Source organism: Chenopodium quinoa, unplaced genomic scaffold (genome assembly GCF_001683475.1).
Source record: "Chenopodium quinoa cultivar QQ74 unplaced genomic scaffold, ASM168347v1, whole genome shotgun sequence".
Taxonomy (NCBI): Eukaryota; Viridiplantae; Streptophyta; class Magnoliopsida; order Caryophyllales; family Amaranthaceae; genus Chenopodium; species Chenopodium quinoa.
In genome coordinates this window covers 615,366-687,112 of record NW_018743476.1, presented here as the reverse complement: position 1 = coordinate 687,112, position 71,747 = coordinate 615,366, and the positions used below count along the sequence as shown (strand labels likewise).

General features: G+C 38.2%; 4 protein-coding genes and 2 long non-coding RNA genes across 13 annotated transcripts in view; 3 read left to right on the top strand and 3 right to left on the bottom strand.

The window, feature by feature from the left end:
• Positions 1–1,209, top strand: part of LOC110739386 (putative cyclin-B3-1) — a 19,102-nt gene extending 17,893 nt beyond the window's left edge. For 5 of the 6 annotated variants that reach the window (XM_021919847.1, XM_021919848.1, XM_021919850.1 and 2 more), the window contains exons 20-23: positions 1–9; positions 310–408; positions 508–686; positions 771–906. The exon at positions 1–9 is cut by the window's left edge and continues 51 nt beyond it. In XM_021919847.1, coding sequence (XP_021775539.1) covers positions 1–9; positions 310–408; positions 508–686; positions 771–906 — 423 coding nt within the window. Of the gene's footprint in view, positions 10–309; positions 409–507; positions 687–770 lie in introns of all 6 variants that reach the window. The other variant, XM_021919845.1, reaches the window with a different exon arrangement.
• A 4,252-nt stretch (positions 1,210–5,461) lies between these two features.
• LOC110739415 (protein FAR1-RELATED SEQUENCE 5-like) lies at positions 5,462–7,208 on the top strand. Its single transcript, XM_021919873.1, has 3 exons — positions 5,462–5,585; positions 6,173–7,129; positions 7,177–7,208. Exons 1-3 carry the CDS (start codon positions 5,462–5,464, stop codon positions 7,206–7,208), a joined length of 1,113 nt encoding a protein of 370 aa, XP_021775565.1.
• Positions 7,209–22,393: 15,185 nt separating this feature from the next.
• LOC110739364 lies at positions 22,394–23,314 on the bottom strand. Of its 2 annotated transcripts, XR_002514779.1 has the most exons (4): positions 23,239–23,314; positions 22,925–23,008; positions 22,725–22,859; positions 22,394–22,643 (listed from the first exon to the last, which is right to left on the bottom strand). It is a non-coding gene; the product is annotated as an uncharacterized LOC110739364 (long non-coding RNA). The 2 variants fall into 2 exon arrangements; XR_002514778.1 differs by lacking the exon at positions 23,239–23,314 and having other exon boundaries at positions 22,925–23,123.
• A 634-nt stretch (positions 23,315–23,948) lies between these two features.
• On the bottom strand, positions 23,949–24,710 carry LOC110739363. Its single transcript, XM_021919823.1, has 3 exons — positions 24,384–24,710; positions 24,214–24,285; positions 23,949–24,062 (listed from the first exon to the last, which is right to left on the bottom strand). The coding sequence occupies exons 1-3, from the start codon at positions 24,697–24,699 to the stop codon at positions 23,965–23,967; spliced, it is 486 nt and encodes a 161-aa protein (XP_021775515.1). The 5' UTR covers positions 24,700–24,710; the 3' UTR covers positions 23,949–23,964.
• A 2,678-nt stretch (positions 24,711–27,388) lies between these two features.
• LOC110739362 lies at positions 27,389–27,740 on the bottom strand. Its single transcript, XR_002514777.1, has 2 exons — positions 27,498–27,740; positions 27,389–27,420 (listed from the first exon to the last, which is right to left on the bottom strand). It is a non-coding gene; the product is annotated as an uncharacterized LOC110739362 (long non-coding RNA).
• A 2,079-nt stretch (positions 27,741–29,819) lies between these two features.
• Positions 29,820–57,994, top strand: LOC110739385 (peroxisomal 2,4-dienoyl-CoA reductase-like). 2 transcript variants are annotated; one of them, XM_021919842.1, is made up of 5 exons: positions 29,820–30,142; positions 31,859–32,018; positions 53,581–53,750; positions 53,863–54,085; positions 57,808–57,994. In XM_021919842.1, exons 1-5 carry the CDS (start codon positions 29,954–29,956, stop codon positions 57,960–57,962), a joined length of 897 nt encoding a protein of 298 aa, XP_021775534.1. In that variant the 5' UTR covers positions 29,820–29,953; the 3' UTR covers positions 57,963–57,994. The 2 variants fall into 2 exon arrangements, with proteins under 2 accessions (XP_021775534.1, XP_021775535.1); XM_021919843.1 differs by having other exon boundaries at positions 29,822–30,142; positions 31,859–31,967; positions 57,808–57,991.
• The last annotated feature ends 13,753 nt before the right edge of the window (positions 57,995–71,747 follow it).

The window sequence follows — 71,747 nt, the reverse complement described above, 5'->3', positions numbered from 1 at the left end:
CTTGAAATGGTATGATTTTGGATTTGGTGAAGTGGTAAACTTTTGCTACTTGTAATAGTATATGGCAAATATAACATGTCAATTGAAAATTCATACAGCTATCAATGCCCATTGTTCAATTAGATATTTTATGCAGGGGATTCTGGGAAACTCTCTTCTCCAGTTGCGATTCATACTAGGAACATTAGATCAATTTTGAATATTATGGCTGTAATTTTTAATACCATTGGGAACTATAGTTTTGATTTGTGTTTTCTTTCTATATTTATATTTGTGAACTAGTGGCTTTGATGCTTAACGTATTCACAGGAAAAGAGCATTCTCAAGAAGCTAAAATTTCGGCTGAATTTGCCAACAGCTTATGTCTTCATGCTAAGGTTTCTCAAGGCTTCTCAGTCAGACAAAAGGGTGTGTTGATTATTTATTTATTTATAACTTAATCTTGCATTTACCTTTTTCCAGAATATCTTTAGCTTCTAACTAGCAACTTTTTACCTGGGCTTCCAGCATGAACGTCTCTCATTTTACCTGATCGAGTTATGCTTGGTTGAATATGAAACCTTGAGGTTCAGACCGTCATTGTTATGTGCTGCAGCTGTATATGTTGCCCGTTGTACCCTATATGAGATTCCAGGATGGACTTCATTGCTTGGAAAGCATACTCATCATGAGGAACATCAAATCAGGCAAGTTATCACCATTCAGCTTTGCTGTCAAACCTTTATGATTTCCCCCATGACTTCTGCAGTTTACTGATTGATTTTCTGCAGGGATTGTGCGGAGATGATTCTCCGAATCCACAAAGCTGCAAGTGCAGGTCTTTTGAAGGTGACTTATGACAAGTATATACAGCCAGAGTTTGGTGGTGTTGCAGCTATCAAACCTTTGGACACTCTTCCTCTTTGAAGCCTTCTATACCTGCTGTGGATTTTAGTGGGCAGTGTAGCTTGTTGTTGATCTCCTCCCCCCCCCCCCCCCTTTTTTTTTTGTTGGGGTTTGTGCTGTATCTAAGTTTCTGATTCGGAGATTCCTTGTCTGAATTTGTGTATAATATTGTGCACACATGTACATACACAACACATTAAACATTGAGGCATTGTGAAGTAGGCTATCTGACTGTACAACTTAAACTCTAATTAGTGAAGTAAGGATGCAACCTATCAACTCATCTATATGACCAGTTTTAGATTGCTGCAGAATCTAATTAAACTTAGTTTATACTATGTATGAATATGAGATTGCTCTGTATTACACATATACACTTGGGCTTTTGAAGCTCAGCCCAAGTTGCTACTGCTGTTTGGTATCATTGTTGTACCACTTCTGCCACGCGCAAATCCCTAGCTACACATTTGTGTAACTAAGCTAGCTGCACTACTACACCCATATTATGAACATATAGTACTTCAAAAATGAACATATGTTTATTTTTCCCTTTATCCCTTATACCTTAACTCTCTCTTTCTCTGCACTGCTACACCCATATTATGAACATATAGTACTTCAAAAATGAACATATGTTTATTTTTCCCTTTATCCCTTATACCTTAACTCTCTCTTTTTCTTTATAATTATAACTCTATTAATTCTATCTCTCATAATTTCTCTCCATCTGAAATTTTATCTTTACTCTTTTGTTTGTTTAAAAGTTATTTTTTTAAACCTCACTTTCCTTTAATCTTTGTACTTATTTGTCCTTTTACTTCGGATATTCTCCAATTCCTCACCATTGTAGCATTCTCCATCATCATCATCATCATCATCTTCGCCGCAATTGCTAAACTTGAAGTAATTTTCGGTTTTTTTTTTTCCTTTGTTTTTTTTTTGTTTAAAAATATGTGAATGTTGTAAAAATGTTGATTTTTATCAATTTTGCATTTGTAATTCCTAATCTATATAGATCAATAACTATTTGGAAAATTTCACACCAATAATCCAACCTTTTACTCATTCTCCCAAAATAATCCAACCTTTCGATTAACCTTGAATAATCCTAAGTTTACAATTGTTTTCTTCCAGCAACCCTAGCAGGTCACCTTACCCTTTATAGCCGGTTACCATCCACGTGGAACTTTTTAATTGGTCAATTTTTTTAATTTTAAAATAATATTTTTAATTGAAAATTAAAAAAAAAAATTTCTCCTTTCCCCTTCCTACCCGTTTCTCTCTCCTCTCCCTTCCTCCATTATCACCACCTAAACCACTCACGGCTCACCACCATCTACTGTACCACCACCTACAGCCACCTCAACACCACCTCACCACTCAACACAACATCCATCCACTACCAACCCACAATTCAACCGCAAACAACACCCACAACATCAACAATGTACCACCACACAACACCAAATTAAATTGAGAAAGAGAGAGAAGAAAAGGACATTGGTGCGGGTTGGGGTTTCGGTTTCTAGGTAGGTGGGTTGGGGTTTCGGGTTTTGGGTGGGACAAGGTTTAATGGTTTCAGCTAGGTGAGGTTGGTGGTTCGAGTATATGGGTAGGAGTGGAGGAAAGGTTTCGGGTCTGGGTTTGGTTATGGTGGGGTATGTGGTGGTGGTGGGGGTTGTGGTGGTTGCAAAGGGGGTAGCACGTGGTGGGTTGTTTGATGGAGAGAGGAGAGGGTAGTGGGGCGGGCTAGTTGATGCCTTGACGGGGTAGGTTGATTGTGATGTGAGGTGGTGGTGAGAAGGTTCAGGAAGGTGAGAGAGCCATTATTAAAGGGTAAAAGCATGAAATGAGGGTGAAGAGGGGAGAAGGAAGAAGAGACGGAAAAAAAAATTTACCTAAAGTTCAGGTAGCCAGTCAATTAGGATCGGTAGAAGAAAATATATAGTAAACTTAGGATTATTCAAGGTTAATTGAAAGGTTGGATTATTGTAGGAGAATGAGGCAAAGGTCGGATTATTCTTGTGAAATTTTCCTAATTATTTTCTCAATGATAAACCAAGATTAGATTTAAAATGGATATTCAAATTTTTACAGTTAAAACAATTACAATTGAAATTATGTTCTATAAAAAAAAATAAAAATAAACATGCAGTACTTTAAAATTGAATATTTTATACAAAATGAACATTCAGTACACTAAAAATGAACATAGTATATAAAAAATGAACATATTTTAAAGATGTATATATCTTTATGTTTTGCTAATAATTATATATAGGGATATCAATGGGACAGGGCAGGGCGGATGTTGACCTTCCCATCCCCATCCCCACCTAAAATTTTCATCCCCATCCCCATCCCCATCCCCGCGGCGGGTCTAATATTCATCCACATCCCCGCCCCGGCGGGTACAACTCCAAAACCATCCCCGCCCCACCCCCCCCACTTGGATATCCATCCCCGCCTAATCCCCACCAAATACTCGCCTAATCTCCACCCAAGACCCACCAAATTTCCGTGTCTCAAATACACAATCCTACATAATTAATACGAATTATAATATTAAAAAAAAATTCTTAATATTACACACATTTTTGTTTATAATATAAGTGTAGTACAAATATTATAATTAATATTTACTTCACGTAATTATTTTATAAAATAATATAAAAGTATATAGATGTGGGTATGAGGTGGAGATGGGGCGGGTGGGGCGGGGATGGGGCGGGTACAACTTAAAATCCACTCCCGCCCCATCACCCATGGCGGGTATCGTTTTCATCCCCATCCCCGCCCCACCACCCGCCAAACCGAGACCCATCCCCGCCCCACTGGGGCGGGGATGGGGCGGGTCTCCTACTTGACCCGTCCCACTGACATCCCTAATTATATACAATGAATTTAAACTTGTATGGATATACTTTAAAAATTATGTTCATTTTTAATATACTAAATGTTCATAGTTTTTTAAAAAGTGTTCATTTGCTTATGTGTTTATTTTGACTAAATTTATATATACTAAATATTCATTTAATTTCTTAAATGTTTTACATCCACGAGTTCCGATTCTTAAACTCGCATTAATTTTTGAAACTCCTTTGGCATCATATACTAGCTACCCTTTCATTCATATTAACATCACAAATATCATCACGAGGGATATTAAAATTACATGTATCTCCATGCGTCTAAGATGCATTAAGAAGTAAAGAAGTCAAGTCATCACCAACCATAATATTAGCATTATTAACATCCATATCAACACTTGATTTTTCATGCTCACGTGCTCAAGTCCTCAACAGAACTCATGTTTTGCTCCAATTTCACCCCATGATGCACCCATGAAAAATAATCCCTTACTATTCTTTTAGCTATTAAGTGACATTCCCTTGTAACACGATTGTGATATAGTTGAAAGTTGTAATTTAAATAAGGACATCTTAATTTAGCTTCGTATTCACTACCACTAAAAACAAGCTCCAAAAACGAGTCTAACCCCATAGTATATGAATGTTGCTTCCTATCTATCATTAATTCCTTTATACGATTCATCCAACTTTGATCCTTATTTCGAAATCAATTATGTCATTAGAAAACCTAAAAAAAAATAATTTGTTAAATACAAAAGGTACATGAAACCTTTCATAATAAGCAAATTTGATTATCAACTAACAACACAAACTTATAGTGGTATTCTGGCTTACTGATACAGATTTATATTCAAATGCTCTTCGTGACATCCGTCCATGTCCTAGGAATTGGACAACAGAATTATGGTTTGGTTATCATGATGAAGATGACCCCTCGGAGTTTTCGGCTGATTCTCATCCGTCTGATTATGATAGTAACAGGATGGGGCTCCCTCGGTCACCTTCGGATATCAGGTCGGGTTCATCGGAGTACCCTGGCTATGCTCCTCCAATCACCATACCAGGTCTCTTCCCACCGGAGTCTCCATTGGCATATAGCAGTGCGGCAAATGAGGTTTTACGCTGTGATTTGGGAATTAATCGAGCAATTAGTGAACAATTAGAAATCTCATCCCAAGAAGATAGAGCTTTGCCACGTGTCACACATGCATCTGATAATTTTTCTCCTTGGAACTTCATGGGAGGGTGGAATAATGAGGTGTTAAATGATAGTAATGCTCCACATGATTATCCAAGCCCTGCCTGGCAATCATACTTAGCTAGTCATGGGTTTAGAAGAGGTGATCCTTATCTCCCTTTTTGACAGCATGCAAATGACTTAGTGGCCCAAACTCAGGTGGGCTCCTGTTCATATTGGGCTTTGGACTCAACAATTATACCTTCTCAAGTTATTTACAAATTTTTGCCTAGACTCTAGGGTAGCCAGCTTCTTCTACACCCCCATGCTACTACGTCGTTTTATATTGAATCATTCTGCCATTTTTTTTCTTCATCTTTTTTCATTTTTGTTAACTTTCTATTCAAGCAACTATATAATGATTTTCTTAACCTAATTTCCATTTTATTTATCTCATATTTTACTTATTTCATTTTCTCTCTCCTGCATTTTTTATTTTCCCCCCAATTTTTCTCTCTCTTCTTCCATGGAAATTTCTAGCTCAATTGCGTTTGATCGTGACAGTGATTCTAGCTTAATTGCTTTTGATCGTGATTGTGATTCTATTTTTTCTGCTGGAGTTGGTTTAGTCGACTCGTTTTCGAAACAATGTGAGTAATTTTTTCCTCAATCATTCGATTTTGATTATGCTCTTCACGTGTAATAGTTCGATTTTGATTTTTGATTTCATAGTTTTGCTAATTGTATGAACTATAGTTTATATAATGCTCAATTATAATTTTTGATTTTATTGTTTAGCTAATTGTTATTGCTTATTGTATGAATTAAAATCAAAATTATGGTCGATTATAATATTTTATTTCATTTTTATTTATGATTATTTTAATTTATAGTTTGTGATGTATTGTTGTGATTTTATTGTTTTTCTTTGTAATGTTGTTATTCGATTGATGTTTTTTCCAGTTTTCTGCATTTTAATGATTGTCTATAGTTTTATAAAATTTGACATTCAATTAATGCTCATGTATGTTATATTATATGTACATTTACGTTAACATAGGTGTAATTACTGTAATTTACATTTATCTATGTAATCATAAATGTTCATTTATATGTTTTATTATCATTTTGATATATGTTCATTTATGTAATGATAAATGATCATTAACAGTTTACATGTGGTTATTGTACATTATTGCTATTATTTGTGTTCATTTGTTACATTTTAATATTGCAGTGGAAAAAAAGAATGCTATTTTATTTGAGGAAGCAGCTAGTTCTGAATTTTATGGGAAACAATTTCCTTCTGAAGATGTGGCTTATGAAATGTTTAATGAATATGCATTTAGAAAGGGCTTTGGAATTAGAATTGGAAAAAGTAAGAGGCGAAGAGATGATTCATTCTCTATGAAAAGATTTGTTTGTACAAATGAGGGTTTTAAAGATGATAAGTGCAGGAATAATAGGCTGTATGAGAGACTTAACATAAGGACTGGTTGCTTAGCTTTTGTGCAGTTTAGTATTGACCGTTCAGGTGTATATACATGTACAAGACATGAGATGGTTCATAATCATGAAATGATTCCTGTTGACAAGAGACATTTAATAAGGTCTCAAAGGGATATTTCTAAGGAACATATTAATTTCATTTCTACACTTAGATTGAGTGGAGTTAAAGTTTCTGATTCTTTGAGAGCTTTGAAGAAGGAGGTTGGAGGGTCTCCTAACCTTTGTTTTACAGCTCCTGATGCTTATAATGCTATTTCTGTTGAAAAGACAGCTAAACTTGGGGGAGGTGACAGCAATCAACTAATCAAATTTTTTGCTAAGAGAAAAATTGATGAAGCAGATTTCTATTATGATTTTGAACAAGATGAAAATGGTGCATTGGTTAATTTCTTTTGGAGAGATGGAAGGATGATGAGAGATTATCATTACTTTGGTGATTTGTTAGTTTTTGATACTACTTATAGGACTAACAAATATGGTATGATTTGTGCGCCATTTGTGGGTATGAATCATCATGCAAATAATGTGATGTTTGGCATGGGATTTATACTTAATGAAAGAACAGAATCATTTGAGTGGTTATTTGATACTTTTCTAACTTCTATGGGAAGGAGAAGTCCTATTACTATTATGACTGATCAAGCTCAAGCAATTGCAGCTGGGATAAGAAATATTTTCCCCAAAGGTGTTCATCATAGATTATGTGTGTGGCATATTGAACAAAATTCTAAGAAACACATTGGGGCGTTGAGAGCTTTGGATGATTTCACTAATTTATTTGGTTATTTACTGAAGTATTGTGAAACTCCACCAGAATTTGAGCATTATTGGAAAAGGTACTTCTTCTTTATACTTGTTTAGCTTCTTAAATAATTTTTACAGAAATGAACATTTAGTTTTTTATAAATGTTTATTTATAATGATCATAACTGTTATGCTTAATGATCATGTTTCATTTACAGAATGTTGTTGAAATATGACTGTGCAAATGTTGATTGGTTGAATGATTTGTATAAAATCAAAGAGATGTGGTGTCCAGCTTTTTCAAAGAAATTTTGGTCAAGAGGTGTGCTTTCATCTCAACGTAGTGAGACAACTAACAAATCAGTTTCTCAAAGGCTTAACAAGACACAAGGTCTATGTGATTTCTATCAAGTGTTTCTCGATGTGGTTCAAGAGTGGAGAAGCAAAGAAAAAGGGAGAGATTATAATACAATCAGAGGTAATCGTCATTTGGCTTTTGCATACATTGGGATTCTTGTTCATGCTAGATCATTGTATAATATTCAAGCTTATGTGCTTTTTGAGGAAGAGTTCATTAAGGGTACTGCTTGTGATCATAAGGATGCTGGTGTGAATTTTCCTGAATATTATTATCATTTGTGGAGACCTGGGAAAGATATGATCAAGCACGAGGTTGTTTTTAATAAAGAAACACAAGCAATATGTTGTACATGCATGTTGTTTAGTGAAATGGGTTTGCTTTGTTGTCACGCTCTTCGAATTTATCATATGAATTGTGTTCATAAGATTCCAGATGACTATATATGTAAGAGGTGGACTAAGGCTGCTATGTGTAGTCATGGCCTTGATGAACCTACAATGAAAACCAATGTAGTATCTACAAGTGTTTGGAGGACACAAACACTAAGGAAATTTGTTAAGTTGGTAACAAGTTGTCAACACTCTTTGAATGCTAGAGCAGAGGTTGAATGTTATTTCAATCTTTTAAAAGAAAAGATTGAGAGTGTTACTGGTACTATTGATTTTAATGAACCGGTTGAAGGTATTGAAATTGTTGATCATGAAGTTAAGAATCTGGCAAAATCAAGACCTATTGGAGAGAGGAATTATAGGCCTAAGAGTAATTTAGAGAAGGCTTATAACAAAGCCAGGGGTCAGTGGTTGAAGAAAAAGTCAGTATACACTCCTTATAAAAGATCTAAAGGTCAAGCAGTAGTTCAGGTAATAATGCACATTTATGTTTTTGTTATTGATCATTTATGTTCAAGAATTGAACATTTTTGTTTTGCCTTAGGAATTGGACGAGAATGGGTGTCCTATATCTTATGCTAATTCTTTGGCTGATCCTAATGAGTTAATTGTGATTGAAGATCCAAGTGCTCAGGTAAAAACTTATTTTCTTTTTTTTTTTATCTATTTTTATCAAATTCTTTAGAATATTAAACATTTTTACTTTTAATTTTTTTTCAAGGTTTGTAATAAAAAGACTGCCATTGTAGAAGATATCCCTTCAGATGATAGTGTTTCAAATGACTTTGAACAGGTATTATGTAAATGATTATGTATGTAATTGTAGTTGTTCATTTTAGTAGTTTAAGTTGTGATTATAATGTTTTTATAATTTTCATTTTATTATAGGAATATGGATATAGCTCTATGCAATCAAACGTTACTGTTGATCCAGACATATCTTCTATTGTTAAGGTGAAATATTAATCATCTACCTTTTAATTTTGTATAAGGTCATTATGAATTTTGAATTTGATCATTAATTATTTTAATTTTGATCATTAGGGTAAAACAGCTGCAATTGCTCATGATGTTGATAATTTTCCAACAAGTTCTCAATTGCCACCAAAGAAACCAAGAAATGTACAATTTCCCACAGTTGTGCATGCTCAAATCAATGCTCAAGCTCCTTCTAAAGTTTCTAGCATTGTTCAAAATCCTCCAAAAGCTCCAAGAAATGTTCAAGTTCGTTCTAGTGTTCCGAAGAAAGTTCAAGCTCCTTCTAATTTTCCAAGAAGTACTCAAGGCTTTTTTTGGAATGTTCAAGTTGATTCTAGTATTTCAAGAAATTTGCATGATGTTCCTAATGTTCCAAGAAGTACTCAAGGAAATTCAAGGAATGTGCAAGTTTCTCCTAGTGTTTCAAGGAATGTTCTACTTTCTCCTAGTGTTTCAATGAATGTTCAAGGATCTCCTACTGTTTCAAGAAGTACTCAAGGAGGTTCTCCACAGATTTCAACCAAATATGATAGGTTATTAGCGTTTTTTGATACTAGTGTTGTTTCGGGGTTTTCTGATGTCCTGCGGGAGAGTTACAATTCCGAGACTGGAACCGGACGCCTGTACCTGCAAAATAACGGAGACTCCTGAGAGCTCCGCCTCCAACGGTCAAGTTAGTACCTGATTAAGGAGTAGTTAATACAGAAATTAAAGTAATGAGATCTCTCTAGGTGAGAGTGCTTAGTGTTGGTAATCTGCGTCGTTAGCGAGATTAGCCGGTTGTTAATAACTCTGTTCTTCTCTGCTTGATTTCTTGATTATTCGATTGTGTGATTAATGAGGATTAATTGAGTATTTATAGCCTTGAGAAGCGTGCAACTCTCTAGGTTTAAGGTAAACCTAGGGCTGATCGGGCCTCTAGACTAGATTGGGCCTTGATGGCCGGTTTTCCCATTTGGCATGGGTGGACACGTGGCGTGTCTAAAGTGGTCCGTAGAGGACGTATCTGTGATTGACACGTGGCAGGCTCCTGTTGGCCTTCGTGAAGGACACGTGGCGGAACCTGGTTGGTCCACTTGTCAGACGGTGATTGGTGGATAAAAATCCCCTAATCATTTGCCCTCACAGGTGGCACGTGACTGGTCACGTGTCGCCTGTGACAGGTGTCGCACGGTGATAGGCGACGGCCTGTTACAGGTGTCACCTTGCAAACGGCCGAGAGATTTTCCCGCCCAAATTTTGAATTTGGAAGCGACCCTTCGCCTTCTCACCTTGCCTATATAAGAAAGTGCCGACTTCGGTCATTTTCACATTTGAGAACTTTGCGAGAACATTCGGACCCTTGAACTCGCTCTGACATTTCGGACTTTTTCTGCCTACCGCCTGTTCTGACAAGCCGACTGACCCGAACTTCCAGGACTTCATCAACCGTCACTCGTTCAGGTAACTCAGTTCTCTTACTCTTAATTTCCTTTTATTTTTTGAAATGGCACCATGGAAGCACACGACACGACCTAAGTTAGTGATCAGCCGGTCACCGGGGACGGCTGAATCTAGGACTAGGAGTGCCGCCTGCCCTTTTCTGGACCCATCTTTGCCCTTTATACAAAGTCCGACTGTATCTGTGTCTATGCAGAACGTGATGGCCAGAACGAAACAGACTGCTAAGATATCAAACTCAGACGGCTCCTCCCAAAGGGTGCTCCTTAGTGAAACATCTGACCAGGCGCCAGATGTAGAACGAGGCGACTGTCAAGCCGACAGTTCTGAGAGAGGGGCCAAGGTGTTCCCTTCCCATCTTACCGTTGACATGTCTAATTTTCCTTCTGCTCCTTCTAAGGGAGAGGAGGCGGGCCCCTCTAGGAGAGGGGAGGAGTCGTCCTCCTCGGACTCGTCAGAGGACGAGTCTGAGTCCAGCTCTTCTGGACACGGTTCTCCAGGCTCAGAAGAAAAACATAGCCGCCTACAAGAGGCGAGACTTTCTCATGCAGTTGAGAAGGGGGATAATTGGGCAGAGCCGTCCGCCTCTTACAGAGAGGAAAACGCCCCCTACTACTGCAGGGTACCCCGGGGCCGGATTGCAACCATGCAAGACAACGTGGCGAGCTTCATTACTAACCACAAAATGGGCCCGGAATTTTTACTATTCGTGCCGGATCCAGAAGACACTGTCGTCTGGCCGGCTGGTACCAGCTATGGTGACGGCTGCTTTGGCTGCTATGTGGCGGCCATCAAAGCTGGACTGCGCTTCCCATTACATCCGGCTGTTCAGCGGATTTTAGATGGGTATGATCTGGGGTTATGGCAGTTAGCCCCCAACTCTTGGGTAAACGTACTCGGCTATGTGGCCGGGTGCGAAATGAACGGGGTGGAGCCAAGCTTTGAGGCTTTCGCCCACATGAACTATCTCAGCCGGACCCCTAAGTCGGGAGGTACCGGCTGGTACCAACTAACAAGCCATAGGGGTTACCTCATGACGAGAGGTAAGGCGAACAAATGGAAGGATTGGCGGAACACCTTCCTTATTATCGAGGGTTCAGACACGGAGCTGAACAAACGCTTTAACAAGTGGAATAGGGATCCGCCTCTTCTCGCAGGCGGCCGCAGCATGCCGCCTGTTCCCCCAAAGGCTAAAAAAGAGATCCTAGACAAAGGACTCTTCAAAGTAGAGACTAGGGTGAACTCTACTTCAGGGGTACGAGAGCAAGTACCCCTAAACTGCGTCCCGAGCTTCAAGTGGCTCTATGACGAGTACTTTTTGGCCGCCTGTGGCCTCAGCAGTCGGTGCTCTAGAGGTAGCCGGCCTGACAAATACTCTGTTTTTTCACACCTTGTTTACTTGAGATTTTTACTAACTTTGTTGTTTATTTCTTGCAGCTGACGCCATGAGTAAAATATCAGCATCTAAGACTGCGGCGGCCATGTTGCGGGCCTCGCTCATGAAGCAGTCGTATGCCGACTCCCCCAACAAAGAGGCACCCTTGGTAAACTTCGAAAACTCTTCCTCTTTTAGTTGTCTTATGCATATACTAACTCTTTTTGTTTTCAGTCTGGCACTCCAAGGGCTTCCTCCTCGCAACAGCCGGACCCCAAGGCCCGGAGGACGACTGTTGCAAGCTCTCCTGGGTCTTCCAGGAAAACAGTGGCGGCTGAGAAGCAGCCGGCCACTTCTTCAAAAACCCAGGCGGGGCCGCCTAGATGTATGGACCCTCACTTGTAAAAAACTCACCCTTGCTTCCTTCTTGACTAGGTCTAACTTGTTTTTTTCCTTTCGCTTAATGCAGCCGGCCCCCAGGGACTTGACTTGGTTGAGGTAGCCAAGTCAATGGTTAAAGTAGTTCCTCCATCTGACAGGGAGGCGGTCAGGGGTGCCGGCACCCTTGACCTTGATGGAATTTCAGGGGTCCTTGCTGAGGTATACTTAGTATATTTTTGAGCCTTTGAGTTCCAGGACGCCTGTTAACTTTTTATTTGGAAACTGACGCCTGTTTTTCTTTGTACTTAGGCCCTGCTCCGAGTCAACAGCCTTCGCAAGCCGATTGATCGGAAAAACAAAGAGGTAAAGGCCGCAAAGGCTATGGCCGCCTCCAGCTGTGATAAGGCAATGTTTCAAATTGCCCAAAATGAAGTACTGACCATTGATCTTCTTTATTATCAGGCGCAGGCTACCGCCGCTGTTCGGGCTCAGTTAGAGGCGGCCCAAAAGAAGGTTGACGAGCTGGAGGGGACCGTCACCAACCTTAAGGCCGAGCTGAAACCTCTTCGCCAAAAAATGCACTCTTACGAAGCCATGGAGAAATCTTTGGCCAACGTAAAAGAACGCCTGGTGAACCAAGAGAAGAGTCTTACCCAAGAGCTCTCGGATAAGGCCGAGCAAGAGAAACAAGAGCTCGTCCGGGAGATGGTGGAAGACTCCGCTCAAATCCAGCGCATGACCTGGGAACGACTGTTCCCCAGTGCCGACTTTGCCTCATGGGAAAGAACGTACCGCCAGTGTTCGGAAATATATAATCAACAGATCCTGGCGGCTGCTGAAGAAGAGGCGTTGGACGGTGCGTTGGAGGAGGAAGAGCCGGTTGTGGCGCTTGTGCCACTTGGGGGTAAGGCATCAAAAGAGGGTACAGCTAAGGCCGAGTCCAGCAAGAAGAGTGCTGACCAGGCGGCAGCTGCTGATACTGAACTGCCCCCTTCTTAAGCTTTAAGTATTTTTTCTTTTCACGGCCTGCGTGCCGTTTGCTTTGTAATTACCCGGCCAGGGGGCCAGGGTTTTGAATATTCTGCTGGTCTTTAATGGCCGGCTCATTTTTAATCAAATTTTTGTTTTGGTTCAAATTTGTCTAAGTATTTTTAATTTGTTCACTAGACCGACTGTTGTGTATGGCCGAACGTTAAGACAGGTACAAATAGTAAGTATGCCGCCTATGCCCCTGGACGACTGGTTGTCTGTTTCCAAGATAGATGATCAGTCGGCCATTTATTCAATCAGTATTCGAACTCTTTATTCAATTTGTCTGACCAAGTAAATAGAATTACCTAGTCGCCAAGGAATTAAGTAGGAAAACAAGCGGCGGGTACCGGTTGTTTCCCTTTATTGCCAATGTTGGCTTTTAACTCGTAATTTGTTAACCTAGCAAGAGTATTGGTTGAGAGCCTTTGTTTATTAAAAACAAGTGGACGACTCATACCTTTTAGGCTCCATACTAAGTTTGAGTGACTATTAAGTTAACATAGGAGTTACTTAGTCTTCGTCACAATCTTGATTGAGTAGTAGAGGTATCAGGCGGCGTAGGCCGGCTAGACCCCTTGATTCGCCAATGTTTGTTGGCTATTAACTCAATAGGTTACTTAGTAGGAATAGGGGTTCGAGTGCCCTTGTTTGTTTAAAACAGGCGGACGACTCAAACTTTTAGATTCCATACCAAATTTGAAGGAGTGACTATGAGTTAACGTTGGAGTTACTCAGTCGCCGTCACTTTTGTTTGAGAAGTAGAGGTACCAGGCGGCGTAGGCCGGCTAGACCCCTTGATTCGCCAATGTTTGTTGGCTATTACCTCAATAGGTACCCCCTGCATCTATCCCAAGTAATACAGGCGGTCATCTGACTCAGATGTCAACTGCTACCACTGATTTGGTTAGTGATAGAGTTATCCTTGTCTCAAAAACGGCTACGTGGTTGTCCTTGGGGACAGTCGTATAGGTGCCGTGTAATTAGTTTATAGAACAATGTTCCACCCAAAAGGGAGCTGCTCTCTGCGACGAATTTCATCCGGAGGGATGCCGTCGGACGCCTGCTATGATGTTGGGACAGGTCGAATTAGTTTTGTAGATTTGATCAGTTGGCTTGGCGCCTGGTCTGATCATTCGGCCGGTGGCCTTGGTAAGTTCTTGGTGAACGTAGGTGCTAAGTAAAAGAAGGGTAGCCGCCTGTTAGGCACAGGATCGGCCAGGCCCTAATCTTTTTAGCTAAGTATTGTGAATAAAATACTCGATGGAGAGTAGCCGACTGTAAAGGAAACAGACGGCATGCCCCTCTGAAGAGGGAGTGAAACTCAATGGAGAGTAGCCGACTGTAAAGGTACAGACGGCATGCCCCTCTGAAGATAGAGTGAAACTCCATGGAGAGTAGCCGACTGTAAAGGTACAGACGGCATGCCCCTCGTAATACAAAATTGAATAGTAAGTGCAAACTTTATTAAGTAGCTCTTTACTTTACATCATTCAGAAGAAATATTTTTTAAGGTTATCTACATTCCAGGTTCGAGGCAACGGTTGTCCGTCTGGTGTTTCCAGACGGTAGGTACCGTCCCTGACTTCCTCATAGATTCGGTAGGGTCCTTCCCAGTTGGGAGTTAGTTTTCCAGACTCATTAGCCCTACCAACTGCTTCCATTTTTCTAAGTACAAAGTCCCCTACTTTGAGTGGACGCCTGTGTACTTTTTTGTTGTATGATCTAGTCATTCTCAGGCGATAGATCTCATGGCGCAAAACAGCATTGCCCCTCTTTTCAGGAAGTGAGTCTAATGCCAGGCGCATAGCTTCCCAGTTTGCCTCTTCGTCATATAGCATTACTCGAAGAGTCGGCTCGTAGTGTTCTATTGGAAGAACAGCTTCTGCACCATAAGTTAGGAGGAATGGAGTTTCTCCAGTCGCCCCTTTTTCAGTCGTCCTAATGGCCCAGAGAACATGTGGTAGTTCATCTGCCCATAGGCCGCCTGCTCGTTCAATCTTTTTCTTGAGACCGTCTGAGATGATTTTATTAAAGGCTTCTACCTGGCCGTTTGCTTGTGGACGGCCGACAGATGCAAAGTAGTGTGCAATTCCTTGGTCTCCCAACCAGCTTTTGAGAACAGGCGTCTCAAATTGGGGACCGTTATCAAAAACCATAGACATGGGAACCCCGAACCGAGTGATGACGTTTTTCCAAATGAATGAAATTACATCTTTCGTCTTGATTCCCTTTACAGCCTCCGCCTCTACCCATTTCGTGAAGTAGTCAACGGCAACAAGTATATACCTTCTGCCGCCTGTAGCAGGCGTATATGGACCCAGAATGTCCATGCCCCACTTAGCAAACGGTAGTGGGCTGTGAATGGTAGTGAGGTCAGTAGCCGGACGGTGAATTAATTTGCCAAACCTTTGGCACTTGTCACATTTTTTCACCATCTCCATTGCATCAGCTTCCAAAGTAGGCCAAAAGTAGCCCTGCCGCCTTGCCCTTTGAGCAAGCATCCTACCACCTATATGGGAAGCACAGAAACCAGAGTGAAGATCATCTAGTATCTCTCGTCCCTTTTCAGGAGTAACACACTTTAAGAAGGGTTGAAGGTACCCCCTCTTGTGAAGTTCTCCCTGTATCATTACAAAACAGGAGGCTCGTTTTTTCAGTGCTGCCGCCTGTTGAGGATCATCCGGCAGTGTACCGTTTGTCAGATATGCCCTGATTGAATCCATCCAGGTTGAGCTTCTGTCTAGGATTCCAATAGGGTTTTCCTCGATGCTTCTTTTCTCCATTACTTCCCAAAAAACAGTTCGAGGAGTATCGGAGGAGGCGGATGATGCTAATTTCGAAAGTGCATCAGCCTGGTTGTTTTCTGATCTCGGCACTTGGATCAGATGGAAATCCTCAAGGGAGCCGACTGCTTGTCGGACCGCCTGTAAATACTTGATCATGGCCGGATGTGTTGCTTCGTATTCGCCATTGTACTGACTCACTATCAATTGTGAATCAGAACAGGCGTCTATTTTTCTTGCCCCTGCCGCCTTACACATGCGGATCCCGGCTAGTAAAGCTTCATATTCTGCCTCATTGTTTGAAGCCTGAAAACTGAAGCGTAGAGCATACTCGAACCTGTCGCCCTCTGGAGATTGACATACGACGCCTGCTCCACAACCATTTGAAGTAGAGCTTCCGTCCACATATACCTTCCAGACTTGGTCTGGAACTTGAGAGTCAGGAGGACGAGTCATCTCTACAATAAAGTCAGCAAAGGCTTGCCCCTTCACTGCTTTTCTAGGCTCGAAAGTAACTTCGAGGCTCTGTATTTCTATGGCCCATTTGATCATTCGTCCTGACGACTCCATGATGGTAAGGGGCCGCTTGATTGGTTGGTCGGTAAACACAACGACTGCATGTGCCAAAAAGTAAGGCTTCAATTTTTTAACAGCCATGAAGAGTGCAAGACCAAATTTCTCCACTAGGGGATACCTCAACTCGGCATTTTTCAGTAAGTGACTGACAAAGTAGACCGGGAGCTGACAGCCGTCCCTTTCAGCAAGGAGCACAGCGCTTAACGCATGATCAGAGACAGCCAAGTACATGTAGAGATCTTCTTTGGGCAAAGGGCTGACCAGCCTCGGCAAGGAATGCAAGTGAACTTTTAATTTCTGGAAGGCGGCCTCAGCATCCGGCCCCCATTCAAACCTTGCCTTTTTCTTAATTGCCTGGAAAAAGTATAGGCATTTGTCGCCTGATCGGCTTAGGAATCTCCCCAAGGCCGCCAGACAACCTGTTAACTTCTGAACTTCTCGGACGGTACGAGGCGACTGCATGTCTATGACCGCCTGTACCTTCTCAGGGTTCGCCTCTATTCCTCTCTGATTGATAAGGAATCCGAGAAATTTCCCAGACTCAACTCCAAATACACATTTCTTGGGATTGAGCATGACATGGTGCCGCCTGAGTGTGGCGAAAGTTTCTCGGAGGTCCGTCAGATGATCTTTCTGAAGTTTAGTTTTGACAATCATATCATCAATATATGCCTCGACGTTTCTCCCAATCTGATCAAAGAACACTGTGTTTATCATTCGTTGGAAGGTAGCCGGGGCATTCTTAAGACCAAACGGCATGACCGTGTAACAGTATAATCCCTGATCAGTGACGAAGGCCGTCTTCTCCTGATCCTTCTTCCATAAAGGAATTTGATGGAAACCAGAATAAGCGTCCATAAAACTCATCAAGGCATGGCCGGCTGTTGAGTCGACCAGATTATCAATTTTAGGCAGAGGGTAACTGTCTTTGGGGCACGCCTTGTTTAAGTCTGTGTAGTCTACACACATTCGCCAGGTGCCATTCGGCTTTTTAACCAGCACCACATTTGCAACCCAATCTGGGAAGTAACATTGCCGAATGAACCCTGCATCAAGTAATTTTTTGACTTCGGCGGCTGCCGCCTGACCTCTTTCTTCACCATGGTTCCGCTTCTTTTGCCGTACCGGCTTCTTTTTCGGATCCACAACGAGTTTATGTACTGCCAGATCAGGACTAATGCCTGGCATTTCATGGACTTCAAATGCAAAGATGTCCTTGTATTCTTTCAACAGGTTGTGAAAGTCATCACCAAGGTTTCTCAGAGCAGTCGTCCCAACTTTGACTGTTCGGTCAGGACGGGAGTCGTCTAATATCAAGTCCGCATGCTCACCAGCCGGTTGAGGGCGGAACTCATCCGGCCGGTCCTCTGCCAATGATTGCTATTTTCTTGCTTTTCTTGCGGACTCTGTCTGGGGCGCCTTTCTCTTTTTGTCGCCTGTTTCTTGAACAGGCGCACTCTCCTTGACGTTGTCAAGGTCTGTTTTTTCTCCACTTGACCCAGTGGCCATAACAGTGGGCTTGACATCCGAGAGATAGCACTCTCGGGCCATCCTCTGGTCTCCCCTTAGGGAGCCGACTGTTCCATTATCCCTTTCAAACTTAAGCAGCATAAGTGACGGGATTATAACAGCCTTGGAATTATTCAGGGTTGGTCGACCCAGAATCATGTTGTAGGCCGAGAGTTCCTCTACTACTAGGAACCGGACTACCATGTGTCGTCCTTCCCCTTTTTCGCCCAGGCGAATGGGTAGATCTACTCGTCCCAGTGGGTGGACGACTCCTCCTCCAAACCCTATCAAAGGGTGGGAGGCCGGATGTATGCAGTCCGTCTGATATTTCAGTTTTGACAGACATTTGCTGCTGATGAGATCTGAGGAGCTCCCGGTATCTATGAGGATTTGGCCAACTCTCTGGTTGGCCACTTTACATTCAATAACGAGAGGGTCGTCATGCGGCCCCCTTATTCCTCCTAGATCCTCTTCAGTGATGACAATCTCAGGAAATGTATATTTGGTCGGCTGTTCTTGGTGAACGGAATTTACATCTAACCGCCTTATATTATCTTTGTTGCCCCTAATAGTGGGGCCGCCTCCTGAGAAGCCGCCTGCAATGGTGTAGACGACTGCATCATCTGTATCGGAACTGTCGGCCTGTTGATTCTTTTTGGCCGACTGCTTTTTTGAGGAAGTGTTCCCCGTAGATTTCTTGACATAAGTGTCAAGATCACCTTGATCAGCCAAGCGGTCTAGGTACCGCATGAGACTGATGCAGTCATTGGTGTGATGACCAACGTCATCATGATAAGCACAGATTTTGTCTTGGTTCCGGTTGCTCGCAGAACTCTTCATGGGAAGCGGCTTCTCAATTGAGAGCCGTCCCTTTATTTCTTTTAGGATAAACTGGTTATCCTTGTTAAACACATACTTTGGGGAGTATGGTTTGAATTCTTTTTTCTTTTTCTGGGCCGGCTGTTTAGAGGAATCAGCCGCCCAGACCTCTTTTCTTTTCTCATCTTTGTTGGACGACTGTTTCTGCTGTCCCTCTCTTTTGTCGAACCTCTTCCCGTCCGACTGTTTTATCGTACACAGATCAGTCGCCTGTATATAGGCTTCTGCTTCAATCAAGGCCTCTTGAAGAGTCGCCACCCTTTTTCGAACTAAATCAAATTTAAAGGTAGACCCGTCTTTGAGACCTCTAAAAAAGTCAGTATAAGCTACCTCATCCGGTAACCCTTGAATCTGTATCCTCATCAGGTTGAACCGCCTGATGTAAGAACGAAGCCCCTCCTTCTCGCCCTGCTGAATTGTTCCCAAATCAAGGGTCGTTTTCTTCGCAGGGATGTTCATAGCGAAGTTGGAGGCAAATAAGTAAGCAAGCGTCCTGAAGTTGTTTACACAACCAGTCGGCAGGTTGCCGAACCATTGCTGTGCAATTCCCTTGAGAGTCGCTGGGAAACACTTGCACCAAGTGGGATCATCCAACCCTTGAAGGTACATCAGGTTGGTGAATGCCATCAGATGGTCTTCTGGGTTTGTAGTGCCGTCATAGGCGCCTACTAGAAAATTTTTTACTTTGGCCGGCTGAGCGGCTTCAGTAATTTCCTTGGAGAAGGCCGACGGCTGTTCACCCAGTCTAAGCAGCCGTAGCTGCCAGTCCATAGGTTGGACGTTTTTTGCTGCAGGTCCACCAAATGGAGGTGGCTGCATAAAATACTGTTGTTGCGGCACAAATGGTAAGTTTGGTACCGCCTGGGCACTATGAAAGCCGGACTGACGGGAGGTGCCGCCTGACTGACTCTCATGGTACGACTGAGTATGCCTCATCGAGGCATTTCGCAAACTGTCCTGAAAATTTGAAGTAGAAGCCGACTCTGATAATCGATCACTCTTCTTCTGCTCTAGCAGGTGCCGAGCATCTGTGAACGTTTGCTTTGACCCATCCGCCTGAATATGACGAACCGGTTTCCTATTTCCCGTAGGATAACGGAGTTTTGTGAAATCAAGAGCAGGTGGCTCCCGCTTCTTGGATTTAGGATGGGGAGTCGCCTCTCGCCCTTGAACTGGCTTCCTTTTCAGTGAAGTGGAAGGTTTCTTGGCCGACTGCTCTTTGACTGAAGCAGGCGGTTTTTTGTTGATCAACTCTTGAATCTCTCCCTTGAAGTCCCTCATGAAGGTCATGAGTTCGTTCCTTGTGATGGGAGCAGACCCATCAGTCGGCTGTTGCCGAGCAAGCGGTGCGCCTGCTGGCTCGCTTCCTGTTTGAAGATGCTCCCGTTCCCTCCTTTCGGTATGACGGGTACGTCGGGCCCTTAGGGTCCCGTCTGGAGCTGTATGAGTTTCAACTTCAAATTCACTTTCGGTATCATGGTCCGACTGAACTTGAGGGTCGTCTAGGGGACGCCTCTCTTCTGGAGTCGGTACAGACTTGGATGCCATCTCTGAAGTACTCTCCCCACAGACGGCGCCAAATGTTTCGGGGTTTTCTGATGTCCTGCGGGAGAGTTACAATTCCGAGACTGGAACCGGACGCCTGTACCTGCAAAATAACGGAGACTCCTGAGAGCTCCGCCTCCAACGGTCAAGTTAGTACCTGATTAAGGAGTAGTTAATACAGAAATTAAAGTAATGAGATCTCTCTAGGTGAGAGTGCTTAGTGTTGGTAATCTGCGTCGTTAGCGAGATTAGCCGGTTGTTAATAACTCTTTTCTTCTCTGCTTGATTTCTTGATTATTCGATTGTGTGATTAATGAGGATTAATTGAGTATTTATAGCCTTGAGAAGCGTGCAACTCTCTAGGTTTAAGGTAAACCTAGGGCTGATCGGGCCTCTAGACTGGATTGGGCCTTGATGGCCGGTTTTCCCATTTGGCATGGGTGGACACGTGGCGTGTCTAAAGTGGTCCGTAGAGGACGTATCTGTGATTGACACGTGGCAGGCTCCTGTTGGCCTTCGTGAAGGACACGTGGCGGAACCTGGTTGGTCCACTTGTCAGACGGTGATTGGTGGATAAAAATCCCCTAATCAAGTGTGGTTAAGAGATTGGCTACAAATGGTAAATAAGAGAGTAAATCAATATGCAATTATGTTTTGGTGTTTAACTATCAACATTTTTAGTTGTCTCAACTTTATAGAGATTCAAGTGCTTTAAGTTTTTTATATTTTGATTTATTAAGTAATTTGAATCTTTTTTTTTTCAAACTATTCTTAAATGTTCTATAAATGATTATTTTTGCTTTTGGAAGTGATCATATACTATTTTAAATAGTAAGAACCATTATTAAATTGGAATAATTATATTAGATGATTTAAAACTGGCAATTATAATGTAACACTTTACTATTTGTAAATATTAAAAAGATAATAAATTTTGTCTTTACTTGAACAACAACAAAAACTTATGTCCATAAAAATACTGAAAGCAAGTATGATCATATATATGTCTATATATGAACATATTGTATTAAGCTTGTGCAAATCTTCTTGCTGCTCTTCTATTGTTCTGTGACTGCCTGTTTCCTTCATTCAGCATTAGTTCAGCAGTGTATTGTACTCTGAGCTTTCTTATTTGGTTCACCTGTTCCAAGAAAATAATTTATTACAAAACATGAACATTAATGGGATATAAATGATCATTATGTATTATAAAGTGATCATGAAGTATATTTTTTTGTTTTGTTGAAATTTACTTACATTGTTTGGTTTTAGGTCACAAACCCATTCTTCAATTGGATCAGCAGTGAAAGTTTCCATATGTTTCATAATGTAAACTCCACAGTTGGTGTAATCTTCGTTGCTCCCTCCACTTCATTTTTTGCAAAACCACCTTATATTTCTCAATAGAATCTGCATCTTCATACCCCAACCCTTTCAAATATTCTGCATATCCTTTTAACTGCAACATATACAGAAAAAAAATTCAAAGGATCATATTAATATTGATCATTTTAATTTTCAATATTGATCATTTTGTATAAACAAATTGATCATTTATATATCTATTAAACAATAGACTTACCACCAATTGGGGTTGGTTTTCATACTTTGTTGCAATTGTTTGATGTTTTGGCAGTTTCCTGTTGTCAATTATATGCATTGTCTCATTGATATGATCAATGCATAGAAGATAGAAATGTGCATATATGGCCACTGGAAAAAAAATCTGTACATAGTACATAATATTATTATATATACACATTAATGTAAATGAACATATTATAATTCCATATTGTTCATTAATACCTGTTGATATCCAACTGCACTCTTGATTTTGTATAACCTCAATTCATTTGTTATTCTTTCTTTGAAGTATGCAATTCTAAGCTCCATTGATGATCCTTCAGGACACACTGTATTTGCGTACATAATTTGCTGCAAATAATGCACAAGGATCATTTTAATATTCATAATGATCATCTAGTATAAGTGAATTGATCATTTTAGTACACCAATGTATACATGTGTAATTTCAATAAAGACTTACATGTGGAAATGTTGAAAAGTATAACTTGTTCTTTGACCTTTTTTGATTCAGAAGTACTGCCCATGAATCGATCACATTGTTAACTACTAATGTATCCCCTTCAAGAGTTTTCATCTCTTCCCTATTGATCGAATTCACTCCATCATAGTATAGTAGCTCACTGCAAAATATCAATTTTTTAAATTTTATGAGTTTACAACAAACATAATGTTAAAGTATTAATGAAGTAAGTGATGTATACCTTTGATCTTTTCCACTATAAGCATAGTCTGTTACAAGTTTGTTCATTGTGTCTTCATCTTTGAACAAATCCTTGTACTTGACCATGTATGGAGATCGGAAAGCAAGAGGAACATTTGGGATTTCCCTTTGTGGCCTATTTAATGTGACCATATATTAATACAAATATGAATTTTTTTAATAATGAACAAATAGTAATACCTTATCTCTTTTTCCTTTGCAATCTCAGTTTTTGCCTTCTCAGCTTCTCTTGATTTTTTTCTTTCCAAAGTCTTCTCTCTGTCACTGAATAAATATTGAATTATGAATGATCATTTAGTATATTGATAATGAACATTATAAATCTATACACATGTAAAGACCATTTACCTTTGTCCTGTTGTGTTTTTGGAAATTTGAATCTTCTCTGTTTCAATTTCTTTTTAATCCTTTTTTGTTTCACTGAATATAAATATAGTATAAATGATTATTCAGTTTAATGTAAAAGAACATGTATATGTGGAATAATCATTTACCTTTCCTTCACATTTGAAGCATATATCTGTTTCTTCTTGTCTTCTCTGAAATATTAATCATGGTTAGTAATGAAGAGTAATTAATATTAAAATAACATTATTCTCCTTTTTTGAACAATAAACACTTAAAATATTACTAAAACATTTAAATTAAAATACATAATTTACATATCTTAAATTGTGCATTCCTACCCTAAAGCAAAATATTCCCTTCTGATTTTATAATACATATCCATTACTAACTTCATAAACAAAAACTGTCCAAAATAATTACACTTTATAACCAAATTTATTCTACATGTCCATTCAAAATTATATTATTTCTAACAAGATAGGTCTTCCATGTTTACCCCATGCTTCCTCCTTTCTTGTTTGATTTATCAAGGATATTTTCCATACTTGAACATGCTGGAGATTTCAAGATTGTAGAAATATCTCCAGCAGCTTCCCTATTTTCAGTTGGTGTCTTGGGATCACCAACTTTTGAATCAGATGCTGCAAACAAAATACATGAAAAAATTTTAATATAACTAGAAATGAACATTATACTTAATAATTTGATCATTTATTTGTAATATGTGAACATTGTACCACTCTTTGAATTTCCTTCAACATTTTCTTCTAATGCTTCAGATTTTGAACCTTCACCTTTGTTTAATGCTTTTTGTATTAATTTTCATTCACACATATATAGACTTAGTATCATTAAAGAAGAATATCTTACAATCACAAATGTTCATTTAATACTATATAAGTGAACTTTTTACCTTTTTTTGAATTTCCTCCATCTTGTGGTTCTTCAGAATTTGAACCTCCAACTCTTTCTGTTGATTTAAAATATATGAAATTGTTAATGTAAATGAACATTTGTTATTCTGAATATATACTTTTTTGAATATTTAGACTAAACAAACTTATTATTTTATAAATGAACATTATACTTTTCATAATTGTACATAGATATTAAAGCTTTACCCTCTTCTGGCTTAGAAGAAACATTTGCATCAGTTGTTGTTGAAGTTGTGGCTGCAACATTAATCTGTGCTTCTGTGTTCAAATAAATTAAATTTTAATTCTTTAATTATATTATAATCTTTAAGTAATGATATTCAAATTAATGACAATTTTTAATTAAGCATATTTACCAGTTGTTGGAGTTGGGGGAGTTAAGTTGCAACCCAAACTGAATGCCTTCCTTATATCATATTCCTTCTCATTTCCTATTTTCTTTTTTTCTGCTTCACTTGCCTCCATCAGTTCCTTCTCAATTCGAGCTATGGCATTCAAAAAATCCTCTGATCCAAATATTTCTTCATCTTGGCTGAGAATTGATTGTTCTCTTGCCATCTTTCCCAACACTTCATCTACCTTCTTGACCAACTGATTCCCAGGGAAGAGCTCTTTTGCCTTAACCAATTTGGTAGAAAGTCTTGCCAAAGATGCACCAACTTCTTGTACCATTGATGCAAATTCATTCATTAAGACCTGTCATTTATAGAACATATAAGAAAAATCATATAAGACATTATGTGTTTTGATATTGAACATTTCATAATTTATAAATGATCATTTTGTACCTTAGGATTGTCTGCAGGCTTTTCTTCTACTCTTGGAAGGACTTTTCCATATCCATAGTTCAAATCATTTTCTGTTTTTATCCTTTCAAGTGACATATCCCTTTTCCAACAAGAAATTATTGGAATTGTTCTTGGTTGTTTTTTGTTCAATCTTTGAACTCTGTCAAAGTAGAACAGCTGCACCAAAACCCAGTACTATAAATGAACATATAATATAATACAAATGAACAATTAATATAAAAGATTAAAATTTTAGACGAAATCGATATTTAACATTTTGTTAATGAACATTCATTGTTACTAAAATGAACATTTTATAATTTACTATTGTGTGTTGTAAACTTACCATCAGAAATTGCAGTGGTCCATTGTAGAATCCTTTTCCTCCACTCTTTCTCCATGTCACATGGCAACTGATGAGAGAGTCAAACACGTACTGACACCAATTCAAGTTTTTTATTTTTTCTTTGTCCATCATAGAAAACAGAAACTTGAAATGGCATTGGTTGTTTGAAATACACTTCATCAAACAATTCACAGCAACTACCAAAAAGTTGGTGAGAAAATCTTCTTCTGCTGGCCTTTGGTTTTTGAATTTATCACTTGTATATTGAGCAATAATTTGGTTTACAGATGGTGTTTTGCCTTGCCATTTTGACCTCCAATTTTTTATAAATACACCAAAATCTTCACTTGCTCTGTCTGATTTGGCTTCAACAATGGGAATGTCTCCCATTGGCAAACCATATACAATTCTCACATCCTCCACCTCAATTTCAATTTTCTCACCTTTAGGCAGCTCAAAACTACAACTACTGACTTCAAAGCTATCTAAAACCCAATGGCTGAATTGTTTGTCAAGCTGAGGAAGTTCTATATCCAACAACGGCCCCAGTCCTATTTCATGCACTAATTTCTTCTGTGTATCACTCATTTTCTTAACCCAATGCATGAATTTGACATGGCCTCCTCTTGTCGAACTTCCAACTTCCTCTTCATTCTTTTCTTCCTCCTCTTCTTTTTTTTTAGCCACTGAAAATTCAGTTTTCCTCTTCACAATCTTTTTTATTGGTTCCCTCTCATACAGAACCATTCTTTTTTCTTCAGCTTTTGGTTTTTTCAATGTTGTTTTCTTTTCTTGAACTACTTCCACCTCCTCACTTTCTTCATCTTCTTCTTTTTCAGCATCAAAAGCTGAATCCTCACTGTCTGATCCACTATCAGTATTACTTTTATCATCTTCTTCATTTTCCTCCTTTGATTGTTCTTCAATGATTTTTGTTTTCTTCAAAGGGCCTTTAGCTGATGCAGAAGGCCTCTTCTGGCCACCTAAACATTTGATCAATTATAATATGTAAAATGAACATATATATATGAAAGTGTAAATTGCTAGTTTGTATTTGAACATTTAACTTTATTATTATGTACATTACCTTTTTGTTCTACTTTTTTAAGAATTTTCTTTTTTGCAGGAGCAGAACTTGTTGCAGGGACTTCTTCTTGTTCTTCATCCTCTGATGGTTCATCATAAGGCACTTGATCTATGACTTTTCTTTTTTTTGTAGGACTTTTGGCTGATGCAGCAGGTCTTTTCTGACCACCTAATTATTTGATCAATTACATTAAGTAAAATAAACATTTTAAAAGTGTAAGATTATAATTGAACATTTATTGTTTTAGATATGTTCTTTTACCTTTTTGGCCTGCTTTCCCAATAACTGCAGCCCTTGTACGCCCTGTTTTCTCAACAGGTTTCTCTGCAACTGCAGTTGCAGCCCTTGGACGCCCAGGTTTTTTGGGTGTTGTTGCTGCTGGTAGGTTTTCAGCAATTGATGCAGCAGCTGTTGCTATAGCTGATATGCCAGGCAACTTAACATCTGCAAATAAACATTGTTATATAAATATTAATATAGTTGTAATATTTTATTTAATATGATCATTGTTATATTATAAATTGTACATTTTATTTACCTCGTGATTTACTTCTTGTTCTTCTTGCTGGTGATTGTTCATATTCCTGTTTTTTCTGATTTTCTTCCAATTCTTTTTTCTTTTGATTTTTCCTTGCAACCATTTTCCTTCTTGGTTGCTTTGAATTTTGTGAAGATTCTTCACTCTTTTGAGACAAATTTAACTCTTCAACAGGTTTTATACCTCTCAATATTCTTGTCAACTCCTCATCCCTTTGCAATTCTTCTTGTCTTTCCAATTCTTCTTCTGTTTCATCCTCAATCTCAATTTCTTCACCACCTATACATTTAGATCATTTACAAATTGGTAAATGAACATTTTCAGTATAAGTGTTATTGATTAAAAAAACTTAATATTTAATTTAACAATTATGTACATTACCTAATAGGATTTTTTTAATTTCAGCAGGGGCCTTCTGTCGTGCATTTGCAGAACTTGCTGCATGAGATTTTTCTGCAGCAGAGGACTTTTCAGTAGTTGTAGCTGGGGCCATTTCAGCAGCAGTGGCTTTTCCAGCAGTATCAACAGTTGTAGCAGGGGCCTTTTTAGCAGCAATGACCTTGCTAACAGGAGCAGTTTTTCAGTTTTTTGTCAGTTTTTTCGTATTCCTTGAGTTGACACTTTTAATTTTTTCCTAGCAACAGATAATTTATGATCAATAATATTGTAAATGTGGAATAGAAACATATAATAAGTTATATATGTTCATACTTTTGCATTATGTATGAATGTGTTTCTTCAACTGCTGCTGGAGGCTCATCCTCTTTTGGAGGCTCTTCCTCTGCTGGAGGCTCATCCTCTGCTATAGCCTTCACTTGTTGTGTAGGCTGATCCATGGCTCATCTTCAGTTGATTGATTTCTGAAAATTAAAAATTGAAAATGATTAAAAATGTTTATCAACTAATATGAAAATGAACATTAGTTGATTTCTGAAAATACCCTGCTGCATCCTTTTTTGGTTGTAGTTGTTCAACCTCTCTCGTGTCTTTCTTAGGTGATTTATTTCTGAAAATCAATTAATTTCAAATAATTAAAAATGTTTATTAAGTAATATGAAAATGAACATTATGGGAATCAAATACCCTGTATTCACTAATTCTGATCCAGCCTTTTCTTGTTATAGGTGATCAGTTTTTGCTTCCTCTTCAGTTGTTTTTTTTTTTTCTGAGAATGCAAATCATTAGATTATGTATGACAACTAAGAAATAAATGAACATTAAACACATTGAGGTAGAATATACCCTTGATTTGTTGATGCATCATCTATTTTTGAAGTTTCCTTCTCTTGTTCACTGAAATTTTTCGAATGTTAATACATAAAAGTATGATTATGTAACTGTATAAAAATTAATTATTGAATTTTTATTAAGTATTTATACCTTATTGATTGATTTTTCTCTGGCCTTGATCTTGACATTATAAATTTCACTTTCAACTTTTTTGGTTCACTAAAATTTTACAAATTATTTCAATTATGAGATTGAGCATTGAAGTAAATGATTGTACATTAAATATTACATATATGAATATTTGTAAGTATATCAACTTACTTGGGATGTAGGTTGTCTCCTAATAAATAGGGTTCCCACTTTTTTATAACTTCATTTCTATCCAATTTGTTGTCTATTTCAGAACATTCTTTTCTCTCATGAATTATAGGATAAGGATTGAACATTCCATTGTCAAATTGCATCAAGTGTATCACTTTAAATGGTACATCACTACAATGTAAATTAATATTGTAAATCATAAAAATTGACATGATGTTTCTATGTTAGACAAATGTACAAAATAATTCATATAAATGATCAATATAGTTGTAGCAATGAACATTTGTATACACATATATGGATATATATAACATAATATGAATTTTGACAATATAGTGTTTTGTAAATGTTCATTTTACTACACAGATGAATAAAGTATATGTTTTCTATTTGTACAAAATGGAATTTAGAAATGAACAATTAATATGTCAGTAAATGTATACACATAAATTTAGAAATGAACAATTTAGAAACAAACATAAATTGCATGCTGTACACATAATATACAAATTTGAACATATGTATACATATATATGCACACATATATGCACACAATCCAATTTGAACATATACTGTTTTGTATTTGTTCATTATATTTCACAATACTATACTTTATATTTTTTTTGGTTGATCATTTAATCAAAATTATGCATACATTCATTAACAGTAACTTGTTTAAATTTTTATTATCGTCTCAGAAATAGAGGAAAATTATGTTTATTTTGAAATTAAACAGTAACTTGTTTAAATATGAGCAAATTTAAATAAATTTATGCTTATAATTCCAAAAAAAATAGTAATACTTACTTTGATTGTTCTGGAACTCCAGTATTTTCAATTTTTTTCCTGAAGCATCTTCAAAAAGAAAAAATACCAAAAAATTAGGGTTTTGTTTCGCAATTTTCAATTAATTTTACACTAAACATGTAAAACATACTTACTCATTAGATTTTTGGTTTGTTGTTGTTGAAATTTGTCGAGATTGTGCAATTTCGTCTCTTAATGTCGGACATTTTAGACAATTTTACTTGCTAATTGCATGTACGAAAATGGAATAGAGAGAGAAATTGGAGGTTGAGTGAGAAATTGGAGAAAGAGGATGAGAAAAAAATGTGATTATTTGAAAAGTTTTTTTTTTTTTTTTTAATTATATATATATATATGGGTGGGGTAGTGGGAAGTTACTGGCAGTTTTAGAGGGAAGTTACTGGAATGTGTGGGGGTAGTGGTACGACGTCGTTTAGGGGGGGTGTAGGGATAAATGGCTAAACTAGAGTCTAGCCATAAACAATTAGAAAGGTTGAATATGTTTAAATATGCTTGTAAATTATGATTATATAGGTAAGAGTGTAAAGGATTAAATTATAATAAGGGCAGAATTGGAATAAAAGCTTTTTTAAAAAACTAATTTATTCTGCATTTAAGAAAAAGTATTCTGCATTTAGTACCCCTTATTTTAGTAATTTTGATCAAACTTAATTATAAATTTGACGTTGTCCGGACCAATAACTAGTTAGACACTATTTGTCATCATCAAATCTACGATTATCATCGAAATCATCATAATAACTGGTGTGTCCTGAACCAATTCAATTTCCACCTATCAACTCAAAATAATGGAATCATCTCCATTCAAAGAAGATGTACTCAAGGGAAAAGTGGCGCTGTTAACAGGAGGTGGATCTGGAATTGGCTTTGAGGTTGCAACTCAGTTTGGGAAACATGGTGCTTCTATCGCTATCATGGGCAGGCGTAGACAAGCCCTTGATGCTGCGGTTTCGTCTCTCGCTTCCCTTGACATTCCTGTACTCTCCTTCCTTATCTCGAATGGGTTTTTATTTATTTATTTATATTTTATTTATTATTATTATTATTATTATTATTGTTATTATTATTATTATTATTATTATTATTATTATTATTATTATTATTATTATTATTATTATTATTATTATTATTATTTTTGTTTTAAATTTGTTTTTGGTTTTATCAAGATTTCTTAATTTTTATGTTATTTTGTTTTTAGAATTTGACTGGTCTTGTGCTTTCTACTTGGGCGGATTGGATTTGAGGTGCAAATAACTGAAATGATTAATTTTGGGTGTTTTTTGTTTTTTAATTAGTTTTTTTGTTTTATCAAGATTTCATAACTTTTATGTTATTTTGTTTTTAGAATTTGACTGGCCTTGTGCTTTCTTCTTAGGTGGATTTGATAAGCAAATAATTGAAATGATTGATTTATGTTTTTTTTTTTTGGGAATTTTGTCAATGAATGCACGGAATAATCACTTTTAGTTCATGTAGCTGACCAGACCCTACTTTGGGATTATGGCTTTGATTGATTGATGCACCTTTTAATTTGGACTTTATTATTATTATTATTATTTATCCTGTTTATATTGGCAGGTCATTTTGTGGTAGTATGTAGCTTTGGGAACTTGTTCTTAACTCTCCTATAGATGGTTTCGTGTATTTCTGTGTGGAGTTGAAATCTTTCATGGTGCTATGTGGCTCCATTAAATCATTAATATGGAGCTTTGCTTTGTTGAATTCAACTGTGTAACCTTTCAGGCGTTTGGGCTGTTAATATAGTCGTTTGGTATCCGGTAAAAAATTGCAGTAATGTGAATTAAATACAGGGTAATATGGAAAACAACCTATAATTTTCATGGACAAACTCATCCCCTAAGCCTTTCTTTTTATTGATTACCATCCATTATAACATGGGAGGTGATTTTAGATGTGAAAGGGAGATTAGGAAGAAAAATAGACTGTTTGGGGGTTATCTTGAGTGATCGTGGTAATGAATATTGATTTACACTCAAATTCAGTACTGTTACCATTGTTTATAACTGGTTACCTAACGAGCCGTTGAAGGAGGAATTTGCAGATTACAATGGGTAGAAAAAGTTGTCTTGCTAATGCATGGTAGGGTAGCTTTTGATGCTGGTATCACAGCAGGTTATTGCAATAGACCTAATGGTAGAGATGTTGCGATTTAGTTCTTTATTTTAAAGTTAAATACTTTCCTTTTAGATAATAATCTCATTCCGACTACTTCCTGAAGTAATTTTTGGATGAAAGTTAGCTGAAAATAATATAACAGTAGTACGGTGAATTGTTCCTGTAGACGTGATTAGAGTTGAGGCAAACCAACCTCATTAAATAGATTATTGCAATGAAACCTGTTGATAAAGGTGCTGGACAATCTTAATACATGTGGTGACTTTTCATTTTGGTCCTGCTTAATTTATGCGGCGGTTGTTATGCTTTAAGCATGAAACCTTAACCTAATGTATCTTGTACTTTCCAACAACTAAGTCTCTCCCTTCTCCCTTTTCTGTCCTTTTTATAATTTTTTATTTTGGCATTTGTATGTAGATAGAGTTTAATTTTGACCTAACTGTATGTAGCGGAGCTTGTCTGGTAGTTTATAGAATGTAATAGTTGAATATGGTTCTGATTTTTCACTCCTTAGCCTGTAGAATTTTTCTCCTGATTAATATCTTTGTTATCTGCAGGCCATTGGGTTTGAAGGGGATGTACGAAAGCTGGAAGATGCAAGAAGGGTAGTGGAGTCAACTTTCCAGCACTATGGGCAGATTGACATTCTTGTAAATGCTGCAGCTGGTAATTTTCTTGCGTCTGCAGAGGATTTATCTCCTAATGGATTTCGAACAGGTTAGGAGTTAATCCATCCTATCATCTCAAATGGCTGGCATGATTTCCTTCCTCAAGCACCACAATTATGACATAACATATCACTTCTATGAGTATATACTGTCTTCTTGATTATACAAAGTCATTTATCATCAAGAGGAAATGATTTGCATGATGATCTTTTGAAATCTAAAGTATGACTAGCAATGGGTGTTGTTTGTGTTTAGAAATAAGTTTTTAGACTGGAAAAAAGAAATTTCTTATTTTAAAACAAATTGTAAAAGCTACAATACTAAAACCTTAACATGTATCCATATATGAATTTCCATGCCTATCACATTGCAAATCTAACAAACATCCAGAGATCCTACCTAACAATTCCAAGGTAAAGCACAAAATTCCAACCATCGTCACTCACCTTTTATCATTTTCCACTTTATATCATAACAGTAGCTTATTCATTAACAAACTCACGAGTCTACATTCAGAGATAGTTTCTAGCATACCATTCAAATCTTGAGTTTTTTTTGAGAATTGAGGCATATATATCCCCCAGCCCCCAACAAAAAAATAATTAATAATAATAAATGAAATGAAGACAAATATACATTATGTAATAAAATTAAAGTTGGTTCTTCCCTCTCGCATCACTGGATCTCCCCTCCCTTCTTGAAAATGTCCTAGGCTAGCATTTTCTCTATTATGTTTTTTTTGCAGATATTACTTAGTTTTTTTTAGATGCATCACTTTTTATATTGGGAAGTTTTTTTTAGATTTATCACTTTCCTTTTTGTTTAATAAATTTTCTCTATCTCTCTCATATCACATAGGTCTACTTTTTCCTTTCTCTCTATCTCTTTCATCTCCAAAAATTGCCTAGGAGTCTTTGAATTTGAAAGTGATGCATCTAATGAAAAAAGGAGGAAGTAGTACATTTTTTGCATGTGCTAATGTTGAGAAAGTTGGGGTTATTCATGAGGTGACTTGTAGGTGTATGAAAAAGGCTTTTGGCAATTAATGGATCTTGATAAAACTATCATCTTATAAAGGAGAGAAAGAGGATCCTTGCTGCTGGTTTTAGAGTGAGGTTCTGGATATTGATGATTGATACTTGGGCTCTCCAATAATTATTGGAAAATCTAAGGTTATAATTAAAGGAGTAAAGGTATTATAGAAAAGGTGTGTAAGAAGACTTCAAGCCTGGAAAGGTATATTTTTTTGTAAAGCAGGTTTGAGAAGTTTTGATTAAGGTAGCGGTCCATCCAATTCGAACCTTATTTCCTTCCTTTCTTTTCAGATGAACTACAGTCATTGACTCATTGATTTCACATTTTGGGTAGAGTTAAAAGAAAGGTGAGCCGAAGATGCATTGGGCTGCATGGAGGAAACTTTGTAGAACCAAGGCAGCGTGCGGTCTTGGTTTTCTTGATTTGAAGATGTTTAATGCAGTGCTTTTGAGGAAGTACGTGTGGCGTCGTATGCCCCACAGTTTTTCCTTGGAAGGTTAAGGGCATGATGTTTCCCAGAAATAGATTTCTTGAGGTCATTGCTGGATGTTATCTTAGCTAGAAATGATGGGGTGTTTGAGGGTGCTAAAATGGGTGGTATAGTGAGGAATGAGATGGTGTGTGTATGGTGGACTACAGATTAAGTTTGGCGAGTCCTTGGATTTGTAGAACTCAATCACGGATAGTTTGCCTAGAGGTAACTTGTGTGAGAATTTGATGGTATGTGAGCTAATCAATGAGAATTCTGGCTGTTGGTATATAGAAAAGATTTAGCGGACCTTTCCATTTGAGAGGGAACAAGTCCTTATCATACTATTGAGTTCTCATTCTTCTGTCGATAACATTTGCTAGAGTTTAGAGGACAGGGAATATTCTGGTCGTTCAGCTGACTAAGCTTTCTTTGCGCAGAGGTTATTGAGTTGGGGTTGCTGCAACTTTGGGTTGTTCATACATATAGAAAAAAACTTAAAACACTACAAGAATCAAAATATATTTTCTTTTGGAGGGCGTATAGTGGAACCCAAACCAGCCTAGATTGGATCTTCACAAGTTTTTTTTATTCTTGGGGAATTTTATTGTACAGTTTTTCTTTCATGAATGGACAATGGTGGAAATTAAATTACACACTTGGAGGAGTTGTGTCTTCATTATGCTGGTTTAGGAAGAGTGTCATAGGGATTTTGAGCAGATTATTTCCTTGTGGACCTTGTTTGGGCTTGCTTTAAGAGGATGAATGTGTTAATACATTGCAGATCTGTGTCATATTGGGGGCTATTTGGGGAGGTAGAATGTAGAAATAGGAGAAGTTTCCATGGAGTGATTTTTTAGGAACATTGCCTATATTGATAAGCTGCTAGGGGAACTGAAGAAAGACAGGGAGGAGGGATTTCAACTCATCGTAGTGCATTGGGTATAGGGAAAGTGGAAAGATTTTTAGCGTATAGGATTTGCTTGTAGAGGAAGCAAGTGAGTTTGCTGGAGGATAAGGAAGGTGAACTGCAATGTGTGTTGAAGAGATTTAGGGGAGAGGGGGTATAGAGAAAGTCACAAGGAGTTTATTTGCTTACTGGGATAAAACAAACCTTTAAAAAGCTTCTACCTTTCAATTTCCCCCTTTCTTCATTGCTGTTGCTGCTGCTCATTGATTTTTCCTGATGGGTTTTGGTCTGAGTGTGGTTGTACGAGATAATGCAGCTATGTCCAAGCTTGGCGTTACCTGGCATTTTCATGATATGTTAGTAGCTGATTGGCAGACACAAAGAATATTTTTGTTTGCAGCTAGTAGAGCATGGCTATAGAAATGTAATTATCAAAATTGATAATAATAATCTGATAAACACATTTCAAAAAATGAACTGTTGGTTGGAAAAGCCTACATCTCATCTTAAGTGACATCTTTCATATTTGTGAAATTTGAATTGAATCCATGGTCTCCTTGCCTTGGGTGGTTTCTAGTAGATTAAATGAGTTCATTGTTTGTTATGGGTCATTGGTTTAAGGGTTTGGGTTAATAAGTTTCAGTGTTTCTTTGTAGTCGGATGGCGTTGCTTTATTTAGTAAAATTAGCGTGTTCAATCTGCAATATACTGAGAGATAAAGTAGCAAAATGCCTAAACCTATATTGAGTCTCACGAAATATATTATGCTCCTCTGAGCATAATTTAACCCAAAAAAATATAGCTTTTCAATAAGAGAAGAAAATTTGCGTTGAATTAAATAAGAAGAGCATGTAGGAAGATAAGGTTTTTTCTAACTTAAGAAGCTGTTACATGTAAGCCTGATCTATATGATTGATGAGCCCACTAAAGCCTGTGTAACTCTATCCCATGGCAATTTGTCGGATCGTCTAGCTCCTACACAATTATTTTCCGTTCCAACCAAAGAGACCACTGTACAACGATATAGACAAAAAGGCATTATGCAACAACACCTTCTAATTCATCAAATCATCTCATCAAACAAAATACAAAACAACCTAAATAATCTAAGCTTGCAACATTAACTGATGAACATTTTAATTGTTGATCGTTAAATATACAAAATTTTGCTTATTCGATATAATGAGTAAATTCTTAAACACGACTTTGTAACTTTCTTACATTAATCATAAATGAGCAGAACTTTCGCCTTGGTTTTAAAAAGCGCGCCTACCTCGCTCCCAGGAAATGGGCTTTAGCTAGGCGAGGCTCAATCACCTACGGAAAGCGCGCCTCATGCGCCTCAAAGCGCCTTTGGTAAGGCGCGCCTTTGTGCCTCAAGGAAAATAACTAAGATTTAAGTTATAATTTGAAGAATGATGGATTTACATATGTCATTACTTAATTTATAATGAATCTTTTTAATTGGTATTAAGTACAAAGTAAAAAATAATTTGAAATGAATATATAAATACATGCGCCTTGCATACAAAAGGCGAGCGCCTTTACCTTGCGCCTCGCGCCTTCACCTTGCGCCTCGCGCCTTCACCTTGCGCCTCGCGCCTAGGCTGCAAGGACCATTTGCGCCTTTTAAAATTAACACTTTCGCATGTCTACAAAATGCCATTTTTAAGAATAACACCCCAATAATTCTCCTTTTTCCAAACCACTTACTTTAAATAAAAATAGAGGAGAACCATTGGCATGTTACCGCCACGTGTTAAAACGTTAAGGCTTTATCAAAGTATTGCAGCGGAAATCCAACTTAAATCTTAAAATAATATAATTTAGAAAACCAACAAGTCAAAGCTTACAAATTGGAACCATAAAGGCCCTTATTTAAAACCAAACCAATAATCGAAGTCCCAAAACATAATTAAAGTAGTAAAACATAAATAAGTTCAACACAAAGAACGAATACTCTCAATCACACCAATCCCTTGACAATGCGTATGTCAAATCACCGAACTTCACATCATCAAGTTAACCTGTGTAATACCGCTCCCCAATAATACAAGTGTAATAATTGGATCATCACAAGGGTCATTGAAAGGCGAAAGCCTTGACCAAAAGAAAACACACAAAAGCACGCAATCAGCAAAGCTGAATACATACAAGCTACAACGTACCAAACCTAGCATGCTCAACTCATTAAAGTAAATAAACATACAACACAAATTCATTAATCAAGACTCCACACACTTACTAATCAATTCCAAACACTTGACTCTTTATATTTAATTTAATTAATTTAATTTGGAGTAAACAATAGACGAGGTTGTCCAATCCATAAATCATTTTGGTCCCAAATGACCATTTAAAATAAAAGTTTAGCGCGATGCAAGAATGGGCGCGACTCCATTCTCACAAAGTTAGTCTAGGATCCCATCTAACTTTCGTTATAAAATAAAAATGTAAATACCAAAAGTGAAGAGGACATGTTCAAACAAGTCTCGGAAAGCCACGGGCTACCACCGTGTACCCCAACCCATAATTGTCAATACTCTAGAAGTGCACGCTTTCCAGAGTTTTGTTGCTCATTCATGTTTCACTTTACGTGATTACAATTTTAATTAATAACCGACTCAATCAAGAAGACCATACATAACAATCATACATCAATTCACTTTTAATCTTATTTAGGACAATGGTGATCACATCACAAGTTGACCTTTAATTCCATTAAACTTCCAAATTATTCAAAATTGTTGAACATAGTCAACCCACCTAGCCATTTCGGCTTAATCCACCTTTACTTAACATACTAACAAGTCATGATTGAGTAATAAATAAATAAATAATAACCTTGTGGAATAATTAATAAATTCATTCCACTTAAACCATTCAATTCCAATCCTTTAATAATCCAAATGTGGTTAACAAACCAATCCAATAAAATATGTTTGTATCAACATTCCATACAAACAATTAATCCAATATAATTCAACATGTTTGCATCCATAATTCCATACAAGCATAATTAATTCACCAAAACATGCCTCATAAACATAAATACATGAATTAATTAAATATATAACCAAACAATTTCCATCCAAGTGTTCTCTAATCATGAAACTAAGTTCTTTTCTTTGGTACCTAAACATGATACTACTTACAACGAAGTAGACACGTATGTACCTCGTATAAACAATCCTTTGTGCCACTTTTAATCACTTAAAAGTCTCCTAAGAAATAATCACTTCCTAGAAAGCAAGCAACAACAATAGATTAATACTTAACCAAATTTCCAGCAACTTAAATTTACTTTAGACTACTTAAAAAAATTTTGAAAATTATTTTAAAACCCCCTAATTAAACTCCTTTTTAATGGGTAATCACACCCTTTTATTAAAGTAACAATTATACTACTTTAAATAAAATTCCAGCATTTTAAACTAATCAAAAACCCTTTAAAACTCAAGGATAAAATTTAAATCATAAAAAAAAAACTTCGTTAAAAATCAAAAACTGCCCGAAAATCATATTTAGATTCTGAATTTGGCCACGAGAGAGTGGTGCTCTCTACTAAAGGTACTGAGTCTTTATTAAAACATTGTTTCCACATGGAAAACACTACTTTTTTTTTATCAAAATCGGATGAGTTCAGAACCTAATCGGGATTAAAACGGGATTAATATTAACGAATGGAAATCTAAGACTTAAAACACGAATTTACGTGTTCAAAATATTCTGGGATTAAGTTAAACTAATCAGTAGTTATAATCACCAAAATTTCAAACATCATTACTATAAAAGCCCTAAATCAATTGTTCGTAAAAACCCTAAAATCGTGATTTGATTAAATTAAAACCCTAGGTTTATAAATTATAAAATCTGAAAATATATAACACAATTAAAATCTGAAATTATAAAGTTTAATCATCAAAATACAATTTGATACTAATTAAATTAATTTCAAACAATAAAATCAAAACCCATAAATCAATAATTATAATTACACAAATTAATAAAACAAAGGAGAAAATAAGACTAACCTTTTGGGGATGTATGGGGTATTTATAGGGGAGAGAGTTGTAGGGTAAGTAGTAAGATTGGGCCTCATAAATTTTATGGGTCAATTAGGAAAGTAAACTGGGTTAGGCTTTGATTGTTTGGACATGAATTATAGAATGAATGTATGTATAAGAAATTTGTACCAAAATAATTTTCGACCCAAATTAAAAATCGAAACTTTTGAAATTAAATTCCGGAAAAATACAAATATATATTATAAATGAAATAAAATCCCATTTATAAATTATTTAAAAAAATACGGGGGATTACAATTTTGCTCATTTATCTCAAAATGAGTAAGACAATAACCAATTTACAGGTATGTGCAATAAATTTTAAACTTCTTTGTTTTAGATGAACTCAATTACATAAAATAACTCATTTGCCCAAATGCATTCATCAGATTATTTTGCTCAAAATTTAATGCAATAAACATCAGAGTCAAACAATTTTCCCAAAAAAAAAAGTGTCAAATTCATAGAAAATTTGTGATTCGATTGAAATTTACATAATTAACTCATTTGGGATTTTTTTTAAAAAAAAAAATAAAAAAAAAAAAAAAAACTTCTCAATTACCGTAAGAAACTCAAAGATGGGTTAGATTTTGGTGGAGTAATTAGGCAGCAATGTTGCATGCAAGTTACCCAATAAGGATGAAGAGAGGAAGATTTATAGGATAATTCTCCTTGGAGGCTTCTATTCAGCATACTAGGATAATATATTAGAAAGCTAATATGGACAAATAATATTTACATATTTTTATGTCTTAACAAGTTGGATTTGGTAATGAAAATGGAATATTCATTTTGTGTTTTCCAATTGTTGGTATTTTTGGAAAATTGATCTCAAGTAAGTGAGATTGGAGAATTGTTGTTATTTTTACAGATAAAGAGATATTTTATAGGAAGATTTGAAGCAATAAAAAATATCGATTGATGTTTCAAAGTGAAAGAGAAGAGAGAATGAGAAAATATGCATGGGAGATGGATGGATTTTTGTGGTAAGGGGAGGGAAGAAAAATAGGGTATTCTAATTGGAGAGAGAAAGAGAGAGGTGGTGAAGGGTTTTTTATGTTGTCAAATAAAACACCCTAAGAATCAAAATAATTATAAATCCTAACATATCTAGTAAAGTTTGGAGATTTAGCTAGCTTGTTACAGACTAAAGTGATTAAACTAAACACACTAAACAAAAACTAGAGATATTATGAACGAAGTATGAACGAAGTAATCACATCAATCAAGCGCTGAGGAAATGGGTGAAGCATAACTCTTCACTCAAGCAACACAAAGGGTATAGGAAATGAGAATAAGATGTGAACTAAGAAATTCATTATCGATGATTTAAAGCACAATCAACAACCTATCAACCTATTTGGGTTGATTGATTTCTCACACACAAGATTACTGTATCATCATAAGCTTGCTTACAACAAGGTACAATTAAAAGAAATCTTTCAATGAATCTCAGTAGATCACACCATCGTTATGTCCTTGGTCAATTCACCCAATTACAACTAATGATTGGCCATTCATGAAAAGTAAAGCAGTTAATCACAAATAATCCCAAACCTAACCCTTAATATGCTTAAGATCCAAGTTAACTATGCAGTCCATGCATGAGGGAATCAGTTCGTTTGGAGTGTTTTTTTACATAACTGGTGAGGGCGTGCTGGTCCCATGAGCGCGGCCTGCAATTTCTCCTTTCACTCTCCTCCTTAGCTTCATGCTTCTTTCTAGGCTTCCATGTAACACCCCCAAATCTCCCTCTACGGAAATACTAGTATAATACGTATAATTATACCGTAGAGATAGACTTGGGCGTATTACCTCCGCTTGATTACGCAAGGCTACTTAAAGTACTTAACTCAACAACAAAACTTGCCGCGGAAACCCAATTTTCTTTTATTAATACTTATAAAAATAGTAACATTGTTGTGAGTGCTCAAAAATTAAGACAAGACCAACATTCCTAAATTAGGTGAAGCAAATCCATGACTCCCATATGCTCATTCATGACTCTACCTGAAAGTAGTCAATACTACCGACCATTAGGGCGAACCAAAACAAATAAGCAATACGAATTAGCAAAATATGCTAAGTACGATAAGTGCAAGATAGTGTAAACTCAATTTATTTGCAAACATGCTTTTAAAACCAATTCCAATAATTAATCTAATACATTCAAAACTCATTATTCCAAAACTGATTCCAATGATTCAATATTGAAAATAATAGTTAATAAAACCAATTCATTTAATAAGAACCAATTCATTAAATAAGAACCAATTCCTCACCCAAGTGTGCACACCCCTTAAGCTAGTCTCCTTATATTACAAGACTATTCTTGAGGAAAGACCTGGTCATACAAAGTCCAAGGCCTTATCAATAAACCAAATCCGCATAGTGGGATTACTAACATGTTTATAAAACATTAATAATAATTCAATGGTTTAATAAATCCTTTTAATATCCAATAGTTCCCAATATTATTTAAACACGATAAGTAATCCAAACCATTCAAAACATGATTTAAAAATCAATCATTCAAATACTTTTATTAAAATAAATACCTTCAAACATAATTAATTTCAAAACTAATTTAATTCAATCACGAATCAAATCATGTAAAACATGTTATTCAAACCAATTACTTTCAAAGGTATCTAGCCACCTAAACATACCTTGATTCTTGCTAGCAAAACCACACAAAAAGAACCTCAAGAACCTTGATTGAACACACCCTACAAATAAATATAACCTTAATCAGTATAAGGTTAACAAATAATCACAAATAATTAAATTAAAACTTCCCGGCTTTATGGACATGAACCTTTCAACATAAACATTATTAAAAATTTGATTTTATATAATTAAAACTACTCATAATAATTATTTATAAATCCCCCATAATAATAATAATAATAATTGAATGAGATAAGAGAATAAGAAAAGATAAGAAACCAAGGAAAAGAGAAGAATTGGATTTGCGTGGGAAAGAATAGGCAGAACTTGCAGAGGCTATAACTCCTTCGATATAACTCCGAATTGGGTGATTCTTGAGCCTAACCTCAAGCATTTTTCGAGAGGAACAATCTTTTGTGAAACGTCAATACCCTGACTAGAAGTGCCCGAAAATTGGCTTCAAAGATAAACGGGATGATTTGTGTAAAAAGAGAAGAAGAAAAGTAGAGAATTAGTGTGAATAAGTGGGAAGAATTAAGGGTCTATTTATAGTGTTGACGGTGTAGAAATGATAGAGCTTAAGGTGTGATATGATTACTAGAAAATGTGATATGTTTTTGGGGTTGTTAAGGTACTTGAATCAAATTAAGTTTAGATTAATAGTTGGGTTAAAAGATAAGAAAATTTAAATGGATATACATATGGTTGGGAGAAGAAAGATAGGAACAAAATGAGATAATGAAGAAGAGAATTAGAGGTTAAATTAAAATATAATAATTAACAAACTAAAGTGATAACAATCACTCTTCAAAACATGATCAAATCACGTTTCACAATTATTTTTATTAGTTTTTTTAATATAAAACGAAAATAATAATAATATAATTGAATAAATAAATATTTTAGATAATATAAAATTTGATTTGGGGTATTTAATACCCCCCAAGTGGACCAATGAGAGAGCGACACGTGTCGCCTTGGGAGGCGCCCAAATGGCCTCTTTAGATGCGTGACACGTGTCTCTCAGATATCCCTTTCTAAAAAGGCGGCCTTCAAGGCCCAAACTTTGAGGGCGCCGCAAAACGGCGTGCCCTAATCCCTAGGTCATCAAGCCGTAGGGAGGGCACACTTCCCAAGGACCCTATAAATAGGGACATTCCCCTCATTTATGGGCACGTTACTTGCAATTATTACTCAGCTGTCGTTCTCCTGAGCTTGGAATCTTGGAATCCGAGCAAATAACTTAATTTCCGCACTTTTTATTTTGAATACCGTACTAACTTAATCTTCGGAGGCGGACCACCGACCATTCGGTGCTCCGTTTGTTTTGCAGGTACATGCGTCCTTGCTGAATCCAGTCTAGTGCTGTAACTCTCCCAAGGGACACAAAAAACCCCGAAACATTTGGCGCCGTATGTGGGGAGAGTACCTCTAAGATGGCTTCTCAAGAACATGTGCCGCCTCTAGAGACCACGCGTCCTCTGGAAGAATAGAGGTCCAGACGGACCATGACTCAGGTGACGATGGAGACGTCGAAACCTATGTGGCCCCAAACGGGTCACTCATCTCTAAGCGCCTCCGTCACAAAGACAGGTGGGAGCGCAATGCTAACCAGGCGGGTCCCCTGGAGCCTCAAGTAAGCCCTCAGGGAAGCCAATTGATGCCTCCCAGGCGGCAGGTTCAGCCAGTCACTCGTGATGAGCTCATGAAATTCATGAGTAGCCTTAAGGGTGAAATTAAGGGACTAATCAACAAGCGGACGACTGCTCCTAGAAAGGAACAGTCGGCCACAAAGCCCGCCGAGTCTGGAAAGAAAAAGTCGATCTGGGATCGACAGCCGACTACTCATCCTGCTCCAAAGGAGAAGGCTCGGCCCTAGTTTCCTACTCCATAAATTCCTTTCCTGATGTCAGCACATTTACCAGCTAAGGAATCAGTAGCTGTCGGAGTCGGCTTCTACGTCGACTTATCACGATTGTTAATACCTCGGTGAGGAAGTACCACGGACTCCATCAAGCGGTCCTCTCGTACAGTCGGGGCCTCATGTAATCACCTCGGCGCAGTATATGGCTTAGCCAATATACAGACCGCCTGCTTTGCCTTACATCCATCCTGCCTTCTTCAAAGGACAGGCGGCATACAACTACCAGCCTTTGGACTGGCAGCTTCGGCTACAAAACCTTGGGGAACAACCCTATGCATTCTCCGGGGAAATAGCCGAGGCTAGGCTGAACAGCCGGCCAAGGTGAAAAATATAATGGTTGGAACCTATGATGGTACCTCCAGAAGACCACCTCTTGGCATACACCCACCTCATGTACTTACAGGGGTTGGATGATGCCGCCTGGTGTCGATGCTTCCCGGCCACACTGCTGGGCAATAGCTTAGCAGTGGTTCGGCAATCTACCGACTGGTTGCATAAACAGTTTCAAGACGCTTGCGTTCTTGTTTGCTTCTAACTTCTCTATGAACATCCCTATAAAGAAAACGAGCCTTGATTTAGGCCATGTGCAGCACGGAGATAGAGAGGGGCTTTGATCATATGTCAGGTGGTTCAACCCGGTGAGAATTCAGACCTAAGGACTGTCTAACGAAGTGGCTTATACAGACTTTTTCAAAGGTTTGAAGGACGGGTCAACTTTCAAGTTCGAACTCGTCCGCAAGAAAATTTTCACCCTCCTAGGAATCCTGATGGAGGCGGACGCTTATATACAGGCGACCGAGCTCTGCTCCTCTAGTACAGTCGGACTCTAAGAAGTTTGACCGACAAAAGGAGAGTCGGCCTCCTTAGCAGAAGAGAGCAAAAAGAAAAAACAGATTTGGCGGTTGATAACTCCGATCAGCCGGCCCAGGAGAAAAAGAAAGAGTGGAAGCCGTACGTCCCAAGGTACGAGTTCCACAAGGACAGCTACTCCATCCTCATGGAGATTAAGGATAGGCTGACTCTAGAGAAGTCGACTCCTATGAAAGGTTCCGCTAAAAATCGGAACTAGAATAAGCACTGTCACTACCATGAGGATGTCGGCCATGACACAAATGAATGCTTTAGCCTCAAGTGGACGCTAACCGTATCCTATGTGAAGTCCAAAGTGACTTCAAAATCGAATTTGGGGCAGTCAAGCAAAAAGACTCCCTAGCCTGCTATCAGCTCTGAAACGGATGAGGAACCGGTTTATACAATAGCAGGCGGATTCGCCGGTGGTGGTCCGACCATCCGGGGCAACAAGGACCATCTAAGAAAGATGGTCCATTTTGTTGATGAGGGACAGGCGGCTAGCACATCCGCCTTCCCTGAAGTCATCATCACCGAAAAGGACAAGGGCAAAGTTCGTCGGCCGAATGATGACCCTGTGGTCATAGAATGTAAAGTGGCCAACCAATTGGTTGGTCGAATCTTGATTGACACAGGAATCTCCTCAAATATCCCGCAAATGTCTATCCAACCTCAAATACAGGCCGGATAGTATGATGGATGTCTCCCATCCCCTTGTGGGTTTTGGGGGAGGAGTTGTGCATCCAGTCGGACGCATTGATTAGCCCATTCAACTGGGGGAGAAAGGTAGCGGTCGACACATGACCATCCGGTTCCTAGTGGTTGAAGAGCTGACCGCCTACAATCTTATCCTTGGCCGACCCACTCTTAACGAGTGCAATCTCATGCTTGTCAAGTATGAGAATGATGATGGGACTATTGGCTCCCTAAACGGGGACCAGATGATGGCTTGAGAATGCTATCTCTCGGACGTCAAGCATGCGACAGCTGCAGTTGGTAGGGCAAAGAGCCAATAGACCTTGATGATATCAAGGATGACCATTCGACCCCACCAGCCGCTAAGAAGAGAAAGCATAATCCGTTGGTGGTGGTAAAAAAAGAGAAGCAATAGCAAGACGACCTCCGTCCCAGCCGGCTGGTGAGAACATTGATGTTAAGGTGGGGACGACTGCTATTGCTAAGTTGGGCGCAAGCTTGCACCAACTGCTGAAAGAATTCAAATACATCTTTGCCTTTGAAGTGTAAGAGATGCCAGACATCAGCCCAGATCTTGTTGTGGATCCTAAAAAGAAGCCCATTCAGCAAAAGAAAATAAACTATGGCGAGGAAAGAAGTCATGCGGCCATGTAAATTCCCTGAATGGGTTGCAAATGTTGTGCTTGTAAAGAAGCCGAATGGTACCTGGCGCATGTGTGTGGATTACACTGACTTAAACAGAGCATGTCTGAAGGATAGCTATCCACTTCCAAAGATCGATAGTCTAGTCGACTCAACAGCCGGACATGCCCTAATGAGCTTCATGGATGCATATTCAGGCTTTCATCAGATTCCCTTGTGGAAAAAAGATCAAGAGAAGACGACATTCGTCACTGATCTGGGGTTATTCTGTTATAATGTGATGCCGTTTGGTTTGAAGAATGCACTTGCTACTTTCCAACGCATGATTAATTCAGTCTTCATTAATCAAATCGGGAGGATCACCTTGCTGACCTCCGAAAAACATTCGCCACCCTCAGGCAGCACAAGGTCATGCTTAATCCAAAAAAGTGTGTCTTTAGTGTTGAGTATGAGACTTCGGATTCTTGATTGACCAAAGGGGGATAGAGGCCAACCTTGAAAAAATACAGATGGTAATCGACATGCAATCGCCCCGTACTGTTAAGGAAGTCCAAAAAACTCGGGTCGGTCAGGCAACAAGTGCCTCTACTTCTTTCCGGCGATCAGGAAGAAGACTAGGTTTGAATGGGGGGAGGATGCTGAGACGGCCTTCCAAAAGCTGTAAACGCATCTGCCCTCTTTGCCAAGGTTAGTCAGCCCCTTGCCTAAAGAGGCGGTCTATATGTATCTGGCTGTTTCAGATCATGCCCTCGCTGTTCTCTTAGTTGAAAGAGACGACATCCAGCTCCCGGTCTACTTCATGAGCCACATTCTTAGAAACGCGGAACTTCGTTCCGCTATGGTCGAAAAATTTGGTCTCGCCCTTTACATGGCCGCCAAGAAGTTGAAACCTTACTTATTGGTACATCCAGTCACGGTCTACACCACCAACCGATCAAGCGGCCAATGACGACCTTGAACTGGTCGAATGCTCAAATGGGCTATTGAGTTGTAGGGACTGGAAATCACTTTCGAACCAAGGAAGGCAATAAAGGGGCAAACATTCGCCGACTTTATTGTTGAAATGACAAGGCGGACTAAGCTGGACACTATCAATCAGGTTTGGAAAGTGTATGTGGACGGGAGTTCCAAGATGAACGGCTGTGGTGCAGGCGTAATTTGTCAGTCTCCAAGGGGGACAAATATGAACAAGGGAAGTTAACTCCAAATTGGGAAGACTCCTACCGAATCTATGAAGAAGTAAGAGGCGACACCTATTGCCTGAAACACTTGACGGCAGGAGGCTACTTAGAACCTGGAATGTAGATAACCTAAAGAAGTATTACTTCTGAAATTTTGTAAAGTTTTTTGACTTGTTAATGAAATATAGCCTTCGTTTCATACTTGTCTTTATTTTACTTTATTTTGAGACCGACTGCACGCACGCAGAAGGACCATGCTCACAACAATGAAGGATGCCGCCTGCACTATGTGCCGACGGATCCTACTTACCCTTTATCGTTTCGGCTTCACATAGTGCAGACGGACTAATTTATAACTAATGTCGATGTTCGAATATCGCCTGCATAATGTGCAGACGAACAACGTCGAGATTTTATGAGCTACCGCCTGCACAATATGCAGACGGCTAAGCACACTCTAAAATTTATAATGGTTAAGGGACCGTCTGCCCCTACAGCAGACACCCAGGAAAGGACCACCAAAACAGTCGTCCTAAAACCTATCCTTAAGCCAAGTTAATAACTTAGTAGCTAATTATTCTTTATTTTAAGCTAAGACAATGACTTAGTGGCTATTTATTTGTTAAACAAGGCTAATAGCCGGATGAAAATTATTTAAACTACCGTCTGCTCCAACATGAGTACGACTATCTGCTCCAACATGAGTCAGACAACCGGCGACGTCCATCCGGGCGAATTTGTCGAGGAGAAGCATTTCCCATTTGGATGGCACATTGCTTTACAAATACATCAAGTGGCCCTACCGGATGTGCTAAGGCAGCGCTCGCTGTCGTTTGATTTAATCTAACTTGAAATCTAAAAAGCGTTAAGTTTTTCGACTATTCAGGCGGAAAACGACTATTGTTTCATATTAGAGGCTACCTTACCGCCTGTTTTGGCTATGGGGCAAGACAGGCGGACAATACCGTTTTCAATAAATATGCTAAGTAAAAAAACTTAGCAGCTTTTCTGTACTCGACCAGACATTGCTCAAGCCGTAAGCGTGGTAAAGTATCACTATATTCGAGATACTATTGCTAGTGGCAAGGTAGCACTAGGGAAGGTGCATACTTCGGAGAATCCGGCGGATATGTTAACTAAGCCTTTGCCGGTTGCAAAGTTTGAGCATTGCTCAAACTTGGTTGGTTGTTATTAGCTATGTTGTTTTTGACACCCTTGTAAGGGTGGTTACACCTTTTGTAGGTGGTTTCAGTTTTGTTGAAGATGTTGGTTACATCCGTTGTTTTTCGGATGGTTGTTGTGGTTACTTGACATGATTGATTATCTTGTCAAGGTGGAGAATTGTTGGAATGTGACTCGAGAATCAATCGAGGCTTGGCATATAAGCTAAGAGGATGAATTACTTGTGTTAAGCAAGGAAGCATTGGATGGGTCAACTTCAACTGGGCATATCTCTCAAACTACTTAGAGTTTTGAGGTGATTCAAGTTGGAGGTGAAAGCTTGTTTCAAGAGCTTTCCAATGATAGGTCATAAGCTTAATTCCGATAAGAAACGAGGAAGTTATAATTGTTTTACTACGAGCTGTGTGTGCTGATGCGAATAGGAGATGCACGTCCGTACCAAATATGGCACGTCCGTGCTGCTGCAGTTCCAGACGAGCAGTAGCTACTGGAATGAGTTATTTGGGCTTGCACGTCCGTGCCTACCTGATACCCTGTCCAAATCCGTCGGGGGTATAAATACCCATTAAAGTTTATTTTGTTCATTATCCCCAAATTGAGTGAAACACAATTAGAGCTAGGGTTCTTGTTCTTGAAACTCTTGTGCTTTAGAATGGAAATTAGTGAGAGATTACTCTTGTAAACACTAATTGAAATCAATACAAACATTCTCCTTGTTCTTGGGTGGGTTTTATAGTCTTCAAGTAATTGCTTGAAGGATTTTCCCACCTTCCAATTTCTTGTCTCTTTTACTATCAAGTTTCTTAATTGTTCTTTGCTAATTACTTCAATTATCAACCATTTGCTCTAACAGCTATGTCTGCACCAAACAACATAATAGTTAGAAATGAAATGAATAAAAACAATATGGGTAACAAAGCTGATAAATTCAAGCGGCCAGCTACCTCTCGGCTTCTCTGTACTAAGGCCACAGGCGGCAAAGTACGCCCCGTCCGAGAGCCACTCAAATCGGGGAATATAACTTTGGGGGGTAATATCCTTGACCCCGTCTCTTTGTTTGTTCGGACGGCCACAGTAAAAAGGCCTCGATCAAAAGTCTCCTCCTGGGAACAGGCGGAAGGGCTTTCTTCCCATGAGGGGCGGATATTGAGTCAGCTGTTGTACCGCCTGTTCTTTGGGAAATCTAGGGAAGAGATTATGTAAAACTTGGACCTCCAGTCCTTCCATTTATTCTCCTTCCCTAGGGTCATCATATAACGGGTATGGTTGGTTAGAGTAAATCAGCCGATCCCGCTTGAATTTGGAGTCTTGCTCAGGTAGTGCATATGAGCAAACGCCTCGAAGCTGGGCTCCACCTCCAGATCTCACAGGCGGCAACCAGAATGTTAACCCAAGAATTGGGGGCTAGTTGCCAAATACCCAGCTGATATCCATCCATTATCCTCTCCACGACCGGATAAAGAGGGAAGCGCAGCCCTGTCTGGATGGCTGCTTCGTAGCACTGGTCACCATAGCTGGCCATCTCATGCTAGGTGACCGTGTCCATAGCATCCGACACGGACAGCAAGAACCCATGTCCCATGACATGGGTTGAAATAAATTTTCCAAGGTCTTCTTTCATTGTTTTCCGTCTGCTTTCTGCGACGTGCAAGTAATAAGGAGACGCTCATGTCGCCTGAAAGCAGACGGCTCCTCCCAGCCCTCTTCCTTCTCAACAAAGAGGGACTCTTAGGCAGTCTTAAGGTTCGACCGTGCCTCCTCCGAGTCAACGGAGGCGCTGTGGGAGGATGATCATTAGAATTTTCTTCTGGGCTTGCCGATTGGTGCCAGTAGTGGCCTCCCCCAACTCAGCATTCGACACCGATTCACTCGGCTCGGGCTTTCCATATTCCTCATAACACTCCTCTAAAAATGAGTCGCTGGGAGTGCTGATGTTGCTAGGGGGATCTTTACTAATCTCGGAGACAGGCGCCCTAATGGAACTATCCGAGAAAACTGTCTCACTCTCCGAATGGTACCAAAAACCATCCGTCCTATATCTCCTGGTCGTCTGCTTTGTTCTAGCCATCGTGTCCTGTAGGGGCACAGCTGTCGGATTTGGAGATGTACTCAAAGGAAAGTTCTCGAATGAGCATTTGACACTCCTAGTTCTAGATTCAGCCGTCCCCGGTGACCGGCTGATCGCTAATCTAGGCTGTGTCGGGTGCGTTTGGGAAACCATTTTTGATAAAGAAAAAACACAAAGAAATAAGTAAAGCAAGGGTCAGGCGGTTACCTTAGAAGAAGGTACTAAGAGGCGCCGGTCAGGGACGTCTGTAGGAACAAGACGAACGAAGCTGGCAAGAAGTCAAAGTTCTTCAAAAGTAAAAAATTCAACGATTCTCCCAAAGATTCACGCAATAGATTCAGGTGAACAGTAAAAGTAAAATCCTCGGCCAATCAAAAGCCAACACCTGTCACAGGCGCCACGAGGCATGCCACGTGACACCTGTGAGGGGCAAATGATTTGGGGTATTTAATACCCCCAAGTGGACCAATGAGAGAACGACACGTGTCGCCCTGCGGGCGCCCTCTCCAGATGCGTGACACGTGTCACTCAGATATCCCTTCTGAAAAGGCGGCCTTCAAGGCCCAAACTTTGAGGGCGCCGCAAAACGACGTGCCCTAATCCCTAAGTCATCAAATCCTAGGGAGGGCACACTTCCCAAGGACCCTATAAATAGGGACATTCCCCTCATTTATGGGGACATGTTACTTCTTGCAATTATTACTGAGCTTGGAATCCGAGCAGATAACTTAATTTCCGCACGTTTTATTCCAAATACCGTACTAACTTAATCTTGGAGAGTGATGGTCTAAAGCCATTTACGTTGTACGCGAGCCTTGTGCTTTATCTATCGATTTAACCTTCCGACCAAATATTATAATCTGAACCACCACGTTCGTTGCAGTTGGTATCAAAGCCGACATGCCTCCGACATCCCCGATGGTTACCGTTGAACGAGTTACGGCACTTGAAGAACGTTTAGAGATCAGTTACAAGGTAGGGGATGGTGAAAATTCCATTCAGCAAATCTTGATGACAACAATCCGTGAGGGTATGGAGGCTATTCAGAAAACATTGACAGAGAGATTCAACAAGAATCAAGAAGAGGCAGCCCGCAAAAACAGAGAAGCCATCGAAGAGTCCAACCGCAAGGACTTGGCTTCCATTGACGAAGCAACCCAGAAAATTGAAGGTCGCATGAATCGGTTTAGAGACGATCAGAACCAACAAAACGCTCTTATGAAGAACAACCAAGACAATTTTTTCGACGAAATTAGAGGAATGATGGCGACCTTGAAGGACAAGGGGAAAACACCGATCGCGGTGGACGAGGAAGTGGAGCAGCAGCTAGGTGCTGGTGGTCTTAAGGAGCCACCGCTGGGGGCAGGTGGTTCTAATGAACCGCCGCAGGGTGGGTGCAGGTGGCTGCAATGCGCCGCCGCTAAGTGCTAGTGGGTTCAACAGGCTCAGATTTGGCAATTGGGACCCCGGTGCTGGTGGGGGATTCCATAACCACGGCGACCCCTACAACGACCACCCCATCAACAACCACGAAAATCGCGACAACCGCAGGTTTCGCAAGCTAGACATGCCGGTTTTCGACGGCTCCAATCCCGACGGTTGGATCTTGAGGGGAGAGCAATACTTCCAATTTTATAGGCTGACGGAGGTGGAGAAACTCCAAGCGGCGGTGGTAGCCATGGATGGCGACGCGTTAAGGTGGTACCAATGGGAGAGTAGGCGCCGACCGTTGATCGGGTGGGAGGATCTCAAGGGACGGATCTTAACCCAGTTTCAACCGATGAACTCAGGGAGTTTGCATGAGCAGTGGCTCGCGGTGCTTCAGTCGACCCAATGGTGGAATATCGGAGGGCGTTTATCGAGAAAGCCTCACCATTGGTGGACATTCCAGAGAGCGTGATGAAAGGGCAGTTCATCAAGGGATTGAAGGAGGAAATTATGGCAGAAATCCGGTTGCTAAACCCATTAACTTTAAAAGATGCCATAAACCTAGTGGTTCGGGTTAAAGAACGGAATCGGTCTGTGGTAGCGAGAAAACGGGTACGGTTGTATCCAAAACCGAACCCTATTTTTCTTTTAATAGAAGTTCAGCCTTCACTCCTCTTGGATCTGGATCCTACACAACACACAACCAGCCTTCTAACTCCACAAAATCCAACCCACAAAATACTTCTGCAACTCAGAGCTCCGTAGCTTTTGTTAACTACCAGACCTACACCTACCAAAATCAAAACTGACCCAACCCCAGTTCTTCCCAATTCAGCAGAAATGTGAGGCGTTTGACGGAGAGAGAGATGCAAGATAAGATGGCCAAGGGCCTGTGCTTTAAGTGTGATGGCCGCTGGACCGGGCCCACTCACGTGTGCACGGCTAAGGGACTGAGTGTCCTGCTCGTAGAGGAGGAGGAGGAGGGCGCTGAGGGAGAGTTTATGGCGATGGGGGTTCCGGCGAGTATGGCAGAACAAATAGGACAAGGTGGCTCTTTTGGGGGGAGTATTGCAATGCACCAACCACCACCTCCACACATTCTGACCTACAGAAGAAGAAGACAGAAACAGCGAGCAACACAAGGCAACACACACCCATTACCATGAGCAGCAACAGTTCTGAAATTGCAGGCAGCCTTTTATCTTTTACTGTGGTAATTTAGCTAGATGACAAATAGTAGTAAATGCTTAACAATCAAGGCAGTAGGCCAAAGCTTGTAGCAATCAAGTAGTATAAATAGAATAGCCTAAGTTAGAAGAAATCAGCCAGAAGATTATTGTAGTGAGTCTTGGAGAGTGATGGCCTAAAGCCATTTACGTTGTACCCGAGCCTTGTGCTATATCTATCGATTTAACCTTCCGACCAAATATTATAATCTGAACCACCACGTTCGTTGCACGATTCCACCATTAAGATTAGAGTTGGAAAGCGTGTTGTATTGTGTCGTGCTTGTGTTCATATTTGAAAATAAGCTAGTTAGGAAAACTCAATACCAATGCAATCCGTTTAGTTAAACTTGTCATGTCGTGGTGACCATATACTAAAAAACGTGAAAGCCCTTAATACTAATATACTTTTTCCTTGTTTGATTCTTTGTCGTGTTATATTAAAAAGAGTTGGCTTCTTTCAAGAGATTTATCGTCAATACCCTAAATTATTAGTTGCGTTTCTTAGGCGGGCTGAGTTGTTTCGGTTTTGTGTTGGTAATCTCAACACCAACCTGACTTGTTTAATTAAATGTGTCATGTCATGTTGTGTTAACCCGTTTAATTAAATGTGTCATGTCATGTTGTGTTAACCCGTTTAATTAAACGGGTCGTAAACCCTTGGCACTAACCCGTAGCTTTTCGTGTCAAGTCAGGTTGTGTTGTCTCAGTGTTTGCTATTTCCAATTAAAATCCAATTCCTCCACACATAGTACGGTTAAAAAATGAAGAAACATGTAAGCAAGATGTACACTAGCCCCCTCATTTGTATCCTATTATTATATTAAGATAGAAAACTAAGTGAAGTGTTGCTTCCTCTATCACATTTACTTTTGTCTTACCCAGTTATTAGTTTAGTACTTATTCTGGTATATCGCTATAGCAATATGCGAATTGATAAATATATTTGTAAAATACACAAACTCAAAATTTGTTAATTTTTCCTCTTTATTCAAACATTTTTTATATTAATACAATTTGTAGTTATTTTAAACTAACTGACGTTTATCTTCAAGTCTATCTTGAGTCAAGTTCAAACCTAGAATTCATTGAGTCGATTCAAGCTTGAGTTTGTAATGCGCTTGCAATTTATTCAAGTCAGGTGGAGCTCAAGTTCATGCACTTTTTAAAATCAATAATACCCCTAGTGCGGACATCAATTTTCTTGAAGTTTTAAATTTTTTTTTATGTTGCCCACTGACTGCATACGTTTTTCACTCTGCAGTGATGGATATTGATTCTGTTGGGACATTCACTATGTGCCATGAAGCACTAAAATATCTCAAGAAAGGGGGGCCAGGAAGAAAGTCATCCAGTGGTGGACTAATATTGAATATAAGTGCGACGTTGCATTACACAGCTTCTTGGTATCAAATTCATGTATCTGCGGCCAAGGTTAGTTGTAAAAAATGCTATATCTGGGTCCCTTAATACATTTTTTTGTTTCCAGTATTCTAGGTTATTTCTTTCATTCCCATTAATTGTCAATTGGTGGGTGGTGATGCAGGCAGCTGTTGATGCAACTACCAGAAACTTGGCATTGGAATGGGGTACAGATTATGATATTAGAGTCAATGGAATAGCGCCAGGTCCAATTGGTGATACACCTGGAATGAGTAAACTTGCACCTGAAGAGATAACAAGCAAAGCTAAAGATTACATGCCACTTTATAAACTTGGTGAGAAATGGGACATTGCTATGGCTGCGGTATATCTTGCGTCAGATGCAGGTGAGCAATTCATTTTTATGTATTTTTTCCTTCTTTACTACTTGATGTACCTAATTATGGTACTTAGTATATAAGAAGCTGTATTTTGTTATAGAAACTACTAACATTTCCCCCCACCCCCTCCCTCCTCTCTCCTAAATTTACAAGAAAATGATGTCAAGATGTGCAATTATTGACTCCATGGCTTATTGACGTATATATGCTTGCTGGCATTTATGATATCAAGTGTACTGGTCTAGTTGCATTTCTCCATAGACATGCACTGTAGTGTCGAATATTATTATTCTTACTTTTTATGCCTTGTTAAAAATTTTGAAATTTAGTTCTTTTACGCAAACTTGAGCTTGTAAATCAGTAGGAAGAAAAAAGAATGTAAATACACCTTTTCCATGTAGGACAGTAAGCAGCTGTCACATTTCAGTTAGGTGGTGTGGCACACCAAAGACACAGATTTATATTAATAATTGTTCCACATGCAACATAAGATTGACAACCAAACTATTGCTAACCTGCATTCTTGCTTGATTTTTATTAATATCTTTCAATGAAACTAAGGTATATTTATGGTAAAAAAATCTCTTTAATTCCTCATCCCTCCTTTATAAAATATTGAATATGGAACCATTTTCAAATCTGTAGTTGTGGTGACATCCAACGTTCCCAAGTGTAGTCTCTATGTGATTGTTTGCTTTATTTGCTAAGTGAGGCTTCACTTTACAAGATGCTCTAATGCTCAATTATTGCAAAATTTTTTTTGGAAATTGTATGGAATTAATCACTCATAATTTTTTGTGTTGGCATGTTCTTACAAAATATTCTTCTTATGTTGCTCCCCCCCCCCCCCCTTCCTAAAAAATCTTCTGAAGCTGACAACATTTTTTGCCTAAATTGTTTACAAATAAACAAAAAATTAACTCACTATACAACCTGTGAAGTCTGATTTTTATCTTCCTTTGATTTTCATTTCTTGGTATCTCTGCTCCAAATATAAGCTATCGAGCTGTGTGTATAATATTGAGTCACCGTTTTTGCTAATCTTGCATAGAGTGCCAAACACTGATGGTTTATCTCTTGATGGAGCTTAGTCATGCTGCGTATTATTAGTAATTTAGTATTACTTTTGTCCAAAATAATTTCCCTGCTTCATAACTTGGAATGTCTGAGGCAGGCTTCCTGTTGCCAGTTTGCAATATCTCAGAACATTTTGTATTTTGTATTTCAATCAGACATCTGTTCTATTTTTAAGATCATTAATCAGGGTTCCTTATCTCTTTTCCTCCCCTAGTATTCGTAAGTTTGTTCAGTATATAATCTATTGAATGTGCTTGATACTTATTTACCTTTTTCTTTTCTTTTTTTTTTTTTTTTTTTTTTTTTTTTTTTTTTTTTTTTTTTGTGTGTGTGCATTGTTTGGGTCAGTTATGAATTTCTGTAAAACTTGATATGGTTTTGTAAAATCATCTTTATAAATCAGGGCATTGCTGATAGTTCTAAAAATTTTCAGTAGTACATTAGTATCCCACTGGTTGGGAAAAGTTTCCTACCTTTTGATTTTAGAAGTTGGACAATGACTGTTACTGTCTGCGTTACCATGTCAATGTAAAAGGACTTGGAACCAATTAGATAGCAAATGTTTTGTACTCTTTTCATCGATTATTTGCAGTAAATTGATCGGAGGAACCAAATAAAGGGGGAGTTTGTACTTTTCTAACTGAGATGATGAAGGAAAAGGGAAGGGTATTGGAATCTGATATTTTGACACATTTTGTCCAAATTGGATATGGTAGATATCCGTCTTTTCTTCCTTGCAGTTTCCTATTCCTACTTTTTACCGTCACTATGCTGAGAACTGATAAGACATTTGAACATGGAGGAGACGGAAAACAGAAAATAAAAAAGATTTTTTTAAAAGGCTGCAATGAAGGAGAGGGAGCAAAGGTCAAATATGTGAGCGGGTTATGTCAAGAATCACTTCCTTTGCCTTTCTTCCTTTCAAATGTCCCTCAAAATGATAATGGAGACCCGAGGGTACACTGGTACGAAGAGTGGAAGAGTGGGACCATGATGGGGTTAAACGAGGGAGAGGGAGGTTGAAAATGACTTGGTTGGAAGGAATTAGGAAGGAAATGAAGTGAATGGATTTGCATGAGGATGAGGCATTTGATCGTAAGGGATAGAGGAGGAAGATTTTTGACGATGACTAAACGGAATAATCACTCTTGGTTCATGTAACCGACCCTGCTTATGGGATTAAGGCTTTGATTGACTGATTGTTTATTACATTTTTCTTGACCAGTTTGATCTATCCAATGAACTTGTATACAAGTTTGATGAAGTAGTTTTTATGATATTGTTATTCTTGGTTAACAAAAGCATTTCCTTTTGTTTTATTACTGAATTGTTTTTAATTAGCCATAGTTCCACTGCAATTAAATCATTAATAGGAAAGGAGGAATATATGATTGTGAGGTACTGAAATTAGAGAAGATAAAGGGAGTATTGCAAGCCCATTTTTTTGCCTTGGTTATCTACTAAGGATTTTGGTACCATGAAGCTCAATAAGGTCAATCATGCATCTGATCTTTTAGATAATGCTGTTTTTCCAACAAGCCTGAAATCTGTATTCACCTCCAGACATCTATCTTCTGTTCTTTTAGATTACAAAACTCATCTAGTGCTTATAACTGGAAGTTTCCTATCTATTGGCAAGATGCGGATTAGTTAAGTTAAATTAAGTTCTATGTGTGGGCAGTGGATATTGTGCTATCGTAATAAGGTTACCAATAAAGAGAGTGTAGGGAAGCAGACTGCTAGTTGGAGGATGCTGAATAATTCTGATATCGGAGGCATTGAAAATTTTAAAATGTTGGACTGACTTATTAATAGTGGTGTGTATTACTTCAGAACTTTGTGTGATCTACCTTATATATAGATAATGATGGTAAAAAAAAATCTATGTGGTACCTACCGTTTATCTTACCTCTCACGTGTATGTTTTTTTAATTAAATAAAAATACTCGTTCCTGTAAATTATTTTCCATTCTCTAATGTATTCAAGCTTGCGCTTGTTAGGGCGTGTTCACATTTATTGAGGTGAGCTGAACTGAACTGATTGGAGCGGAACTGAACTGAACTGAGCTGAAATGATTATATTATGAGAGAGAAATTAGGAACTGAACTGAATGAGCTGAACTGATTGGAGGTGAACTAAACTGAAATTTAGCTGAAGTGAACAGACCGTTAGTTTTTCTGAGATTCTCCATTTAAAATTGTCTCTGCAGTTATGACTTACACCAAGACATACCTGTTAGCAATTCCTTGTCTGTCAGAATCATATTTTTGGAGTCTTTAATCCATTTTTCTGTTGTTTTTGATACTGTGACTATTAAATATCTGTGCATATGGTATATGTTGCCTCCTAGCCAAAGAAGAGAATTATATCTGGCATTACTTGCAATTTCTTTCTAATAAGATGATATTTCCATTCAAAAGTAGCTGAGTTTAGTGAGTTTAGATATGTCTCACTTCATATTTTTGCAGACTCATGTTCCCTTGTTCTTTGGAATGGAAGATATAAGGCAGTAACTTAACGATGGGCAGACCAACAAGAAGTTACTTAACTAGATACATTATGCTGTCTCTATGTTTGTAAAGCACAGAATCTTCCTCTTAACCGATTGAAAGGACTCTGCTGATTTGAGTCAACTTTTGCAATTTTTCAGGTAAATATGTCAATGGATCAACACTTCCAGTTGATGGAGGACTCTGGCTGAGCCGGCCACGCCATCTGCCCAAAGATGCAGTGAAGGAACTTTCTCGTGTAGTAGAGAAAAAATCAAGAAGTGCTCCAGTTGGGCTTCCTAAGAGCAAGCTGTAATCAGTTAATAATAATAATAATAATAATAATAATAATAATAATAATAATAATAATAATAATAATAATAATAATAATAATAATAATAATAATAATAATAATAATTATCATACAAGGATTCTGGGTGATCGATGATCATTGCTTACCTTCATTAAAATCTTATTTTATTCGTATTTGGTATGGTGTTAACAAAAACATGTTGTAATATTTGAATTTTTTTTTTTAAAAAATTTACCAAAAACCCTTGCGACTTCACATTTAATGGTTTGGATGTTCACACACCCGGCAAGGCGCTCGTTGCCCTTCCAAGTGAGAAAGCCCATTTTCCAAACCTCGTTCTTGCGCCCGGCCAGGCATTAGTGACCCCAATCAGGCGGCTGCCCAACGCTATTCTTACTTCATTCTCGCGCCCGACCAGCCGGCAGTGGCTCTAACTGGGCGAAATGCATACACTCATTAGGGGGTGAGGGAATAAACGCATCGTCAATTGTCTATCCCTAAAACAAATGCAATATGAGTATAATGTAACCATAGGGGTCGAACTACATGGAATAGTTTAGCACTACTAAATGCTATCAACAATTAAGCTAGTCCGGGATAGGGGATATATAAACTAAAGTCTAAAGACACTAAAATAAGAACTAAAACACTAAGGGAAATGGTTTAAGCATAGCATTCACTCATGTATAAACAAATCATGGAATCGTATTAATCATGAATTAGATATGTTTGAATCTCAATGTAAGATCCAATCTAGCCACCTGTTGGGTTCAATTGGTTTCTCCTAACATAGCCTCTATGTTGTCATACTAGAACCATATATTAGAAGGTGCAATCAAGTATAAATCGATACAAATGAATCTAGCTAGGTTTGCTGTCACATCATCAAGCATCAATTCACCCTCAATCAACAAACAATGTGCACTTTGCAAGTAGATTGAAGAACATCAAGCATATAAAGACTTTAATCACAAACAAATCAATTCCAAACCCTAAAACATGCTCAAGATCCAACTTAATGGAGGGGTATACTCACTAATCATGTTAACAACAAGATTAATCAACAAATTAACAAGCATCAACATGATTAATAAGCAATTAACAAAGCAAAATCAAAAGAAAGGAATGGAAATAGAGGAGAGAAGGTAAGAAATTCTCATTGATTTAACACGGAGATCTCAAAAAAATTATCAGAAGTTGAATCTTCAAGCTCTAAATACCACCATTAAAGATCTCTCACTTTCTCTTTCTAAACTACTCTAATCTTAAGCTAAACCCAAAAAGAAAAGCTCTCCTAAAACTAGAGAAAGAGATATAAAAAGAATAGAAGAAGTCTAATTGATGCCCATACAAAACAAGCCTCGCGTATTTACAGAGCCGTTGAAATAAGCCGGACAAGGGCCCGACATGCTTTAGCACATGATGTTACGCGCCCGTGCCTAAGTGGGTATGTGAGGCTTTGCGTGCTCGGTTGCACGCTCGCGCACTATAAATGCGCACCCACGCATAGCCATCGTAGCCCATGTGCAAACATTCTGCCTCAGCTTCTGAAATTTGCTTCCTATGCATGCCATCTCACAGAGCTACGTGCCCGGGCATAAATGAAAATCTGTCGCGTTATGGCAAAGGCACCACACCGCAACAGCAGGCACCGAGACATGGCAGAAACCGTCACAACATGGTAGATACCGCAATGACATGGCAGCAGACACTGTGACACGGGAGCCTTTACCACACTATGACACCTATGTTGCGCAACGCAATAAAGGCAAGCATTCAAGCACATACGTGATTTTTTAGCTTCCAAAACATAACAAGACATGAATGCACGCATTATCTGAACAAAAAAAAACTATAAAACCATCTAAAACAAGTTAAAACAAAGCAAAAACACTACCCTAAGAGTGACATAAATGTCACTAATCAGCGTGCACTCGCGTCGTATTGGGCGGAGCTATTCCTAACCAGGTTGCTTTCAACTCCTCTACATTGAGAACTTTATTGCTTCTAAAACTTGTTTAAATTATCAACACGTTAACCTATGCTAATTAATTAAACAACATGCATTTGTCTACAATACTTTAAATTAATCAACAATTACCCTAATTTAATTGTCCCAATTTAATTTATTCAAAAATAATAAGTGGTCCTAATGTACATTATTTCAAAAAGAATGTTTCTATACTTCTATTGTATATAACTGGTCTAAATGTACTTTAATTTAATTTTTTCCCCTTATCTTAATTTACATAGAAATTTCAAGTGAGAATGCGAACTCAAAAGAATGTCTTGTGTGGCTATTATTCTATGTGATTCTTTGCCTTTTGGTAGATACAAGTGGCATTACAAAATTGAAAACTGATGCCCACACTCTGTGGATGTTGCTACTATGGTTTGGACTGTTTTTGCTTATCATATCCCGGGGTCTCTTATGTTTTCGTTGTAAAAAAGACTTTGTGTTCTTCGTCATCGTTTGCTGGTCTTCTGTATCTCTCATAAAAAGGCTTGGGGTGTTGATTGGAAAGTTTTAGTCGGTTACGGATGTCACTAATACTTTTTAAATCTTGATTGTCAAAGTAGTCGGTGTTTGTTTAGTACTTTTAGGATGGAAAAGATTACAAAGGCTTAGGTGGTGTTTCTTTTTGAAAACAACGAGAAAAAGTGAAGTGGAATGCATCTGAGATTAAAATACTTGATTACTTTTTTCTGTAGTTCAGGCTCGCCATAGGAAGAACATTATTCTTGGTCTTAAGGACAATGCAAACTCCTAGGTTTTAGGAGACATTTTCTCTTTGGTTTTGGATTTTTATAGGTTTAGTAGGCGTTTAAATTGACCTTCTTGTTTAGGGTGGTAAAAATACCCCAAATAATTCGTCCAGTCCCATAGAAACATGTGGCCCAAACTAAAAGACAACACGTGTCCCTATAGGAAGATGACACGTGTTAACCTCAAACAAGAGCACCTGAAATAGAGAGTAAAAGGACTCCTTACATCAGGAGGCCCAAACCCTGAGAATGCCGCAAAACGGCGCCCTTAAGGACACGTGTCCGCTCCTGATTGCGCCGCCTATAAGAGCACTGAAAATTAGGGTAGTAACCCTAAGGGGCATAATTCCCCACCCCTATAAATACCCTAATAATTTACGATGAGAGGGGTAGATTGTGGCACAACAAAGAAAAGAGCATTAAGAGCTCCAACTTCTCTCTACTTTCTCTCTCTAGCCTTTCTGTTTTTTGGTTACTAACTTGACCGCCGAGGGAGAATATTCCGGTAAACAGAATATTCGTTATATTGTAGGTGTGCGAGCCCATATGTTCGAAGAGCGTGACCATTATCCCAAGGGAATCTAAAAAAATGTCCAAATCATTTGGCGTTGTCCGTGGGGATACTCGTCCATTATGGCATAAGAATGTTGGACACCTAACACCAATCCGGGTCCTGGTCAGGACGGGCATATAAAGACTTTGATCGCAACGATCAATTAAAGTGATCCTTTGACCACCTCATTTCATGATGCCTCATCCTTTGACCAAGCAGCCTTAGAAGGAAGTAATTAAGCCGTCTTGGCGTTTAAATGATGTAAAGGAGTGCATCCGGCATAGGAAGCGTGAGCGGATAGCCTATTCGGACATCGCCTCCACTCCATCTATGCCGGATGATTTCTCAAACCACACCCTCTCCAAGCATACTAGCTCGACAAGGACTAACAGAAGTCAAGCTCAATGTACTCCAACTCTAATTCCAGTTGTTCAACCACTTTAGTATCAAATGCCCTAGAATTTTAATGCAATTCTACCGCCTAATTCCCCTGTCTTCGGAAAGTACAGGTATTATGTGTTGGGTTTCAGAAAGTTTAACTCTCCGCGGAACAAAACCGTCCCCAAGACCCGCTCATAATTAATATAACTAAAAGACATAAATAACAAGATAGAGTGAAAAGACCATCTTACCCTTGACGCATGCTTCGCTCACACTACAAAGCTCTTACTTGAAAAGTCAAGTCTTGCAAGTGCAAAGACCTCCAACGGTATCCATCCACAACCCGACCGATCGGTCTCTTACTCAGAGTTTAGCCGAGTCGGACAAAAACACTACTCGAGCATTATATGAACTTAAAAGTTTTATCTGAAGTGGAGATGCCATTTTAAGTTCCTACTCACGTGATTTCTCCAATTCCCAAGGTGGATATTTATAGAGAATGTCATATGAGAATTCCACTCTCCCATCATTGTGGGAGAGTTGGAAAAATCAATTTTCTTATTTTATTTTAAATAAAAAGTAAAAAGAAATCTCAAACAAATGATTAATCAACAAGTGGCATACATGGAAGGAGAAGGTAGGTGAGGACCATGGAAGGGACCATATCCATCCTCCCAAAGCTTCCACTTTGACGCCCTTATCATGCCACAAGGACCAATCACCACTCGCCACGTGGTGCCAGCCTTACGCACCAAGGCTTGCCTTGGCTGGGATGGATGTGCACGCAATGTGCGTGTGGGCTGGTCGAAGGCTCGACCCAGCAAGCCACGCGTATGAGCGGGCTACTGGTCGAGGCCTGCTGCCAGCCATGCTATCTTGGCGCGCGAGCAGCAGCGTGTTAGCATTGCACCAGCCATGCAATGCGGGTTGCTGCTGCTGCTTGTGCGTGGTTCATGCCGCTAGCATTGCTAGCGTTGTGCCAGCTAGCTAGCTAGCCATACGCACCCAGCAATCTAGCCTTAGTGCGGTGTGCATGCTAGCACCATTTCCCCTAGCACGCAGTTTGCTCGGATTATAGGGGTATTTTGGTAATTATTGATTAATTAATTTGATTTAACCGTCTCGTCATTTATTAATTCAACTTGACTTGTGACGCGACGCTCCTAGCTCGAATTCCGACGTCTAAATTCATAATACTCAAGCGATTCATTAATTTCTTTCAGACTAATTCGTCGTATCGGATCGTTAGTTGCTTGGGTGTGACCCGAAGGGTTTAGTCAAGATTAAGCTGTAATATTAATTAAGGATTAATATTACTGATCTGAAGCGGCCTCCAACTAGGCATTCCGATCACTTGACCTCACTGAATAATTAGCTTACTAATAATTCCGTACCCTCTATCGGAATAATACACTTGTTCGAAGGACATTATTCCTATCGATCTCCCACATGTCCTTCTGGACAAGTTGGTTTTTGTGTATACCTTATTTCCTATGTCACTTAATGTCTCTTCATGAACTATAAGGTAAGATTATTCGTCATCCTTATTACGTTCAGATGTGTTTCTCGAAATCCGAGTTCGACTATTATTAAACAAATGATTTCTTAAAATCTATCTGACCACGACCATGCATTTTACACTCTCGCTCTTTGAGAGGCCTTGTAAACAACAAAGACATGTTCCCTATTGTTAGTAGGGGGACATTCCCAGTCTTGTACTGTCTGTTTGTCTTACTAAGAGGAACTCTGCTCGAGTGTTGTCATTATAATCTCGTACGTTAGACGTTTGACTAACATCAAAATGGACTAGTACTTAAACAAGAGAACTCACAATACTCATGGTCGAGGAAAGAGGTTACGATAGCCATAATGAGAATTATACTTATGACGATTTTTAAATCTCTTAAAGTATTCTCGTAGGTCGATCCAGTATGGTTCTAAACCAATACCTGTGCAAATGATTTATGAAAATTATGTCCTTGTAGCACAAGGAACGGTGCTATAAATCATACTACACACTAATCTCAAGGGGGCATTAATCGTCCATCATTTAAATGACCTCGATTAGGGATAATTTTCGGTTACAATATTCAATGTTCACTTAATAGGTGTTTCTTTATCCAAGACTGGTCTTAATACCCTATTTTCTATATTCTCCAAATCGAATGGACTCATAATTCAATTCTAAACCACAATTTAATAGTTTTGTGGAATAATTTGAATGGTGCTATAAATGATTTTCCCAAATGTTTTAAGAGTAATACTCTTTATAAAACATTTATAGAATTCACACCCATATTTAATATGCTTGATTTCTTTCGTGCAATTGTGAATGTTGTCATTCACTTATTGCATAGGTTTAGTTATGACTACTTTGGAAATCCTAGCATCTTCATTATCGATCACTTTCATAATAAGATTATAGAATTTGAGAGTGTTATGGATTATATGTGATATAGGATTTATTGTCCAAGTGATGGCTCCCACTTATTTTCATGAACTGAGATCTTTAACTTGACAACCTATAATCATTTAACGTTCAATAACGAATTTTCCATTTAACATCTTCCTTATTATTGCCTTTTAAGGAAACAATTTTTTCAACATATATTCTAGTAGACTTTCTGATGATGCTTTGCTTGGGTTTAACTCCAAACGGTTCACAACAATTTGGGATACCCTAATCACTTGTGGTCATGGAAATTTACCTTAATTTTTCGCACATTACACATGTTCTCAAGCCACGACACATTTTAGCTCGTGCTTATAAATGGCTTCCTTGTTTAAGGATCTTGATCCTTCATAAGGGATGTGCTTGCAACATCAATTCTCAGATTACATTTGTTTCATGCGTTAAGAACCCATCCCTTTTACTTATCCAAGTACTTTGGATGTTCTTGATCATAATATAACGATCCATGACTTAGATTTATTTTGATTGGTACTTTATTCTTCTCATGCGCTAAACATGTAAATTGTGTGACTACTCCATAGCATACATGATGGTTTAAACTGCAGAATTATTCTCAATTTTATTCTTTTCATGTGACCTTTTAGCTCATCCAGTTTCACCGAGTCTTGCTAAACTGTTTGCTATGTGATATGGTTGAAAGTCTCTAATAGGGTCTTTCTTGTTTGACTTAGTATTTAGCCTAGCTCATACTTAGTTCAAACAGTTACTTAGTTTTATACATATGGGCCGAAAGCCTTTCAAAGTCCTTCAATTCATGTTTAACACAGTAAATTCCTTTACTCGTTCAAACATTTTATTAAGTGTATACAATAGATCTTAATTTCCAATATGTACTAAGTGTCGCCTTTAGCTTGGACTATTGTCGAAAATACTTTCATATTTAAGCATTTAGCATTTGATAGTTAATTTACAACAGAGTTCGTAAACTTCTTGTTAGACATTACAAGATTGACTCTTGCTCCCACTAAAATTCTTACCCATACTACAAAAAGCGTGTTTTCTGGACGCTTTTTGGGCTTTTTATCGACGCTAAAAAGGGTCGAAAAATTATTTCACGACGCTGCTAAAAAGCGTCGAAAAAACGTAAGTCTAAAATTTTCGGGGACACAAAAAAGCGTCGAGAATATCGACGCTTTTTGTGTCCTAACTTATGTACGAAGCGTCGCAAATTATGTATTTCGCGCATTATCCCAAATGTGTATAGTTTTTTAGCGACGCTTTTACTAGTCCACATACTCAAATTTCGCGACGCTTTTTGTTATCTTGCGTTTATTTGTGTCAACCTATGGTATGGCGGGAAACTCTTTGAAATTTAAAAATGTGCAAATATGTAGACATTAAAAAGCGTTTATAATTTTTTTTAAGTTTTTTTTTTCCTTTTATTTAATTATTACCATCATACATACATTATAGTTATATAAATTTATCATAAATTAAATTAATAACATAAAAATTAAAATAAACAAATATTCTATATAACTAGATTTAAAAAAAATAAAAAAAACAATAATTAATCAACAATATATAATAACAGTACGTAGTTAATTAATTACCAAAATTTTAAAAAGAAAACATCAACACAATTAATAAAATAAAAAAAATGTCGCATATTATATATAGTAGCTTGTCCCTAAATAAATACATCACTAATATAAGACAAAAAACCAAAATACATAGATGACGACCTTATAGACGATATAGTCGCTTGTCTTGATGCTCAAGTGTCCCAACCTATTCTCTCGTTGCACCTACATTGCCTTTTCCAATCTTCAAAAAAAAAAAAAATAGTATAAGTTAGTACATTACACAATATAGGCTCAAGATTCATAATCGATTTGAGACAATAACACAGACATTATACTTTAATCTAGGCAATTAATTGTGTACAATGCACATATATAAATCTGTAAAGTAGGCCTATAATTATTTAAGCTTTCTTTGCATCAAAAATAATTATTTAAGCTTTCTTGTTGTCCATTAGAAAGCTTAAGCGAGTTATTGTGAAATAGAAGAGTCTTAAGTTGTAAGCAATGTAAGTTATAATGTTGTAAGCAGAACTACGGTGGAATTTCAGGTCTTGAAATGAAGAGATAGTTTATCTGCCTTCAAACCCAAAAGGACATCATGGATGATGACTTCCGAAGACCATATTTAAACAATTGATGCTTTCACTTCTGAAACTTTCACTAAAAAAACTCACTCTACTTCTATGCATAGTGCATAACCCAAATGAACAGTAAATGACAAGCCTAGACCACCTGAAAATTTTGATTTGTGTTCTCAGTTGTTCATGGAAATAACAGGATAGGTGGACTTCCACTAAAAAAGGGTAACCCCAGTTACATTGGGCACACTTTTCTTGCATAGCTTGTTTCACATTATTAGCAAATCTGTCCCTGAATCAATTACAAAAGGAATCCTACCCTATAAACAGTCAAAGACGTTCTTGATAAATGGTCCTTTACTTTTTCTGTTTTGCAGTAAAGTAAAGTTGCCTAACAGGGACAAGGCTAATTTCTAAAAGAGCCTCTCCAAAACTGCATGCACAAGTATCTCTTCTGATTATTATTAAATTATTATTAACATGTTTTTGGAAGAAGCATATCCTCTAAAGTTCTGAACCTCCTACACCACCCAAAGTATAACAGAAAAGCTTATTTTATTACTGTAGATATATCAAACCATCAGAAATTAAAGAAGTTACGATTGCAACCTAATCAAACAAAGTGGTGTTGTAGACACCTAAAAATATCTCCCCAAAACCAAAACCGATGATGAACAACCTTTCACCGCCACTATTGGTCGGGTTTAGTATTTAATCCCGAGAGTGCTTAAAAAAAACGTATTTTATTAAATTCGTATTTTTGAATAGTCCATGGATTAGTCTTGATGTTTGGTAAAAGCATAGTTTTAATTTCAGCCCAAACTTATTATTTAATTTTAGCCCAAACCTTTTTTATTTTATTGTTTTATTATTTATTTTTGGCCCAAACCTTTTATTTATTTATTTGCTTATTTTCTTATTTTAGCGCAAATAATAATAAATCAGAAAAAGGCCTGAAATTATCAATCGACACTTAAAATGCTGAACGGAATTAGGGTTAAAAATGTATTTAAACGGAAAAGCGGACTGAAAATTCCCGCGCCACGGCAGGAATCCACCGTGTCACGGGAATGTTTCCTGTCTGACGGTGGGATTTCCCGTGACACGGGAAACTTGCTATGACACGGGAATTTCCGTGTCCTTTCCGCGTAAACCCTTAACGCGTTTTCTTCCCCGTTTACTAAAGATTTCCCGCATCACTCAAAAATTGCACCGTGTCACGGGAATGTTTCCCGTCTGACAGTGGGACTTCCCGTGTCACGGTACAGTTTTCCGTGTCGCGGGATACTTTTTTAGGGTTTTTATCATTTTAGGGTTCCGTGTACTCCCTCAGCACATTTTCTCTATAAATACCCCCTCATTTCTGATGTACGGGCATCAGCAATTCTCTAGTTTTTTTCTCTCTTCTATGCTTTAGCCTAAACACTAGCTTACCCTCTTATTTCAAAATTCCTTCTTCAAGTACTCAAAGGAGTCCATACTTTACTCGTGGTTCTATCCTTAAGCCAAGGCGTGAAAGGTAGAATTGTTTGAGGTTTGGCCCCAAATCAACTCTACGTTATTTAATTTAATTTTATTATTGTTTTATTATTATTTCCTTGAAGTTACTAACTCGTTTATTATTTTGTAGCTGCAAACAAACAGAATCAAAGTAAGAATTATGTTTCTTTTATTTCTATTATTTTTATAACGATTTTATATTGTTGGAATTATGGTTAAATTGCTTCCAATATTGATGTTATTCTATTATATTTATTGATCACCATATTGCATGTTTAAAGGGAATATGTAATTGAAAATCACGCCTAATAAGATAATTTGGACAACCGGTTTAGGATCCTTTTTAATCTTGTTGCTTAATTCAAGTGATCACAAATATTTTAGAATTATGTGTTGCATTAATATTAAACCAATTTAGCCTAATAATAGTTTGAAGCAAATTGAATTTTTGTTTGTATGCCTTTGAGATCGCAGGAATCATTTTTCACTATAAGAATCGAGTAGAGGTCAATACGGGCGAATGTGACTCCATGACTCACTTCGTACCATCATCCCCGATCCTCCTTTCGTGGTTCCGAACCATATGGAGTTAGTAATCTCATGGATTATGAATGGGGTTTAACCTTCACGGGTCAATCGTTGTTGCCTTCGTTGTCCCTTAATCGTGGTTGCCTTTTATGATCCGTGAACGGTTTACAAGTTCCTTAAAAACTTGTTGGCGGCTCCCTACTTTCCTTGTCCCTAATCGTGTTATGTCAATTCCCACTTTCTATGAGTGCCAAGCATATTTACAACATGCTTTAATGTAGGCGCACTTCGAAAGATGCCTACAATTTGGCGACTCCACTGGGGAGGATTCTTGGTTATTTATCGATTTGAGTGATCGGTATTTAATTAAGATGAGTGGATGAGACTTAAAAGATTCTTGAATTGTATTCCTACGACTTAATTGGCATTGTCACATATGCATATGATTTTTTTTAGGTTACCTATTTTGCCACAATAGTACGTGTTCTACGTATGTGGCTAGCCCGGGGGATTTATGCTCTATCAACCCGAAAACGCTCATGGCAATAAGGGTTCATCCGAGTTTTTAAATCCACCCAAACCATGGAGTCGAGTTCGATTTCATCACGAACTCACGAAGCCACTCGTTGGCATACACCCTCAAGGGAGGCTGCCTTGCTAACGCGTCCAAACTCTTAACCATGGTACCCTTTGACACCCAAAAGCTTGACCATAGTCAAACATAGAACTTGACTTTAGGTTGCGAACTTCATTGCATCATGCGTGACGATATGCTTATGTGTGCATTTTTTTTATTGAACTTTTATTAATTAATTTTTTTTCTCTTATCAAACCCCTTTTTTTTTATTATTAGAGTCGAGCCATAGATTTTTTTTTTTATTTTTGAGTCACCCGGATTTTAATTCCCGTATACTGCACAAGAGTCAACTTATTTTGGTCATAGCCGGAGTTCTAGAAAGAGTTACGTGTCGTACTACCTATGGATCTGTAGCCCCTGGTTTTATCTTTCATTTGGCGTTGGTTTCGTCTCATTCAAAGTCACATATAAAAATTTATAACCGATATACTACAGCCTATCCAGTTTAGGTGTCTTTTTAGCGTCAACTTTCTTTTGTTTTATTTTTTTTATATCTTTTCGTATCAAGCTAGTATTAGCCAAATCCTTTAATCCGTGTCAACTCATATAACATAGGATTATGGGTTTATTTATTTATTTATTTTTATACCCATGAGTCCTAACTCTTCTAGAATTCTAGTCCTCTTCCTAATTTCTTGTGATTTTTTGTGCTAACCTTAACATGTGTTCTTTGATTTGATTGTTGTCGATCTTATTTATGACTAACGAATGCCAATGGACCGTTTTCACCTAGTAAATAGCATAAACATTAAAATTGGACAAAATTAATCAAGTTAGTTTGTCTTTTAGTCTTCCGTGCTATTTAGTCATTGGGTCCTTTGTTTTTCACAACGTCCTCATGTCTAGCCATGCGATCATACCACGAGTCTTAATAAACTCACCTAATCACACATGTTGAGTCATTGCACACACTTTGTCTTCGAGTAATTCACTATATTGTTTATGCTCATATACTAGGACCATGCATGCATCATTTTCCGTCGTAATAGGAATGAGTGGAGTATTTCCCATCAGTTTTCAAAATTGTTTCATACACTCTTCCTTTTCAATCCGATTATTGAGTGAATGCATTAAGTGGGTTCATCCTTACACAGTACTTGAGTCTAGAATCACTAGGCAAGAGTTGGAAGAATAAGGGGAACATCATTCCTTCCTTCTTTTCTTCTAATCAAAGCATCAGCAATAACAAACTTCTTGTCCCTCTTGGCGGTAACAAGTAATTCATAAGCAGCCATAAAGACGAAGCACAAGAAAAGTTTTTGTACAAGATTTCATGCTTTTTTTTTCCTTTCGTTTCAACCCTTTTCCCCTAATAAGTCTAGCATAGGTTCTCCTTATCTTTATGTCTATTTGCCAAGTTCCATCAATGAGCATTTCTTTCCTTTGCATTCGATCATGTTATTTGCCAAAAAAAAAAAAAAAAACCTCAATTACCGAACTAAACACAAGGTACACCAATGATTTGAGGCACCTTTCCAACCCTGTCATTTTCCATTAACCATTCAAGCACAAATTCCATTTCTTCATCAACCACTTTGAGCCTCGTCTAACGTTTGGCCTTCATTTCTTCAACCCACATTCACTCAACCCTGGGATTGGAAGATGTGTAATTGTATAAAATTTAAAGACAAGTAAAAAAAATAATAAATAAAGCAACAAAAAAAAAACAATGTCTAAGGGCAAGTGTTCCAATGTCTTTGATATGAACATGTCTCAAATTGCGTCTCTCATCGAGTGCTTGGTACAATGCCTGAGAAACATGAATGCTAAGTGAGTGATGGACCGCATGATCTGAGATTGCCCACATTGATTCAAAAAAAAAAAAAAAAATTCAAAGTAAAAAGAAATGTTGAAAATAAAACTTGCAAAGTCCAATTCACAATTACACATCTTGGGGGCTTCTCTCGGGTCTTGAGCTTTTTACCCCTTTCTTCCTTAAACCATCAGCTTAACCACATTACAATCCTTGAAAGACCTCTTTAAGGTGCACATACACTTGTGCAAAGTTTGGCTAGAGCTACGTTGGCTTGATTCCTAACGGATACGTAGGCAACCTCACATCGAGGTGCGGCCACATTCATATCCACATTCAATATTCATATCCATGCATGATTGAGTCAAAGAATATCCAACGCTTACCCCTACCCATTTAGAGCTAGACTTGGGGGCTTGAACCTACATCATTTAGCCTACCTAGCCTAAAGATTCATCATCTTTGACTCTTCTCACATCTCTTTCCATCGCCATAACCCTTGCAGCCAGCCTTAGTATCACATTCACACAATTCACTCACACATCCATATCCATATCAATCATCCTTCCTTTTAAGGGCCCTTTATCATGAAATCTTGTTTCAACACTGTGCATGTTTCATCATATTTAAAGACAACATTCATTAGAAGAAACATTGTATACTTGCTTAGCTTCCTGACCTGAGCAATATTTATTATTTCATGCATCGCATAATGTGCTGAGGAACATTTATATACAAAGCATATCGTTCTTAGCTCCTTGACCTAAGCAACATTCATTATGCAATAATCACTTCATCTGTATACGTGCTTAGCTTCCAGACCTAAGTGACGTTCAAGATCGTTTCTTTACACCATATATGATGCTTAGATCCATGACCTAAGTTCATTCATCGTGTCACATGATGTAATTGTCCTTAGCCTCCTGGCCTAAGGACATGCATAATGCATACATTACTTTCAAGAAAATCAATTCAATCCATGCGATTCATATTGTCTTGCTCAACGAGGAAGTTCAAAACTTCTTTCCTTTTTTCGCGTCTTTTCTTTAGGGGAAGTTTAAAAAAAAAACTTTTTCAAAATTTTCTCATCGAG

What these genes read in the sequence shown, in the direction of transcription:
- LOC110739415 (XM_021919873.1), top strand. Translation starts at nt 5,462, where the DNA reads ATGGAAATTTCTAGCTCAATTGCGTTTGATCGTGACAGTGATTCTAGC. An exon ending in CGACTCGTTTTCGAAACAAT is followed by an intron (nt 5,586 to 6,172) that starts GTGAGTAATTTT and finishes TTAATATTGCAG; the next exon opens with TGGAAAAAAAGAATGCTATT. An exon ending in AAGAAATATTTTCCCCAAAG is followed by an intron (nt 7,130 to 7,176) that starts GTGTTCATCATA and finishes CAAAATTCTAAG; the next exon opens with AAACACATTGGGGCGTTGAG.
- LOC110739363 (XM_021919823.1), bottom strand. Translation starts at nt 24,699, where the DNA reads ATGGTACAAGAAGTTGGTGCATCTTTGGCAAGACTTTCTACCAAATTG. An exon ending in TCCCCCAACTCCAACAACTG is followed by an intron (nt 24,286 to 24,383) that starts GTAAATATGCTT and finishes ATTTGAACACAG; the next exon opens with AAGCACAGATTAATGTTGCA. An exon ending in TTCTTCTAAGCCAGAAGAGG is followed by an intron (nt 24,063 to 24,213) that starts GTAAAGCTTTAA and finishes TTAAATCAACAG; the next exon opens with AAAGAGTTGGAGGTTCAAAT.
- LOC110739385 (XM_021919842.1), top strand. Translation starts at nt 29,954, where the DNA reads ATGGAATCATCTCCATTCAAAGAAGATGTACTCAAGGGAAAAGTGGCG. An exon ending in TCGCTTCCCTTGACATTCCT is followed by an intron (nt 30,143 to 31,858) that starts GTACTCTCCTTC and finishes TGTTATCTGCAG; the next exon opens with GCCATTGGGTTTGAAGGGGA. An exon ending in TTCATGTATCTGCGGCCAAG is followed by an intron (nt 53,751 to 53,862) that starts GTTAGTTGTAAA and finishes GTGGTGATGCAG; the next exon opens with GCAGCTGTTGATGCAACTAC.